The sequence below is a fragment of the Emys orbicularis genome, chromosome 4 (genome assembly GCF_028017835.1).
Source record: "Emys orbicularis isolate rEmyOrb1 chromosome 4, rEmyOrb1.hap1, whole genome shotgun sequence".
Lineage (NCBI taxonomy): Eukaryota > Metazoa > Chordata > Testudines > Emydidae > Emys > Emys orbicularis.
In genome coordinates, this window is record NC_088686.1 from 152,953,831 (window position 1) to 153,024,024 (window position 70,194).

Sequence of the window (70,194 nt, forward strand, 5' to 3'; positions counted from 1 at the left end):
TCCAAACACCTTCCTTAGTCTTACCACAGGACCTTCCTCCTGGTGTCTGATAACGCTTGTGCTCTTCAGTCCTCCAGCAGCACACCCTCTCACTCTCAGCTCCTTGCGCCTCTTGCTCCCAGCTCCTCACACTCGCACCACAAACTGAAGTGAGCTCCTTTTAAAACCCAGGTGCCCTGATTAGCCTGCCTTAATTGATTCTAGAAGCTTCTTCTTAATTGGCTCCAGGTGTCCTAATTAGCCTGCCTGCCTTAACTGGTTCTAGCAGGTTCCTGATTACTCTAGTGCAGCCCCTTCTCTGGTCACTCAGGGAACAGAAAACTACTCATCCAGTGACCAGTATATTTGCCCTCTACCAGACTCCTGTACCCCACTGGTCTGGGTCTGTCACACCAGTTATATCCCACCACCTTAATTGGTTTACACCCAACAAAATTAATTATACAGAAGACAGAAACAATCACAAAACCAAACAGAGATTACACAGACAAATAATAGGGAAGTGATAGAACAACACAGAAATGAGGATTTCACACCCCAGCTATTGATGAGTTCTTGTCAGACAGGATGCTTTCAAACTAAGTGTTTTTTAAATCTTCTAGGCTCTTCCCTTTCTCTGGAGGTGAAAAATTGGATCACCTTTTTAACAGCCCAAAACTGCCTTATTTCAGTGTGACTGGTGAGGACGTGACCGTTTGCTTCCCACCTTATGGCTGCCTTTGCTGTTTAGCCAAAGGCCTTAGCCTAAGAACAGGGCCTCAGACTGTCATGGTGAGAGAAGGCCCAGACACAGGCAGACTGTGATATTGATTCTTGTTTTGTTCCTCTATAACTAGCTAAGTGATAAGAATACACCTACATTCTTAAAGTCTAGGCCTTTGCTTACAGGCCTGAATATCTATATCCTAATACTCCACCCCTTTTTTTTTCTTTTTCTTTTGGGATCCTTCTGCCCAGGTATCCCTGGAAAAGCATAGGACATATGGCAACACATTTTTTGTTAGGGCCAGGCATTAAGGTGGAAGGTGTTGATATTTTATTTGTTTTACTGCCTCTTTGTGTAGTATAGTGCCCTGCACCTTCTCTCCTACGGGCGTACCACATCTGTTTTAATTAGTGTTTCAGACTTCCCATTATAGCGGGCCCGAGAAGGTTGGATTCCGATTGCTTGTCCCGGCCGGGGAGCCTGTCCTAGCAGCGGCCGCAACCCGCGTGGGGACAGTTTGGGTTTCAGGCCCTGGCGGAGCCCAGCGTGCAGACTCGGTGCGGGGAATCGGGGCAGAGGCAGCCCCCTGTGTCTGGGGATGGAGGGGCCGGGCTGTGGCAGGGTGCGGGGTCTCCTTGTTCAATGCGTTTCCCTCCCTCTCTAGGTCTCCACCATGAGCGAGATGAAGAGCTACTCACAGGCTGTCACTGGAGTGCGTGTGTAACCCCTACTCTCCTCTCAGGTCTGGGGGGGGGGGTAGCCCCACAGAACTGCTCTGGGATGGGAGTGGCCAGTTTGAGGGAACCATGGGGTGTGAGGCTGGTGCGCTTACGTGAGTCTAAATCACTAGCTGGTGCTGCATGGTGGGTGAGCTCTCCACCCTCTCGTGCACCTTGGCCTGGCCCCGCCCCGCCCCGCCCCTGGTGCTCTGCCCAGCTGGCCCCCTCCCCTTGGGCATGTTGTGCCCACTGCCCTACCCGTCCAGCCCATATCTGTCCTGAGCCTGGTCTCTCTGGTGACCTGGGAAGGGAAGGACAAAGACCTCCTTGCCCAGGAGAAAGTCAGTGAGTGCCAGTGAGATCCCTCTGTGGGCAGGGCCCCGCTGAGACACCCTCCCTCTCCATTCCTTGTGCTCCTGCGGCTGGGGGGCTCCGTGCGGGGCTGCGGAGCCAGCGCCCCGCCCTGCTAACTGTGGCCCATCTCTCGTGCCTGCAGTTCTTTGCCAGTATGCTGACGTACCCCTTTGTGTTCGTCTCCAACTGTGGGTGAGTGCCCCGCACGCCGTCCCGAGCCAGCTGCAGCCTCCCCCTGCAACGCAAGGGCGTCTGCCCCACCTCTGAGGAGCAGGGGACGGAGCAGCTCCTGTTCAGGAAGCAGGGAGATGCAGCATCTCTCCCCCACATCCTATAGGGTTTGCTCTGGGATGACGATGTTCCGGCCTCTAAGGGGCTAGGTAGAAACCCTTCAGAGGGGGAGCGGAGCTGCTGTCATTGGCTGCTGATGTGGAATGTGAACAGCTGGCACCGGCAGGCGAGAGCGCTCTGCCCTGCCCAGACATGGCACCGGGTGCGCGGCCGGGGACGCTGAAGGCTGGCACATTCAGATAAAAGGAGGTGGCTTTTCCCCCAATGTGTGAGGGGCCTGTGGAACTCACTGCCACAGGAGGGAGCTGAGGGGGGTTCAAAGAGGGACTGGACCGTTTGAGGGAGAGCACGGTTAGCCAGAGTTGAGGGGTGCTGAACCTGCTTTGGGCTAGAGCCCGTCCCCCAGGGCTCGTCTACACAGGGAAGCTAAGCTGGAGCGGTGAGTGAAAGTGGCAAAAGCCCCCATGTGGCCACGGTCAGACTGGGATATCGGCGCATACACGGGTCTGGGAAGGGAAAGGAGCCGAGCCAGGGAGAGGCACCGTCCCCCAGGGTAGCTGCAGCCCTGCTGGGGCTGGCGCTGGGAACAAATCAACCCCCACCCGCAGTCACCCCCGGTGAAACAACTCTGGGGCTAGCGACTGGGCGGCAGGGTGGGATGGGGGGGACAGATCATCCCCTCCCTGCTGCAGCTGGCAGAGCCGCGATCCTGGGCTCCGGCCCCATCTGTCCCCCCTCCCAGCCTGACATGGAGCTAGTCCTGGCTGTGCTCGCAGCTCGCCCCCTGCCCCTCGCGCAGGCTCCTGTGGCTCCCCTCTTCCCCAGACGCTTGGCAGCCTCTTGGGCTCCCTGGCCCTGCAGTGCCTCCCGTCCCATGTCACGCTTGGCAGGAGCAAAATCACAGGTTGCAGCCTCCCAGAATAGACCCGGGCCTGTTCGGGTGAGACAGCCGGTCCCTGCCCGCCCTGCAGTACAGCTGGGACTTAGTGGGGGGAGGGAGGAGTTCTGCCCTCCTGAATCAGCCCTCCCCACCCCCTCGGGAGTATTGCCCTTGGCCATCTCACTAGGGAGCATCAGCTCTGTCCCCAGGAGAAAGGCTGCTCCCCTGGTGCCAGACTGCCCCGCTGTAGTGTTGGGGGCAGGGGCAGGAAGCTCTGGCCATGGGGGAAAGGACAGGGGGCAGCTGGGGATCCTGGGACCTGACTGAGCTGCCTGGCTCAGGCCCCGTTAAAGCGACGTAGCCCAGAAGGGCTCAGACAGGAAGTGGTGCTGGGGAGGCCAGGGAGGTTCTGGGAACAGGCTACGGTGGCCGGCTCACTGCTACTTCCTCCCCCCTCTCCTCTCTTGCAGGCTGGCTGGTGGCCTCCCCCCTACGCACCCAACTACTCCTCTTGGTTAGACTGCTGGAGCCAGCTGCTCAAGGAGGTGGTCAAAAAAGCAAACAGGATGTTAGGAATCATTAAAAAGAGAATAAGACGGAGAATATATTATTGCCCTTATATAAATCGATGGTACGTCCACATCTTGAATACTGCGTACAGATGTGGTCTCCCCATCTCAGAAAAGATATACAGGCACTAGAAAAGGGTTTAAAAGAGAACTGGATAAGTTCATGGAGGTTAAGTCCATTAATGGCTATTGGCCAGGATGGGTAAGGAATGGTGTGCCTAGACTCTGTTCGTCAGAGGATGGAGATGGATGGCAGGAGAGAGATCACTTGATCATTACCTGTTAGGTTCACTCCCTCTGGGGCACCTGGCATTGGCCACTGTCGGTAGACAGGATACTGGGCTAGATGGACCTTTGGTCTGACCCAGTACGGCCATTCTTATGTTCTTATGAGTAACATGCCAGTCTCGCCCCAGCCCCATAGCGCAGCGACGCCGTGTGTGGGGCAGTCGTGCCTGGCACTCATCTCAGGGTGGGGGTTATAAAAGGGCTGGGAAGCGCTGGCCCTGTGTGTGGGTAGGAGGCTGGTGGTGCGGAAGGGCTAGGCAGACTGGGGCCTGGGTGACAGGCAGAGGGAAGCTGCCCAGGGCAGGGTAGGGCAGCGCAGGGCACCCTGAAAGCTGTCTCCTCTCCTCTCCGTGCAGGGGAACATGAGCCGAGGCAAGAGCCTGTTTTTCCGGAAGGTGCCTGCGGGGAAGCTGTACGTGTGGGAGGAGAAGCGGTTCCGCTGAGGCCGGAGCTGGGCCAGAGGCTGGGCCAGATGCACGGAATGATGGGAGAGTGGTGATTTCTATACAGTTTTTAAAATAATGATTCAATCTTGGGAAATGGAGACTGTGTGCAAGTCTGAGAGTCAAAGTTATGGGGCAACGCAGGCCGGCCGGCTGGGGGTGGGGGCACTGCTCTGGGGGGCCAGTTCTCTGGCTGGCAGGGGGGCGCGGTGCCCTGGTGGGACTGTGCCCTGGCTGGGGGCAGGGCTGGCTCTACCCCGGGTCTGCCTGCAGATGTGCCCCCCCTTCTCTGCTGTCGGTTCTGGCTGTGAAGGAGACACCCCACACTGGCCGGGTGCCCCCGGCTGGGACCCACAGCGCTGCTCCCGGTCATGGCTCCCCAGGATCGGTGCTAGGCCCCAGCTTTTAAACCACTCCTTGGAGGAACCCTGTGACGTGCCAGCCCCCCAAGGGGTCTCTCTTCCTCCAGGGCCGAGCACACGGCTCCAGCCCTCCTGCTTCACCACGTCCCACTGAGCCAGACCCCTGGAGAGACCTGGCTGCTCTTTGGGGACCAGTGTCCCCAACCAGTGTTTGCAGTGACATCCCAAAGCCTTTTCCACACAGCACTCGGTTTATTGGTCCCCGGGAACCCGGCCTGGGAGGTCCCTGGGGCAGCAGAGAGAAGTGAAGGTGAAGACTCAGGCCAGGGCCCCACCCAGTCAAGCTGCTGAAGAGCCAACAATGGATCCTGTCTCCATCTCTTTCAGTCCTAGCTGGGAGCTCCTGAGTCCCACCGAACGACAACTCTTCTTCTTTGTGGAGCCTCCGTTGATCTGGGTTGGTTTTGATCCTGAACGCCCAGTTCCTGACCCCCAGCCATGTGACACTCCCCCTCCTGTCCCTGCTCTGCCCCAGGAGAGGCTTTTTAACCTTTTGGCACCCACTGGGCAGACATTCAAAGTACAGAAGGAAACTGAGGCACACAGGCATCAAAACTAATACAGAAAATTCTCTCTTTGTCCCACCCCTGAGAGGAAGGGGATGCGTGTCCCTGGGGCCTGCAAGGAGCCGGAGTGCCCCACCCCCTCTCCACACGGCTACTGACCTACCAGCAAGGGGGAGGAGAACCTTCCATGTCTGCTGTGGGGGGGGGTCCCCTCCCCCCCAACCCCACAGCTCACTGGGGCTGCAGCTGGGCCCAGCTACATGGGGAGGAGCAGCCTGTGCACTGGGGCTGGCAGGGGGCAGGTCAGTCCCAACTCGCCTGCCCAGGGCCGAGGACGTCCATTCTGGGGGGCAGGGAGAAGAGCGGATGCTCCTCCCTGTGTTCGGGCCCAGCAGGGCTCTATGATGGGGTCCTATGGCCGCTCCCCTCCCGCGTGTAGTGCACCATCATCAACACAAGCCCTGGCCTGGCTTTCCAGCTGGCTGCTGGCCCTGGAGCAACCGTGCAAGGCCAGCACCTGCCCCCTGTCACCACAGGGGAGGTAAGGGGTGGGCCACAGCTGGGACCTGTCATCGGAGCCCAAAGGAGCTTGCACCAAAGCTCTGGCAAGACCAGGCGCAGCTCCTGGATACGGGACCCCCTCACCACAGCCCCAGCCGAGCAACAAACTGCCTGGGGAAGGGAGTGGGAGAGCGCCCCCTGCTGAGCCCGCAGCACAGGGCACGGGGGCAGCACTGTGAGTGGGGAGCGCCCCCTGCTGAGCCCTCACCCTGCTCTCTTTGGGGCCAGCACTGTCTGCCGGGGAGAGCGCCCCCACTGAGCCTCTGCCCTGCTCCAGGGGATAATGGAGCATGAGCTAGTCTCCTCTACCAGGCCCTGGCTTCCCAAGGGCTGACAGCTGAGCTCCCTGGTGGCTGGTCAATGTGTCCCCTTCTCGGGGGTGGAAGGTCCCTGGGCATGGCTGGGCTGTGTCCCTGTCTCATCCCCTCCCCGAGGGCTACGTGCTGGCAGACCGTGGCTGTCCCCAAGAGCTGTGCGCAGGGCCCTAGGCCATGTCCCCTTCTCCTCCTCTCCCCTCCCCCCGTGCTATGTGCTATTGGGCGTGTCGCCGTTCCCCAGAGCTGGGCGCAGGATCCTGGGCTGAGGCCAGGGCACTGGCTGGCTGGGACTGGGTGAACCCAGGCCTCACCATCAGCTGGTAGAACACCCCAGGCAGGATGCGGAAGCCGAGGCATTGCAGGGTGTGCAGCGAAGACTCCTTGTGGGGCAGCACCCCGGTGTATACAGGGAAGCCGCGGGCATGCAACTGTGCCGCCAGCGTCCCCACCACGGGCCTCGTGTGGTGCTGGCCGCGATGCTCCGGGAGGGTGTAACCATGCGTCAGGGCAGCCAGCGGGTCGGTGAGGGACCAGGAGATGGGGGTCCCCTCAGGGGCCAGCAGGCAGGCGTTGGGGAAGTGGCGGATCAGGAGGCACAGGTGCCGCAGGCTCCGGCTGTTCCCCCCAAAGTTCCAGGTGTCTCTGAGCAGCATGGCGTGGGCGGGGGACACGGGGGCCAGCCTGAGCCCCTTGTCAGGCCTGCAAGACAGGGCAGGGGGGAGAGAGACACAGGACGGGGTGGGGTGAGCACAGAGGGGGTTGACCTGGCAAGGGGAGGATATCAGCGCATGGGGGGCAGGGGGAATAGAACCAGCAGGAGAAGGGGTAAGTCTAGGGGAGGGGAGCGGGGAGCAACCAAACATGGGAGGTGTGAACATAGGGGGATATTGACCCAGCTTCGGGCTTGGGGTGCAGTGAGCTGGGGGTACAAGGGAATGAGCCCGGGGAGCAGAAATTGAGCTGGTATGACATGGCATAGGAGAGGAGCAGTGTCCGGCGGCGCCATCCTCTTCCCAGTTGTGGGGCTGAGATGGGCTGGACAGAAAAATGGAGGGGATGGGGGGTTGCCGAATCTCAAACTGGGGGGCATGGAATGTATCCTGTGGGGGAGGGGTGTGCCACCCAGCTCGGAAGGCAGCGCCATCACCAGCAGCAGCCGAGACCGACGGGTGGCATGGTATGGCATTGCCATCCTTACTGCTGCGTAACGTTGGGCCTTTGCACTGGGAGGGGAGGCTATGGAAAATTCTGGGGTGCCTATAGCCCCCATATCGCTCCTCCCAGTGTCCCCCATGGAGGGGAGGGAGGCTGGAGGGGGAGTGACCTGGCACAGGGAGAATGGGGGGAGGCTGAGAGAGGATAGACCTGGTGTGGGGGAGAAGGGGGAGCCCTGGGGGAACGGGATCAAGTCAGGCCCCGGCACATGCGGGGAGGGGATCGACACACTCCCGCGGCCTCAGCACAGGGGCTGTCTGACAAGGCCCAGTCCAGCCCCAGCAGAGTCATCGGTGCCAATGGGCCTTGGCTAAGCTCAGCTCCCTGAGATGAAAGCACCAGGGCTCAGTGGGCAGCGAACACCCTTCCCGGAGACCTACCCGCTGACAGGAAAGGAGGGACCAGGGAACTCTGTGCTTGGAGCCCCCTCCCCTCAGAGGGGACGGCTCTGGGGTCAAGGACCCCTGGCTGTCCATCCCAGGATACTGAAGGGTTACAGACTGCCCCTCCCCCTGCTCTCCCCATCCTGGGACCAAAGAGGTTCGTTGGCCAGGCTGCGTTGCCCCTGCCCCCGGCGAAGCTCTAGGGCTGACTCAGCCCTGCCCCGGAGCAGGATGGGAAATCCTTGGCAGCATGTGCCCAAGGCCTGGGGCTGTGTGTGTGGCCGTGGTGATGCCCTCACTCTGCCAGCACCGTTAGCCTGGGGAACTCATTGCCACCAGATCTAGGGTGCAATGGAGGCCTCTGGCCTGGCACCCCGGGGTCCTTCCCTTCCCCCAACCCCGCTCCCCCCTCCAGCTAGCACAGGCTGGTTGTGTACATTGCCCCATTCTCTCACACACACCCCATATCTGGGGGGCACCTACCGGTACTGGGGCATGGCAGGTGGGTCTGGGTGCAGCAGGGGCCGGTACGGATACGTCTCCATCTCAAGCCCTCTGGCCCTGGCGATGTCCCTGATGGTCTCGTATACCCCGTCCTGCAGCCCTGCAGGGACAGCCGTGCGCTGTCAGCAGGGGCCCGTGAAAGGTGCCCATGGACGTGGGGGGCCCAGCCCGGTGCGGGAGAGCAGCAGGGAGGGGCCAAGGGCCACTGTGAGCCAGCATGCCCAACTGGGGGTTCCCAAGCTTGGCTCATTCAGGATCCCGGGTCTGGATGGAGAAGGGGCTCAGGTGAGCTCCTCGGGGCTATTGGCCCGTGGGGGGGAGGGGCCCAGGCAGGCTCCTCAGGGCTATTGGCCAGGGGGGCGGGGAAGGGGCCCAGGCAGGCTCCTCAGGGCTATTGGCCCATGGGAGGGGGGAGCGGTCCTGCCCCCCATGTGGCAGGTGCTGGATGGAGCAGGGCTGGAGGGGCTCACCCTGTATCTGGAAGGCCTGGCCCCAGTCCACAGCTCGGCTGTTCTCCAGCAGGGCCCGGCAGGCGCCCTCGTCCCGGTAGAAGGCCGTGTACAAGTTGGTGAAATAATCGCTTGGGTCCCGCGCCACCTGCAGGGGGGACACTGCCTGGGGGTGAGCTCAGCCTCTGCCCTTCCCCCATGACCCTCAGGGACGGCATCGGAGGAGCGGGGCACAGTGGGCCCCAAGTAAGAGATTGAGGAGGGGGGAAGGGGCCCTGTGAACGGAGCCAGGGGGCTTAGGGGAGAATGGGAAAGGGGCTCTGGGCAGCAGAAAGGGGAAACAGGCTGTGGGGAGGTGGGGCAGACAGAAGGGGGAGGGGTAGAGATGACACCAAGCAGGGAAAGGGGCAAGGAAGTCGGGGAGGGGAAGTGATGGCATGAGGTGGGGGAGGGGAGCAGGGCAGTGATGGCGTCGGGGGGGGAGGGGAGCGGGGCAGAGATGGGGTCAGGCGGGGGAGGGGAACGCGGCGGATGGGAGGGGCCCAGCAAAGGCCGCACTTCTCTGCGTGGCCGGGTGAGGACCGTTTTGAACGCTGGCCATGAATCCACCAGCACCTCCTGGCCAGCCGGGTTCCCGCGGTTCACGTGCATCACAGTGCCGTAGACCTGCCAAGACACAGGGGTCAGAGTCCGGGGATGTCCCGGATCCCCAGGATCGGTGCTGGGCCCCAGCTTTTACTCTCCCCTTGGAGGAGCCCTCAAAGTGCCACCCCCCAGGGAGCCCCACTCTTCCTGCAGGGCAGGCCACCGCCTCTGAGGTTGAGCCTCTGGGCTCCAGCCCTCCTGCTCCACCCCGCGAGCTCTGCCCGGTGCCTCCCACTGAGCCAGACCCCGGGAGAGACCTGGCCGCTCTTGGGGGCTCCCACACCCCAGCCTGTGTTTGCAGTGACACCCGGCAGCATTGTCAAGCCAGGCTGGTTTATGAGTCACGGAGCGGCCTTAGGTCAGCAGAGAGAACTGAGGGTAAAGCAGTGTCCATTGCGGTCAGCCAGGGCCCAGCCAAGCTGGACTGAAAGTCCCTTTCCAGGCTGTCTCTGTCTCCGTCTGACCTCCTTGGCCAGCTCCAGGTGAGAGCCTCCATCTTTGTCCAGTACCCCCCACCTCCCAGTCCTGTGCTCTCGAGCTGGGGTCTCTGCTCAGCCTCCCGGCTGAGAGGCGGGGAAATCCAGGAGTCAGCAGCGCTTGCCTTGTCTCTCTGGGTCACTTAAACTAGTGACTGTCCCAGTGAAGTTCGAACCCCCAAATGCTATCCATAGAAGCCACAGCATCTTCCCCATCCCTGTCCTTCCAGGCACGGTCAGCATGCTCACAGCTGGCTCGACTCAAACTCACCCTTTCCAATACCCAGCTCAGAGCAGGCTCACATCCACCCTTAGGGCAAGTCTGTTCACTGACACTAGCAGGGGGCAGTGGGGAGTTTTCATGCAGCCTCAGCACCTTTTGCCACCCCAAAACCTTTGGGTTTGAAACTGGGATGGGATCCAGCCACTGCACCCCCCCATCTGCCAGGGAGTGAAGAGTGTCATGACCCCCCCTCTTCCTCCATGTGTCGGCCATCTTGGCTGCTCCCTGGGGTGTCCTGACCCCTTGAGCATTTGGGGGATCAGTGTAGGTGTGTCCCCCTGCGAGGCTGGTCTTAGCCCAGCCATGTCTCTGGGGTGCTGGTTTCCCAGGGTCTGGTGATGCAGGGGGCTCCCCTACGCTGGTTGTCCCAACCCCAGGGCTGTGTGTATGCCAGGAATCCATTTCCCCTCCTGGGGTTAACCTGTTGCCCTCACCCCAGGCCAGGACCCCCCTGCTGGCGATTCCGGGTCTTAACCTTGGCCATGCCCTGCCCGTGTCTGCCCATGCTCAGCTGGGGGCTCAGCTCCCACCAGGTTCCGTTCTGACTCTGTTTCCCCAGGGAGAGCAGGCTGTGAGCTGGCTCCCTTGGCCACAGCCTCAGGGAAGTTCTGCCGGAGCCCGTGTGACTCACATGTCCCGTGTGGAGATTGGGGGGGGCGGTTCCCCTGCCCCACTCAAATACAGGGGGTCAACTTCCAGACAGACAGGTGTCCTGAGCTCAACAGCCTTTCCTTAGTGTTACAGGCAAGGGGGGAAAACCCTGCTACATGCCGGCCGAGCTATTCGCCTTTTCACTGATACCTCCAGTCTGAGCCTCTGGCTCCTGGGGTTCAAACCCTTGGCTGGGGCAGGATCAGGGACTGGATTTTGTCTTAAGGTGATACAGAAAGTCTCAGCAGGAGGTCAAAGCCGATGTCCAGGAGAACCATGACTACCAGCCCCCCCCACCCTGAGTCCTCTGTCTGCACTGGGATCCGAGCTGTCGGGAGGGCTTCTCCCAGTCGGCAGGTGGCTTCCATTTAGGTCCCACCCTGGGTCTTTTGCACACCCCAAAACCTTTTCATATAAGCCTCAGGTGTCAGGTCAAACATAAGCAGTGGAGCCTTTTTGAACAGTTCCCAGTCCCCAGTATTAACGCCGTCCATCTGGCTGTACGTCTCTATGGCTTTGGGGGCCCGAGCATGGGGGTGAGACAGCAGAGCCGGTGCGAAGGGTAAACCAGGATCAAATCACAACCCTTCTCAAAGGCATTGAGGTTGGTGTCTACAGCCCCTCCTCCTCCTTAAACGGACAATTTAGTATCCAGCTCCCTGCGGAATTCAGCATCCCTGGGGCCTTTGCCCACTTACCCTTTGCTGCATTTCTTCACATTTTTGCTGCTTCTCACAGCCAGCTGGTTCCCTCTCACGGTTTGCTTCCCGCACTGGGTAGCCAGGGGAAACTGAGGCACACATAGGATTCATACAAATATATAAAAGGCCCATTTTGTCAATGGTTTAGCTGGGTGTGGTCAGAGCCACCCATGGTGAGGACCAGGAGGAAATTCAGAGCCAGGGGGGTGGGGGTGGTCAGAGCCATGCTTGGCTAGCACCCAGCTGTCCCACACTGTGATTGGCTGCCATGGAGCCGCCCACATGTTCATTGGCTTACGCAAACCCTGACCATACTGAGATTGGCTGGCACAGAGCCCGCTTGTGCTCTGATTGGATGGGCAGGTCCTGGCGGTTACGCTGGGTGAGCAGTAGACATTGGTGCTGGATTTGGACTTTGGGAGGCAGGGGGGTGAGTGAGGAGAAGGGCCAGGGGAGGGCTCCTCCACCGCTACCTCTAACCTAGGGGAAGGGCCTGCCACCCCCCTCCCACCACTACCTCTAACCTGGGGAAGGGGCCTGCTCTCCTGCTGCTACCCCTAACCCAGGGCAGGGGGCCTGTGTGATGAAGTAGAAGCTTTCTGTAGTATCTTTCTGATTCAAATGTGTGTCTCAGTTTCCCTCTGCGTCCTGTACTGCTCTGCGCAGCGTGTGAAGGGAAGGGACGGGTTGTGACTCATGTAACAGCCCGGCTGGAGACCAGCCTCATTAACCAAGGGAATAAAGTCTCCACACACGCAAGGAGGATCTGGAGAGACCATGGAAACCCCAATGGCTGGGGTGGATGTTCACACCGAGCGAGTGAGATTCCCCCTCACGGCTCTGCAGCAGAGAGGCCCCCAGCTGAAGAACAGCGGCCGCGAGGGGTCAGGATACGGGGCTAAGAGCCGGCTTTTGGGGGGTCTCAGCATCTTTCACCTTGGCCTAAGAACAAAGGGACAGAGACAGAGCGAGCCATGGGGCCCATGACGTCTTGGCTGGCTCATTGCCCAGGCTTGGCCAGGCTGGGCTGTGGCTTAACCTTTGATTCCCTGTGCTAACCTGAGGAGTCTAGCCAGGTGACTAATGAACCGCTACTGTGTTTTGCAAAGGCTGCCGGGGTCTCTGCCAACACACACCGCAGGGGCCCGGTCCAAGCCTCCCGCAGGCATCTGGTTCGGCTGCATTCGCTGCAGGGAGCCACGGAGAGAGATGGGAGGGCTGGTGTCAAAGGCCCAGTGGTGGAGGTCACGGGCCTGCCCCTGTGGAGCTGTGTGGAGCCTCGGGCCCTGGCTCACTACCGGGGTCGCTCCTAGGGGACTGGTGACAAGCTGGGGTACGGCACATCCCCTGTGGATCTATGAGAGCCTGCCCAGCCCCTGAACTGCTGCCCCCTGACCTGGAGAAAGGGTCTGCCCCCCAAACTGCTACCCCCTGACCAGGTGGAAGGGCCAGCCCTGCATGTACCCCAACCCAGGGGATTGCACCCCAGTCCAATATGTGCCCCATCACCCAGGTGTCTATGAGGGACTTTGCCCTGCTCTCTGCCCAGCCCAAGGGTGGGAGGGTTCGGCCCTGCGGGGGCAGGCGAGTCCTGGTCACCGGCAGCGTGTCAGGCAGGCCCCGCTGTAGCATCCCCTCCAGCAGCCGCAGCTTGGAGGAACAGCTCAGGATCAGCATCGCTGGCCGGGATGGGCCTTCACAGCTTCCAGCGGGACAGTGCGAGGGACACCTGCGGGGACAGGAGACCCATCAGTTCCCTGTGACTGTCTCCCAAGCCCAGAGACAAGCTGCCAGCTCCCAGCCCTGCCAAAATAGCAAACACTATGTGTAGAGCCCACAATAGCTCACCAGTCTGTGCGCAGCCCCCCGTGTGTTCACCAGAGACCCTACAATAACTCACCAGTCTGTGTGTCGCCCCCGCGCTCATCAGAGACCCTACAATAATTCACCAGTCTTCTGTGCATGACCCCTGTGTTCACCCTAGACCCTACAATAACTCACCAGTATGTGCCCAGCCCCTGTGCTCCCCAGAGACCCTACAATAACTCATCAGTCTGTGCATGGCCCCCGTGCTCACCAGAGACCCTACAATAACTCATCAGTCTGTGCATGGCCCCCGTACACACCAGAGACCCTACAATAACTCACCAGTCTGTGTGCAGCCCCTGTGCTCACCAGAGACCCTACAATAACACACCAGTCTGTGCATGGCCCCCGTGCTCACCAGAGACCCTACGATAACTCACCAGTCTGTGTGCAGCCTCTGTGCTCACCAGAGACCCTACAATAACTCACCAGTCTGTGTTCAGCCCCTGTGCGCACCAGAGACCCTACAATAACACCCCAGTCTGTGTGCAGCCCCTGTGCTCACCAGATACCCCAAAAGAAGAAGGCTGCTGTAAGGCCATGTGATGCCAGGGCTGTCCGTACAGGGCTGGGGCTCCCACTCACCTGGGGTGACTCCGTGCCAGGGGAAGGAGCAGTTCCTGGGTGTCTGTGGAGCTGCGAGGTCCCTGTCTGTCTCTCCTTCAGGGGCTGCTCCAGCCTCTTATTCCCCAGCGAATGAACCATTAACAGAGTCTGCCAGTCCTGGAGCCCAGAGGCGGTGACATCCCTGCACCCGCTTGGCACAGTTGATTGGGATTTTGCTCTGGGCAGAGGTCGAGGGGCCTCCGGGGAAATGGAAATGCACCCAGAATGCACCAGGTCCGGGGCAGAGTGAGAGCAGGGGCTGCCTGACCCCCTTCTCCACCGGTGCCCCTCAATCCTGACCTGCAGCCCCCTGCTATGCCGGCCTGGTCTTGGTCACTGTGTGTCCACGCTGCACCCAGCACAATGGGGTGCCAATGACCCTGAGTATGAGCGCTGCACAGCAGGAAATGTATTTCCTATAACATACCAGGATTCAGCTTGGGCCTTCTCATCACATTTGAAAGCCCCAGCGTCCTGGAAGACAGTGCCATGGTGAATAGAGCCACTTTGGGTCAGATCAGCCAGTGGGGGGGAAAAAACCAACAAAACCAGGGGATTGGTCCCTGTGACAAAGTGGGAATTTTTGGTAGTATTTTATGACCCGTGTATGTGCTTCAGTTTCCCCTATGTGTTGCAGTGTTACCCTGTGGGGAGAAAAAATAGGAGCAAGTTTGCTCTCAGGACAGGTTCCGAGCCATAGGTGGGCGTCACCTCCCTGTCTGGGTGGAGGAGGGAGTCATTAAGGAACTAGTTGAAATTGACCCACATCAAGAAAGGGGTCAGAGAGACAATGCAAGCCCCAATGGTTTATGGATTTCCCTGCCTCTCAGCAGGGAAGCTGAGCAAAGACCCCACCTTGAGAACAAAGGACTGAGAGGGGGAAGGTAGGGGAGTGTGACAGAATGTACCCTTGTGCCCACACCGTACCCACTGTTGTAATAATCTTTGTACAATCTTGCAATGTATTATTTGTAAATGTATAATTTGCCGGTCAGTATTGCCCTGATCTAATATGTGTGTGGCAACATTGTACGTGAAGTGATAAGATTCTCCTTTATGGTGTTAACACGAGCTCTAACCTGAGGTTGGCAAACAGGCCTGTCTCAACAAAGGAATGGGTGCTCTGTTTAATTTGCATTTAAGCAACAAACAGAGTCATCAAGCAGGAAGGGAAACAAAAGAAACTCCAACAGGGGAGGAAAAAGCAGCAGGGAGCATCCTTCCCTACAGACTCTCTCTCCTGAATCTCAGCTGCAAATGTTTTCCAAGTGTTTCCAGCCCTCTGTGGAGAAAGAAGTGGTTCAGGACTATTTAGAAAAGATGGACGAGCACAAGTCCATGGGGCTGGATGCATTGCATCCGAGGTTGCTAAAGGAGTTGGGAGATGTGATTGCAGAGCCACTGGCCTTTATCTTTGAAAACTCATGGCAAGTGGGGGAGGTCCCGGATGACTGGAAAAAGGCTAATGTAGTGCCCTGGAAAAATCATGGAGCAGGTCCTCAAGTAATCAGTTTTGAAGCACTTTGAGGAGAAGAAAGTGATAAGGAACAGTCAGCATGGATTCCCCAAGGGCAAGTCATGCCTGACTAACCTAATTGCCTTCTATAATGAGATAACTGGCTCTGCGGATGAGGGGAAAGCAGTGGACGGTCTCCCACAGTATTCTTGCCAGCAAGTTAAAGAAGTATAGGCTGGATGAATGGACAATAAGGTGGATAGAAAGCTGGCTAGATCATCAGGCTCAACGGGGAGTGATCAATGGCTCCATGTCTAGTTGGCAGCCGGTATCAAGCAGAGTGTCCCAGGGGTTGGTCCTGAGGACGGTTTTGTTCAATATCTTCATTAATGATCTGGAGGATGATGTGGACTGCACTCTCAGCAAGTTTGCAGATGACACTAAACTGGGAGGAGTGGTAGATATGCTGGAGGGTAGGGATAGGATACTGAGGGACTTAGACAATTAGAGGAAAGTCATTGAACAAAATGCAGGGGCCAGGAAAAGGAGTGAAACGGTGAAGGTCAGCCAGGAACAAACAGAACTGTCTCATGGCCCTGAATCCGGTGTGTTTTGGGGAAAGTTGAAGAGACCACAGAAAGCCAGTTTGTTAAGTGGGGAACATGGAGACCTGGGAGATGGGTCGGAAATAGGAGGGAGCGTGGGCTATAATGGCAGAGAGAAAGGAGGGTCAGGGCAAAACTGGGAGGCAAAATCAAATCAGTATTTTAGATGCCTATATACAAACGCGAGAAGTATGGGTACTGGTGAGTTGTTGTAGGGTCTAAGCAGGAAGAACTGGAAGTGCTAATAAATAAATACAACTATGACATTGTTGGCATCACCGAAACTTGGTCGGATAATACACATAATTGGAATGTTGGTGTGGATGGGTACAGCTTGCTCAGGAAGGATAGACAGGGGGAAAAGGGAGGAGGTGTTGCCTTATATATTAAAAATGTACACACTTGGACTGAGGTGGAGATGGACATAGGAGACGGAAGTGTTGAGAGTCTCTGGGTTAGGCTAAAAGGGGTAAAAAACAAGGGTATGTCATGCTAGGCGTACACTACAGGCCACCTAACCAGGTGGAAGAGGTGGATGAGGCTTTTTTTAAACAACTAACAAAATCATCCAAAGCCTAAGATTTGGTGGTGATGGGGGACTTCAACTATCCAGATGTAACCCTTCTGCCCATCTAAGTTGGCAGCAACAAGGGCCGGGTTCTGTATCTAGGGGTTCCGTTTCAATAACACAATGCAAAACCGGCTCGAGCCCCCACCCAGTGACCTGGGACAATTACATACCACCCCCCTGGGTACCTCTAAGAGGCAATACTTCCCCTCTCGCAAGCATGGAGTCTGAGTGTAGCAGAAAATGTTTAATAACATGAGGTAAACGACATCAGCATAAAATTGGAAAAACACCACAAACAGGATTCATAACACAAACCATGAGCAAAACCCACCCCAGCAAATTGGGCTGTGTCCTTTCCCTTTGGCTCTTGAATCCAACAACCCAAAAATCACCCAGAGTCCCCAAAGTCCAACACCCCCAAAGTCTCTTGGGTCCAGCAACCACCCAAAGTCCCAAAAGTCCAACAACCCCCAAAGTCTCTGTCCTTGGTCAGTGCAGCCCCAGAGCAAAAAGGGGGGGGCACGCAGGGTGTTAAGGGGCACCTTACGTGATCCGAGGCTGGCCAGCCGTCTGTTTCTCCGTGGGGGTTCCGCCGCAGCCTTCACCACAAGCCAGTCCACTTTCCTGCCATCCCACAAACTGCTCCGCTCTACAAGCTGCTCCGCTCCGCTCACCGACCTGTGAGCCATTCCAGCCGTCCCCGCAAACAGCTCCGCTCGCCGTTCCTTGGGCCACTCCAACCAGCCCCGCAAGGCTCCACGCCGCTCGCTGCTCCTCCAGTCGTCCCCACAAATTGCTCCGCCAGCTGCTGAGCAATATAGCTTCAGGCTCCCCCACTAGTTAACACAGCACTCAGTGATCTCAGCTCTTAATAACTTTAGCTCTTTTGTGATTTCAGCTCATAGTATAGTAGGGGAGCCCCAGTGCTGGTGCACCATTGGCCCAAAGTGAATTCAGCTCAGCAGCCTGTAACTAGACTCCTAATGGAATCAAAGTTAGCTCTGACATTCAACAGTGGAGAGAGGAGATGGTGCAATTGGTGTTTCAAACCCTCAGAGGGAGGCCCATACCATCAAGTACAAATACCTGTCCCCATCCTCTCTCAATTCACTGGGTTTTGTAACCCATGCCCCTTGTCAAGCAAGTGCTACTTAGGTAATGGTGAAGGACTCACTCAGTCCTTCTGTCATACAACAGTTCCACTGGCCTTGATTCACAGAATCAGGATAACAAAACTTTATTCTTCCTGCCCCAATAATAGAGAAACTGGGGATCCCACACCAGCCAAAGTAACCACTTTCAGTTGCTGTTGTTCCATGCCAGGCGAGTGGGTGTGCCTATGCAAACAAGATCAGCCCCTGGAGTTCTTTTCCACACTCGCCATAATTCACCACCAGATGTCAGGGTAGAGCTCATCCTGACTCTGCTTACATCCTCCCCCCAGACGAGAATTTGTCATCCCGACAAATCACACTCCCTATTATACCAACTCACTGGTTCCCTCCAAAGGGCCTCAGATAGCCCACTTTAGCTTCCACAAGCCTGTGTGCTAAACATATTGGTTCCTCACTAGTCACCCCAGGTGCATCATAAGTCAACCGTTTTACTGGTCTTATTACCCTGTCTCGTCTATTGAGACTCTCTGTTACCGTGGTAGAGTGGACAGCGTCTTGAACGACAGATGGGGAGGTTTCCTTTGAGGGCCCCTCGGCTACTGGCATAGGCCCCTGCAGTTCTAGTTCTAACAGTGGAGGGTCCAAGGTGCCCAGGACATCCTCCACCTGTATGTCTCCACTGTCCAATAACCTGTGTGTGTCATCACATGGGGGTCCCACCAGTGGCCCAGTGGTGTCAGGAATGGGCCTAAATACTTCTGCCATGGGGGTTAGGGAGGAAGAGGAGGAGCTCTCTTTTGATGCTGATCGAGACTGAAATCTTGTCTCCATCCCAGGATACACCATGGTTGTGTCTTCCTCCTCAGACTCACTCTCGCATGTGCTGCATAGGAGTAGGTTAGCTGCAGGGGGCTGGCTGTCCACGTTGGAGGGCAGCTTTGGTCCAGCACCTTCGTTCCGCCCGATTGCCCTGTTGTGGCCCATCTCATACGGGGTGTCTACCAATTCCCCCACAGGGAGCAAAAGGTTTCTATGCACTGTCTTTGTCTGCCCTGGACCATCTTCAGGTTTGATCTTGTAGACCGGCAGATCTCCTAGCTTTTCCATCACCAAGTAAGGTATTGCCTTCCATCTGTCAGCTATCTTGTGTTTGCCAGTAATACCCAAATTTCGCAGCAGGACTCTGTCCCCCGGCTGGAGTTCTTGCAGACGTACCCTAGCATCATATCGATGTTTGTTCCGGTCTGCGTTCTTCCGAGCCGCAGATGTAGCTAAGTGATAAGCATCCCGCAGCTTTTCTCTTAGTCGGGATACATATTGCTGATGAGTTTCATAGCTATCTCCATCCTCTGATACACCAAAGCACAGGTCTATGGGTAATCTTGGTTCTCGCCCAAACATTAAGAGATATGGGGTGACTCCTGTAGCATCATTCTTTGTGGCATTGTAGGCGTGCACCAGAAATGCGACATGTTGGCTCCAGGTTGCCTTCTGCTCTGGCCGCAAAGTCCCCAACATATCTAATAGGGTTCGGTTGAACCTCTCTGGCTGTGGATCACCTTGAGGGTGATAAGGCGTTGTCCTAGACTTTTTAATTCCCGCTATCCTCAGCACCTCCTTCAGAAGGTGACTCTCAAAGTCCCGCCCCTGATCCGAGTGTATCCGGGCTGGAAATCCATAAACTGAGAAATATTTCTCCCACAGTACTCGAGCAACAGTGATGGCCCTCTGATCATGTGTGGGATATGCCTGCGCATATTGCGTATAATGGTCAGTCACTACTAGAATGTTCCCAATATTTCTCTTGTCTACTTCTAAAGACAAGAAATCAATGCATACCAGCTCCAGAGGTTTGTTGCTGGTGATGTTCTTCAGATATGCAGCCCTCGTGGGCAGAGTTTTCCTTTGAACACATCGAGCGCAGGTCTCACATTTCCTGTGAACATCTTCAGCCATCCGAGGCCAATAGAACCTACTACGAATAAGTTCCAGGGTCCTCTCCATCCCTAAATGGCCAAAGTCATCATGCAGGGCCCTCATGGCCAGGGCTCTGTACTCTTTTGGCAGCACTAGCTGTGCTCGTTGCTTTTGTAAAGGGTCTGTGGTCACTCGGTGTAGCACTCCCTGAATCAGTTTTAGTTTGGTCCATTCTCTCAATAGTAGTTTACCCTCCGGGTTAGGTGGGACAACCACAGCTGGGCTTCGCCCCTCCCTTTTGGCAAGTAGTGTATCACGAATGTCAATATCTTGCAGCTGGGCTTCCTGCCAGTCAGCCGCATTGAGCATGGGCAAAGGAGATTGGTCCAACGCAATATAGTTCACTGAAGCAGAAGGCACGCATTCAGGGGGCAGGCCCAAAGCTTCTGCAGCACATCCATGAAGACTTTCATGGGACTCTGGCTCCCGGCGACTCACACTGCAAATAGCCCTCACTCCATCTGTGGGTATCACAGCAACTCCTGGTGCCTGTGGACGCCTGGACAATGCATCTGCATCTACATTGCTTCTCCCTGATCGGTATTGAATGCTGAAGTCATAGCTAGCCAAAGCGGCCACCCATCTTTGCCCTGTAGCATCCAGCTTAGCACTTGTTAACACATAGGTCAGTGGGTTGTTGTCTGTCCACACCTGGAACTGAGCACCATATAAGTAGTCTCGAAATTTCTCAGTGATGGCCCATTTCAAGGCCAAGAACTCCAGCTTGTGGGTGGGATAGCGAGTTTTACTATCAGACAGTCCTCGGCTGGCAAAGGCTACAGGTTTACGTTTTCCTTCCAGTTCCTGGTACAGTACTGCTCCCAGACCCTCCAAACTGGCATCAGTATGCAGGATAAATGGTTTGCTTGGGTCAGCAAAGACTAGGACTGGAGCATGAGTTAGGCAAGTAATGATTTCTCGAAAAGCCCTTTCACATCTCTCATCCCACCGTGGCCCAAATGGTTCAAAGGGGCCATAGTGTCTCTGCACAGGAGGCTTTGGGGACCTCCCCTTATTCTTGGTCTTAGATTTGTTCCTGCTGGACTGGTATCCCCTGGTAAGATCATTCAGAGGTTTTACAATCGTAGCATAGTTTTTCACAAATCTGCGGTAGTAGCCACTAAACCCAAGAAAAGTCTTGAGTTCTCTGTAGTTACTTGGACATGGCCATGTAGTGAGTGCTTCTATTTTATCGGGACCAGTACTCACACCCTCTTGGGACACGATGTGACCCACATACTTCACTGAGGTCCTGCAGAACTGGCATTTGTCAATTGAAAGCTTCAAACCATAATCCTCTAACCTATCAAGCACTTTAAGAAGTCTTTCTTCATGCTCCTCCAAGGTTCTTCCAAACACAATCAGGTCATCCAAATAAACTAACACTTGCAGTAAATTCATGTCTCCCACAACTTTCTCCATAAGACGTTGAAATGTGGCAGGTGCTCCAGAAATCCCTTGGGGCATGCGTTTGTCGTGGAAAGAATCACCCACACAGTGATTTTAGTTCACGGACTCAGAGCCTGAGGCCTTTATTGCAATACATACCAACGCGTTGGGGTGCAGTTTTTCAAACTGGCACCCCTAGCAACAGCTCACAGGCTGCTTTTATTCCATTAAACCACAAGCAGGGTACAAACAATACGTCATGAATTAAATCATTGGGGGCAAATCACAAGCTGAGCAAGGGTTGAGCACGAGCTTTGGGGACAAATCACAAGCTGGGCAAGGGTTGAGCATGAGCTGATCACGAGCTAGGAAGCAGGGGTTGGGGTCAATCTTCTCACCCCCCCTCCCTACCCTCTGACTTAATTTCCGAGGAGTGGATGTTTGTTTGGGTAGAAGGGTGCTTGGTGGTTTCCGCAGGGGTGGTGCTCGGCCCTAGCTTGGGTACATTTCTCAAGACTTGGACTATGTCATTTTCCGGGGGATTTCAGCAAAGCCTTAAGGGGGCGGGGGGTTTCCAGGGGAGCTTAAAGGAGAGCTATCATTGGTTAAATTGCAGATAGCTGGACTTGGAAAATATTGCAAATAGTTATAGCAGCAAGGATGATTAACTCTCTGCAAAACAATTTACAAATCACAAGCATCTTACGTTATTTCCGTAGCTTCTTACGTTATTTCCGTAGCTTGCGGTTATCATATTTCATCAGTTATGAACATATTTCATTAGTACTGCTGCGGGGGGGGGGGTGTTATTCTCCCATTCCCTCCTCTGGACATGACCCTTGACCGAGTTTGGCAGAAAACTGTGCAGTTTAGTCTTGTTTAAGCTTTAGGCCTGCCCTACTCTGTGCAAAGGCCATCAGCATAACAGATCTCTGTTGGAGGGTTTATTTTGGGGCCTTCAGATTCAAAGCTCTGGCTATCAAAAAGAAAGCCCCCCCCCCTCTATTTCCCCACAATTTCCCTCCTCTGATGTGAAGAGTAGAATAGGTTAGCCAACTGGGTGTAACTTGGGCGATTTCCTTAGAGGCAAAGCATGCAATGTCATAGGAGGAGCATAAGGTATGTACTCGATAAGCAGTTTGGAAGGCTTTGGCCTTTTTGTTGTATTCTATTTCTATTACATGCATTTGGGTTTTGCAGGTGAGATAAGTTGGAGAGCAGAGGGAGTAGAGAAGTGAGGTTTAGGAAGCGGTTAGGGATAGGGGAAGTCCAATTAAATATAAAAGGAACACTTGGATGGAGGGTTACATAAACCTGAGGATTAGCAGGCCATACAATAAAGCGGCTTCCTTGTGCAGCGGTTAAGTTAAGGTGAAAGGGGATAGGGATGTGGGGATCCGATGGCAGGGCACATCCCTGGCTTTTACTAAATAGTAATTTTTCCTTTGGATTTTTACCTATCGCTTCCCCTTCCCAACATGCCAAATTAAAACGTTAACTACTTCTTCAGGATGCAATTTGCAGAGGCAAAATAGCTGTGGGGGTTCCAAGGGCCATAATGACCACAAGGTTCCGATACCCACCCAGATATGTTGAGCAGCGAAATCAGAGGGAGTGGTGATGAAATGGCTAGGTTCATGGGGTGGTTTAACTTCCCATACCTGCCGGTGGATAACCCAGTCCCATAGACAATTCGCCCAGGGTTTTGGCACAAGTAAGTGCACTGGAGCCCAGGTGCCATTTACCGGTTCCGAAGCTTGGAAGGTACATGCAACAGAGTCACAGCTTTATTTTGACAATGTTCACGTATTTCTCCACTTCCACAGCTTGGGTGGCACTCCCACAGTAGTGGTAAGGGTTTTAGGCCACCGCTGATTTAAAACATTGGTTTGCATTTTTTTTCTAAGGGACCGTTAAAGAAATCCTGCATTTGACTACAAGCTGAATCCCAGACAGTGTTCTTTCCTGCTAAGGCAAGGGTGTTTAGTTAACCCTGCCTCAGTAAGGAGGCCTGATGCTTTTTCCAAATTTTCCAGGTGTTTTTTATGGTTTTGGGCTTTGTCTATTGTTCAAATAGCGGCTACTCTAGTTAGGTCATGTAAGATTCCTTCTACTACGCCTCCCTTTCCCCAATAAAAACTTTCCCACTGCACAAGCTGGGCCAGTTGAATGGCCGCTTTCTGAAAACAATTAGGGTACTAGGTAGTTATTTGGAAAGCAGAGAGGGAAATGAGAAAGTGGTGGTTCTTATAGTAGCATTTAGCACAATTCACCACTGTAAACAACAATTCCATCGGTAGGATGTGCTATACCACATTTGTTGTTCCGAGACTTGAATTTCCCTGAGGCTACGGCCAGACAGATTTGTATGGGAATTGGAGAAGATACGAGGGGGAGTAGCTGGGGAGCGGGGACTACAACAATGGGCAACCATATAGAGCCGGAATACACTGCAATACGACACAGGCCAAACCGGAGGCTACTGATTGGCCAAGATTACTTTTTCCCTCCCCACCCCAAGTTCGTTAAGGAGGAGAGGCTGAGAAATATTAAAAGTTTCATCTTCAGGTAGTTTTGGCTAGCTTCTGCAAGCTATTCTTCAAGATTTCATAGTCTTAGTTCACTTAGCTGTCCGGCAATGAGGCTGCAAGGGAGGGGTTACCAGCACAATCACCTTGCTTGGTTGGAGGCTTTATTGTGGCCTCAGGTGGAGAAGTTGTTTTCTTAGAGTAGTATAAGGGCCCTACCATCAATCAAACCCTAACCCCGCCCCTTGACCCCTTAAACCCCGCCCCTTGACCCCTTGGTCCCTCCCACCTGTCACCGGAAGTCCCACCCCATGGGGTATTACTTCCGGGGTCACGGTGCCACCTGACCGGAAGCAAGGTGTGTCATGTGACCCCTCTAAGAACTCCCCCCACCACCCTCTACCAATCAGGAGGGGTTTTGTGCCGAAAGGACCGCCCCGAGAGGAGATTTTGACCCATCAGGGGGACTTCCGGGGCGGGGGTGACCTGTCCGGAAGTGGGTCGTGTGACCCCTCTAAGTACTCCCCCCACCACCCTCTACCAATCAGGAGGGGTTTCGTCCCGACAGGACCTCCCCGAGAGGAGATTTTGACCAACCAGGGTGACTTCTGGGTTGGGGTGACCCCTCCGGAAGGGAGTCGTGTGACCCCACTAAGAACGCCTCCCAAGGCCCTCCGCCTATCAGAGTGCAGCACCATTACCCCATAAATTCCAGCGCCAGACAGAGGAGGCGGCCATCTCTTACCAAGGACACGTGTTTTCGAAAGCGCGGAAAGGCTGCTGAGAGGAAACATGGACTCCTTCACCACCCCCGTGAGAACTTCGGACTTTGTTTTAGCCCCGAGGGTCTTTGACCGTCCGCGGAGAAAGCGCTACATCAGCGACAGTTCCGAGGGGAGCCCTTTGGCCCAGCCGTTGCTGGATACGCCGGAACCCGACCCCGAAACCCTCATGAGACACCCCGATGAGCATGGCGGTCTCTCTTTGTCCACCCCCTCAGAGGTGGAAGGCGATTGCAGCTCGGGGGAGTCACCGGCGGACAAGGCGAACGGAAAAGACGGCGCTCAGGTAAATGAATGCTTAAGAAGCGGTGGTCGAGGAGGGGTGGGTAATGGGTTAGGAACCGGGGGTTGCGTAAATTAAAAAACAAGCAGTGAGGGGTGCTTACACGTTTTCTTTTCTGAAAATTTCTCAACAGCTCGACGATGCCTTTCTAGAGGACCCGGACAGCGATGCATCAAGCAGCGAAGATGAACTGGGCCCACCATGTTTTTGCTCAACGCCAATACGAGTTGTTGAAGAGGACTCTGAGGATGATGGTTATGAGGAGTTTAGGAGGCAGCTTGGCATAGAACTAACTGAGCCAGTGCCACATCGTGAGCGTAAAAAAGTCATGCGGACTATTGTACGCGTTGCTGTTTATGCTATCCTTAAACACTGCCTTCGGGAAAAGCTTTTTGAAGATTGTGAGGGCTGTGTCATAGATGCGCCAGGCCAAAGGCACCATGATTGTGTGACTTGGACTTCAGTGGATATAAACTGCAAGCTCCGGGGCCTGTGTGCTGAGCTGTGTTTGGAAAGCTTATTAAACACTGTTGTTGCCATAGGCCATGGTATGCAATGTCTGTGCCTAACCCAAGAACATTTAGCCCAAGGGGTGACCTTGATAAATGCTGTGCAATTCAGTGCAGACCCTGACCGTGTTCTAAGGAAAATGACCAAACCGGAAGATGCCTGCTTAGAGCATTATATTGACCGTCTAGTCCGCACAAAGAGTTACAGAACCCTGCTTAAGAAAAAAAACTATTTGTAAGAAATCTAAAAGGATTAAGTTAGAGAATGGTGAGGGGACAAACATGCGATATAAAACTTGGTAGCTGTAAAATTGTTTAAAAGGGGGGGAGGGGGTTTGTGACTATTGTGTTTTGTTAGAAGGCCTTTGGCCTTTAAGTGAGCTAAAAAGTTTTAATGAAGCATCTTGGTTTTGTTCTCAAGAAGCTGTATGTTTTTTAAATAAAAAAAAATAAATTGTTTGACAGAATTAGCTCTTGTGTTTTGTGTGTGTGGTGTGTGGTGTGTGGTGTGTGGTGTGTAGCAAAAAGCTGAAATGTATGTTGTGGTGGGGAAGGGGAAAAAATCCTAAAAATGTGCTTACAATAAAAGAACCAAGGCTAGTTCAGACATGTGTCTGAGTACAATAGAGTTAATATGGAGATAAGTATAGAACTGCCTTTACTAGCAGGGCCAAATATTGATTTTGCCCCAGAGCCCTAAGTGGCCCTCTCAAGGCTTGAACTCATCACCCTGGGCTTAAGAAGCCAATGGTTAAACCACTGAGCTAGCCTTAGTCTGTTGATCTGAATGGGGTTTTAACCACACACACCCAGACAAAATGGTTTCACTATCCCAGATCACAAAAGGGAATGCTATGGGAGGGGTGATTAAATTAACCTGTTAGCAACTATGTTGAAGTTTTGTTTGAAACAATGGGCTAAGAGGGTATAAAAACCTCAGGTATGCAGCAGTTTGTCCTTTTTCAACAGAAAACTTTCTTGGATAGCTGCTGGACTGCAAAAAGAGGTAAGACTTGCTGTCTTTAACTCTGAAACTATATATTATATAAGGCCACTCTTTGACCATGCTGTCTTAGTAAATAATGGTGCCTATGTTTATTGCAGTGTGATCTGTTAGCATGGAACCAGTAACTTTAAACTGCATTTCACCACCAGGCCAAGGTAAAAAAAAAAAAAAAAAACATTTTAACTATAGTTGTGCTTAATACTGTTGAATTAAAAAAAAAAAGTATTACACAGGCTGCATAGGGATTTGGTGGTAATACTAACTAACATTTTTGCTTGTTCTTGAACCTGAAGGCTCAAGCACACATGAGGGGGAACAGAACCCCCAGGGTCTGAATCACTTGTCCCAAAGCTGCAAGTTTACCTGAAAACAGCTCACAGTAGTGTGCTTGTCTCTAGCACTCAGATGCCCAAATCCCAATGGGGCCTAAACCCAAATAAATCCGTTTTACCCTGCACAAGCCCATGCAGGGCAAACTCATAAATTGTCTGCCCTCTATAACACTGATAGAGAGAGACATTTTATATTTCTAGTTTTAGATACAAGAGTGGTACAAATCAGATGACTATACTCAGTAGATTATAAGCTCTGTAATGATACCTTACAAGAGACCTTTTGCATAAAGCATATCCCAGTCACATTATATTCACTTATTACCATATTTTTCCCCTAAAACTATTCCAGTTACATTATATTGACTTATTATTAAGTTTTTATAAAATCATATAGACTGCACAACGTCACATCATTATTTAAGCAATTACTATTATGAAAGGAAAAAAGCAAGAAGCCAACCCTGCAATTACTTAATTTCCACCAGCAACTACAGAGTTAACCCCTCAACCCCCCCGGCTCTTAACTTCCTCAAACTGCGGTTGCCTGCCGGTTTGGGCCCAATCCTTTTTTCTTATGGGCACAGGCATTGTTTTACTATCAATTCAGCAGGGAGGGTGGGCTGTTTTTACCAACCCTCCTTGTAGAAGAGGATTAATTATTTAACAAAGCAATTACTATTATACTTAAAGAGTGGTTAAACAACACAACAACACTAAAACACTTGCTATCATGCTGGAAGAATAGTTAAACAACACTAAAATCTATATTACACAAATTAGAACACTGCAATAAGCTCTACTCTCTCTTCCGGGGGAGAGCAATCCTTCCCTCTTGCTCCTTTTTAAACCTGGGTGTAGCCTCACCCCTTTCAACATTCACACCACTGGGGAGGATTTATAAGGAAGGTCCTCGCATGCACCCTGTCCGGCAATGAGTTACCAATTCGCCCTTTAGGGGAACGGGGTAGGATGCCCGATTGCCCCAGGTTTTGGCAAACGATTTCCAGGGGCTCCCCTTCAAACACAGCAAGGGGAGGGAGCTCACTCCATACGCGAGTCCTTGCTCCAGAGGAAGATTTGGGGAAGGGTTTTGGTCGTAGGCCAATCACACAAAAGTTTAGGAAAACTTTGGTCACCGTACACCTCTCCCCCAGTAGAGAGCACCGGCCCGCCTTCAAGAGAACGGGATGGGATACTCTGCTACCTAGGAGTACGCGGACGGATTCCTTGGGGCCTCCCCGCTCTCCGAGCAAGGAGGTGGTCCCCGTACACCCCTCCCCCAGCAGAGAGCACCGGCCCGCCTTCAAGAGAACGGGATGGGTTGCTTCACTGCCTAGGAGTACGTGGACGGTTTCCCGGGGCCTTCTCTCTCTCCGAGTGAGAAGGGACACAATTGTCACTTAACGGGTAAGAAAAGGGTGGGGACCTACTAGAGCGGGGGTCTCCGATTCACGGTCCCTTACCCCGCCCGCAGCTGGTCCCGGAGTCACCTTGCGACCTACAATCACACCACACCTAAACCGGGATCTTTGCTATAACAGTCCTTTCCAGCCCACAGCCTATTGCTAGTGGGAGTCCTGTCAATCCCCGGGCCGCAGGTCTCATCAGTTCACACAGCCTATTGCTAGTGTGGTCCACCAGCCTATTGCTAGTGGGAGCTACTCCGGCCCCTTCGGCTGCACCGGGACTTCCTGGATTACGCCCTAACTCCTGTTAGAGTCCAGGCAGTGGATTCCGCCCCCCTTCTACTCCACTCAGGGGATTATACCCCACCTCGCTTAAGGGGTCCACCCGCGTCCTACAGGTTCGGTGGATTACGCCCCTACTCACTATGGGGTCCACTTTCCCAGGGTGCTCCTGCAGCCGGTCCCTCACCTCCCTCTGAGATCACCACTGCCCAGAGGGATATGGCCACAAAGCTAAGCAAGCAACAATATAGAAAGCTTAAAAAGGCAAAGCATAGGAGTTTGGCGTACTTCTTGTTCTTATTAAGATTAGAAACCCTCTCAGTTGTTTACCTCTAGTCCTCGGGCCACTCAGTTCTTGAGTCAGTGGTGGTTTCCTTTATATCCCAGAGAGATCACCTAGCCTATTCAGCCTCTGTTCCTGCCTGAAGAATCTCCTGTCATCCGAAACTTGTTTTTATTCTGGGCTGGCACTCTAAAAGTGTTTAACTGCCAGACGGATGTCCCAGTAATTTCACCGAGGCTGTTCCAAGGAAACCCTTGGGTCTAAGACCTCGTGTACACACCACAAAACAGACAGTCCCCTACGCCCCACCCCCCCTAGCTTATAGCCTAAGGAAACAATGATAGAGAGAGCGCAGCATGATGCAAGAATTTAAACAAACAAGTTACAGAACGGACACACACAAAACAAACAGGCGTCAGGGAAATGAGTCTAACCTTAAAAGGTTCGGATCACAGCGCGTTCTCACCTGAACCTAGAGCCTATGGGCAGCTCCTTACCGAATCCCAAATAGAGACAAGGGTCTCTTACTTGGCGCCTGGGATCAGTGTGGGAGCGGTCCACGGTCCTCCGGTCCGGTGGGACGTCGAGTGATCCCGGACGAGCCCCCAAATTGTCGTGGAAAGAATCACCCACGCAGTGATTTTAGTTCACAGACTCAGAGCCTGAGGCCTTTATTGCAATACATACCAACGCGTTGGGGTGCAGTTTTTCAAACTGGCACCCCTAGCAACAGCTCACAGGCTACTTTTATTCCATTAAACCACAAGCAGGGTACAAACAATACGTCATGAATTAAATCATTGGGGGCAAATCACAAGCTGAGCAAGGGTTGAGCACGAGCTTTGGGGACAAATCACAAGCTGGGCAAGGGTTGAGCATGAGCTGATCACGAGCTAGGAAGCAGGGGTTGGGGTCAATCTTCTCACCCCCCTCCCTACCCTCTGACTTAATTTCCGAGGAATGGGTGTTTGTTTGGGTAGAAGGGCGCTTGGTGGTTTCCGCAGGGGTGGTGCTCGGCCCTAGCTTGGGTACATTTCTCAAGACTTGGACTATGTCATTTTCTGGGGGATTTCAGCAAAGGCTTAAGGGGGGGGGGTTTCCAGGGGAGCTTAAAGGAGAGCTATCATTGGTTAAATTGCAGATAGCTGGACTTGGAAAATATTGCAAATAGTTATAGCAGCAAGGATGATTAACTCTCTGCAAAACTATTTACAAATCACAAGCATCTTACGTTATTTCCGTAGCTTCTTACGTTATTTCCGTAGCTTGCGGTTATCATATTTCATCAGTTATGAACATATTTCATTAGTACTGCTGCGGGGGGGGGGGGTTATTCTCCCATTCCCTCCTCTGGACATGACCCTTGACCGAGTTTGGCAGAAAACTGTGCAGTTTAGTCTAGTTTAAGCTTTAGGCCTGCCCTACTCTGTGCAAAGGCCATCAGCATAACAGATCTCTGTTGGAGGGTTTATTTTGGGGCCTTCAGATTCAAAGCTCTGGCTATCAAAAAGAAAGCCCCCCCCCCTCTATTTCCCCACACGTTCAAACTGATAAAACCCTAATGGGCAGATGAAGGCTGTCTTCTCCTTATCTTCTTCACCCAGAGGGATCTGGTAGTATCCACTCCGAAGATCCAACACAGAGAACCACTGGCTTCCTAGCAAACAGTCTAAGGCATCTTGGACTCGGGGCATTGTGTACTGGTCAACCACAGTACGGCGGTTTAGGGTGCGGTAGTCAATACACATCCGGATTTTCCCATTCTTTTTACGGACCACCACAATGGGTGAGGCGTATGGGCTGCGGGACTCTGTAATGATGCCATTCGCAGCCAGCTCCTGAAGATGTTGTCGCACATCTTCCATCTCGGAGAGGGCAATCCTCCTAGATCTCTCCCTGAAAGGTCGAGAGTCATGTAGTCTGATGTTGTGCTCTACTCCTTTTGCACATCCCACATCCCACTCATGCAATGAGAACACCTTGGATCTTTCACAAAGTTTCCTCCTCAGGCGATCTTTCCACTCCTCGGACAACGGTGAATCTCCAAAGTCAAACTTTGCCGGGTCTATTGTCGGAACTGGAGTCTCACACTGGGGTTTTACAATTGATTCAGGCTCGAAGAGGTCTGCTATCTTTTGTCCTTGCTTCACAACAACATCTCGACTTGTTTCATTAGCAATCAGTATAGTCACCTTTTCCTGGGCTTCAGCAGGTAGGGTTATGACTCCACTGGGGACCAGCACTCCTTCCGGGAGCTCTCCTTCAACTGGCTGCTCTACCATTGCTAATGCCCCTTTACTGCCTTTCAGCCGGGTACTCATGACAAGCACTTCCTGCTCTGTCCTTGCAGGCACTACTAAGGGGGTTGTGCCCATGTACTTCAGCGCCCCAATCGGTAGCTCAGATGTCTCCTTTTTAGCACCCTCAATCTTCCTATAGGCTTCAGCACAAAGTGTATGGATCATCAGGGTATTCAGGTACTGGTCCCCAGCCCGTCGTCTGCAATAATCCGCGAGCACCTTGAAGAGACTGGAGTTGGTCCCTATCAGCACAGACACATCAGAGGTCCCTTTAGGGTCAGGGCATATTAATGCAGCTGTGTCCACCTCTTCTCTTACCCCAGCAACCTCCTCTGGGAATTCCAGGTGCACTATGACATACCCTTGGTAGGGGTATTCATCCATGCTGAGGCCACACAGACCAACGCCAGTCAGTGGCTGTATAGGCAGGTGCCTAAGCATCTGTTGGTAGAATGACTGAAATATAATAGTCACTTGAGATCCAGTGTCAAGCACGGCTTTACACTCCGCCCCTTCAATCTTCACCATGACCTCTGCTCGAGGCCCTATCAGTCCTGCGGGGATCCCAGCTGGACGGTCGCTTCTGGGGGAATCTTCAAATCCTGCAGGCCTGGGTGGTCCCCGTCCCCGGACTCTCTGGCAGCTACCGGATCTCTCCCAACTGATCCTCAGCTTTCCATACACTAAGGAGGGGTTTTCTTCATTATGGCACTTGCCAGCACTGTGTCCATCCTGACCACATCGGTAGCAGAAGAATTGTCCTTTCCCCCTTCGCCCAGGTGGGATGGTGGCTCTAAATGCTGACTTCTCCATCGCCACAGTCAGAGGCGCCTTATTCCTGGAAGTCTTAGCTCGGTCAATGGTGCTTTGCAGTTCAGCTATCCGTTCTCTCAGGGCCTGCATTTGTTGGGCAAGTTCCTCTGTGGTGCTCACCATCAGTACACTGGCCGTTTGCAGTGGTGTTGTGCCGGCTGGCTCCAATGTTTGGGCTTCCCAAAACTCGCTGGCAGCCTGCCTTTCTTCCTCTTCTCTGACCTCCTTTATCAGCTGGGAATAACTTGGGGGATGTTCCCGTCGTTCTCTTAGCCGGAGATGGAGTAGAATTGGGTTCTGATACTGAGCTCCTCTTACAATTTGAGCCAGTCTGGTCTGATCCATCTGTTCAGCAGTCACTGCTCCCCTCATGACAGCTCTCTGAAGCAGTCTCTCCAGCCTCTGTATATAGGCTGAAATCTTCTCGCCAATTTGCTGTCGGGAATTAAGGAACTTACAGTAACTGTCTTCAGGGCCCTCTACGCTCCCAAAGGTATGATCAAGGGCCTCTAGGCAGTCCTTCACACTGACCCCAGGGTCAATGAGCTGCAGGGTGTGAATCACATCTAATGCTGGGCCACTAAGGCTCTCTATTAGACATCTTCGCTTTTCTGCATCGGGTACTGCCCACTCCCGCAGCATTTCAGTGGTATGCTCCAACCAGGGTTCAAACTCCTCTGCCCCAGCAAATAATCTTAACTCACGACAAGAGTTTAACATAGCCTGGGACAGCACAACCTTTTCCAATATTTGCCCCAGTGCTTTTGCCCAATCATTGGCTGAGGCTGCGGCCCCTGAGCTAGAGGCTGCAGGGCCGGGGCCCAACAAACCTGACATATTAGCCATTATACAAACAGTCATTTCCTCAAAATATAACCACAATTGTTTCCCAATGCAGTGGAACACTCAACAGGTGCTTGCGAGGGGTACTGACCCAGGGAATCCCGGACGAGCCCCCAAAAGTAACCACACCAGCCAAAGTAACCACTTTCAGTTGCTGTTGTTCCATGCCAGGCGAGTGGGTGTGCCTATGCAAACAAGATCAGCCCCTGGAGTTCTTTTCCACACTCGCCATAATTCACCACCAGATGTCAGGGTAGAGCTCATCCTGACTCTGCTTACACAGATATATGTTGTGGAAATAATACAGCGGGGCACAGACTATCCAATAAGTTCTTAGACTGCATTGCAGACAACTTTTTATTTCAGAAGGTTGAAAAAGTTACTAGGGGGGAAGCTGTTCTAGACTTGATTTTAACAATAGGGAGGAACTCGTTGAGAATTTGAAAGTAGAAGGTAGCTTGGGTGAAAGTGATCATGAAATCATAGAGTTTGCAATTCTAAGGAAGGGTAGAAGGGAGTACAGCAAAATAGAGACAATGGATTTCAGGAAGGTGGATTTTGGTCAGCTCAGAGAGCTGATAGGTAAGGTCCCATGGGAATCAAGACTGAGGGGAAAAACAACTGAGGAGAGTTGGCAGTTTTTCAAAGGGACACTATTAAGGACCCAAAAGCAAGCTATTCCGCTTGGTAGGAAAGATAGAAAATGTGGCAAAAGACCACCTTGGCTTAACCACGAGATTTTGCATGATCTAAAAAATAAAAAGGAGTCATATAAAAAATGGAAACTAGGACAGATTACAAAGGATGAATATAGACAAACAACACAGGAATGCAGGGGCAAGATTAGAAAGGCAAAGGCGCAAAATGAGCTCAAACTAGCTACAGGAATAAAGGGGAACAAGAAGACTTTTTATCAATACATTAGAAGCAAGAGGAAGACCAAGGACAGGGTAGGCCCACTGCTCAGTGAGGAGGGAGAAACAGTAACAGGAAACTTGGAAATGGCAGAGATGTTTAATGACTTCTTTGTTTCGGTCTTCATGGAGAAGTCTGAAGGAATGCCTAACATAGTGAATGCTAATGGGAAGGGGGTAGGTTTAGAAGATAAAATAAAAAAAGAACAAGTTAAAAATCACTTAGAAAAGTTAGATGCCTGCAAGTCAGCAGGGCCTGATGAAATGCATCCTAGAATACTCAAGGAGCTAATAGAAGAGGTATCTGAGCTTCTAGCTATTATCTTTGGAAAATCATGGGAGACAGGAGAGATTCCAGAAGACTGGAAAAGGGCAAATATAGTGCCCATCTATAAAAAGGGAAATAAAAACAACCCAGGAAACTACAGACCAGTTAGTTTAACTTCTGTGCCAGGGAAGATAATGGAGCAAGTAATTAAGGAAATCATCTGCAAACACTTGGAAGGTGGTCAGGTGATAGGGAATAACCAGCATGGATTTGTAAAGAACAAATCATGTCAAACCAATCTGATCGCTTTCTTTGATAGGATAACGAGTCTTGTGGATAAGGGAGAAGCGGTGGATGTGGTATACCTAGACTTTAGTAAGGCATTTGATATGGTCTCGCATGATATTCTTATCAATAAACTAGGCAAATACAACTTAGATGGGGCTACTATGAGGTGGGTGCATAAGTGGTTGGAAAACTGTTCCCAGAGAGTAATTATCAGTGGTTCACAGTCATGCTGGAAGGGCATAACAAGTGGGGTGCCGCAGGGATCTGTTCTGGGTCCGGTTCTGTTCAGTATCGTCAATGATTTAGATAATGGTATAGAGTGCAAATATTTAGATAAGAATGTGCGAGTTTCTAGTCCAAGTTTAATGTTAAATGCTTGTTTCAGTGTTGTTTGCGCTCCCAATCTCCATTTTGAATTTCACGTGGTGCCAGCAACCTGCCATTACTGGCTACATGCGGCTGCCTGCAGCTTGCAATACATTTTGTTTTGGGTAATAAATTGGAAATCCCTCCCATTCCTAGATTAATAACAGATGTGCCGCCAGAAACTGACCAGGCTCAGGGGCGACCTCTGCCTCTTGTGTTTCTGATGCTGGTTCCGCGGTGGGCAGCCCCTCTGGGGGGGGGCATCAGAAAGCCCCTCCGAGTAGGGAACCAGGATGTGCCACCTCATCCAGCGCTTGAGGGGCACATTATAGGTAACGTTATAAGATTCTGCTGTATGATGTTTGTGATGTTATCTGATTAAAATATAACCATATAGATCATTGTTGCAACCACTGTTATATATTTGCAAAAAATCTTGTACAAAATGTGGCATGTAAGATGTCTATGAAAAGGTTATGATTTGCTGAATATGATTATGCTATCTGTATGCACGTATCATTTTTGTATTTGAAGTTATGAGTATTGGCTCTATACCTGGATTTCAACTGTTTGCTCCTGGGGTAACACCCACAAGGTATTTAGTCTGCACATCTTGGAGGGACTATTCAAATTAAGGTTTCAGAGTAGCAGCCCTGTTAGTCTGTATCCACAAAAAGAACAGGAGTCCTTGTGGCATCTTAGAACCTAACAAATTTATTTGAGCATAAGCTTTCGTGGGCTACAGCCCGCTTCATCAGATGCATAGAATGGAACATATAGTAAGAAGATATATATACATACAGAGAACATGAAAAAGTGGAAGTAGCCATACCAACTGTAAGAGGCTAATTAATTAAGATGAGCTATTATCAGCAGGAGAAAAAAAACCTTTTGTAGTGATAAACAAGACGGTCCTTTTTAGACAGTTGACAAGACGGTGTGAGGATACTTAGCATGGGGAAATAGATTCAATATGTGTAATGACCCATATTAAGTGGCTCATCAAGAAACACTTAACCGACAGTTGACCATGGGAGACCATGTACACTGAATGGACTGTCCTGCAGATGTGCTGTCTGGGGTATAGGTAATGATTTCCTGCGGTGCCTAATCAACATTCTGCCTGGACATGTGACTTGCCCATATCATTCCATACCCCATCTTTTACCTGTAATTTTCTACTAGCTGTGCTGAGGGCTTTGTTTGAAACAATGTTCCACATGGCAGAAGCTATAAAAGGCCCTGGAAACACCTCCATTTTGCCTCTTTCCAGCTCAAACCTCTGGACTAAGGACTTGTACTAATGGAACATTCTAACCAAGGGACTGAGGTCCTTCCAATGATTTGGAAGTAACCACAGACTTATCAAGCCAGCAGTTTATTCCATCACTGCTACAAGCCTGAACCAAGAACTTTGCAGTTATTGTACTTATTTGATTCCTTGAACCAATTTTAACTCTCACCTTTTTCTTTCTTTCTTTCTTTCTTTCTTTCTTTCTTTCTTTCTTTCTTTCTTTCTTTCTTTCTTTGAATATACCTTTAGATTTCAGATACTAAAGGACTGGCAACACTGTGATTTTTGAGTAAGATCTGAGTTGTATATTGACCTGGGCATGGTCCTTTGGATCAGAAGAACCTGTTATTAGATTAAATTGGCTTTAAAGAACCACTCATCTATAAGTCTAGTGTTTTTGGTGGCGATACAAGGACTGGAATGCTTAAGGAAACTGCTGTTCTGACTGCTTGTTAGCCAGTGTGGTGAAATAGCAATTTACTTTTGTTGCTGGTTTGGTATATCTCATGAGAGAATAGCCACCAGCTTTGGGGTATATCAGCTCTATTTTTCAGCAGTTGGTCCTGAATTTGGTATTCTCAGTTGTGACCCACGACGGCTCAGTTACCATGTTGCTAAGGCATATTTCAAATCTGGGGAAGCAGCCCAAATCAGTTCCTCAGAGCAAACAGGGAAATTGACATGTCAGTCAGGTGTCAACAAAATCAACTGGACTATATCACTTAGTTAAGCGGCCATTCTTTGACAGGAAGAAGGATGTGAGCGAGAAATTTACATCTTGGCAAACAGACTCGCTGTTGCCTGAACCCCAGCTAGAGGTGATTCTCAAAGAGGAGCTAAAGGTGTAAAAATGAGGAACAGATGCCCCAAATCACCTCTCTCTCTCTCCTCATCTCTACTCACGGCATCAATAACGTTTGAAAGACAAAGGAAGCATCACTGAACTGGGGGAGTCGTCCTGGCTGAAAGAATCCAGCCAGACAGTCGTGAATACACGGCGAGAGAAATCCATTTGCTTTAAGTTCACTTAGCTTGTAAAGTTAGGTATTAGTTTGCATTTTATCTTTTATTTCTTTGTAACCGATTCTGACTTTTATGCCTCATTACTTGTAATCACTTAAAATCTCTCTCTCTCTCTCTGTAGTTAATAAACTTGTTTTGTTGTTTTATCTAAGCCAGTGTGTTTGGATTGAAGTGTTTGGGACCCTCCACTTGAGATAACAAGATTTGTGCATGTCATTTTCTAGTAATGAAATGATGGACTTTCTATGAGCTTGTATTGTCCAGAAGGAGAGAGCTGGGCAATACAAAACGCATATTTCTGGAGACAAGTCTAGGACTGGGAATTTGCTAGTGTCACTCTGCAATATAATTCAGGAGTGGCTGGCTAGAAGCACTCATATATTCAGCTGGGAGTGATTTTGCATGCGAGAAGCCGTGTGTGAACAGGCCAGGAGTGGCTGCTCTCACAATGAAGCAATGTAAAAGGCTCCCCAAATTGGAGAGCTGAGGGGACACAGCTGTCCATCGGTCCAGATTGTACCCTGAGGAATGTACCAATCACACACGACCCCATCAGTGTAATAGTGAGAAAATGGTTGTTGGACATGTAACGTACCTGCCTGGGCGTGTTTGGGCACATCTGTGTCCTGTCGCCTCCTGACATTGACGCCCTAGGCCTAGCCACTGGCTATTCCGAATGCATCTGCTCTGGGCCCTTTTGCCTGGATAGCGCGTCTGCCCCCGTGACATGTTGAGTCTCCATCTCATGCCTTTGGAGGGCTGTACTCCAGCGTACCAACCAAGAGTTGGTGCCTTTGGTTCTGTGTAGCCACGCTAAAGGGGGGCAGTCAGTCAGTACCCAGCGCCTCTGGTTGAACAGGTAGGATCTTAGCTGTCGGACAACCCACAGTTGCCGAGCATTCATGTTCTATAACGACGTCATTCCATTCACTTGGAGTCCATTTTCTGCTCAGAAAGGGATGGGATGCTGCTCGGTGCCCTCCCCTGCTGGCATCATCAGCGCTCCCAAGCCTGTGTTGGATGTGTCAGTGCACAATTCACTGGCCAGAGTCCGGCTTCGCCTTTCCTGACAGAATTTGTTTTACATCTTCAATGCCCCATCCTGCACTTTGACACCTTTACACTTAGACCTGCACCTTTGAGTCTCTTCAGCACCATTCCCAGGTGAATCTTATGCTCTGGCAAGGAATTGCTGAAGACTGCAATATCCTCAATGTAGACACGAGCAAAGTCCTGTCACCCAGCCACTTGATTCGCAAGCCTTTGAAAGGTGGATCCTGCACTCATTAACCCAAATGGTAACACTTTAAGCTCAGAAAGTCCCAAATTGGTTAGGAAGGCAGATTTTTTTCTGTTTATCACTATCCTAAGGCGATGTGCCCGTATCTCTTTGCTAAATCCAGGCTGTTCGGGTCTCTGTCAGAGCCCCACCTCCTCCTGCACTGTGATTCAAGGTCTCTTGATTGAGATAACCCACCATATCTGTAGCCACCCTCTGGCAAGGGTATTCTTTGTTACGTACCTACAGGGTCTGGTCTATGCTCCAGCCTGTAACCAGCCCCTGGGAGCAACCCCTTTGGCATATGTGCTGAGCCACAGGGACCCACACAGTTCCACAGGGGCAGGCCTGTGGCTTCCGCAACTCTGAAAGTGGGCCTTCAGCACCAGCGACCCCGTCTCCCTGCAGCAAATCCAGCCAAAGCCAGACTCCTGCAGGAGACTTGTACTGGGCCCCTTCAGTACATGATGCTCCCAGTGAGGTTCTGCAGCGACAGCGGGCAGCCTGTGCAAAACAAGGATGAGTCACCTGGCTGCAGGAGGTGAGCATCCTTACGTCAGTGCAGAGAGACAGGGGCTCGGCCAGCATTCAGTCCCCCCCGGTGTGAGGGGTCCACCCAGCCAAGCTGCTGTGTCCATCTGTCAGTCCCAGAGCAGAGCTGCTGTGTCTCTGTGAGCCACGGTCTTATCACCCCTCTTGTCTCCTCTCGGTCCGTTGTCCTCCCCCAGCAAATACATGCTGGGTTCACACGGTCAGCCTGCTGGTGCTTCCGCTTCGTCTTGATTGGTCAGTCCTTGGGGTTCCCATTGTCCTCTCGGCTCCTCCATTTATGTGGGTCAGTTTCCGCCAGTCTGGTAACGCCCATGCGCACCTCCCCAGACCGGTCCGTGACACACACAGCTCATGTCTCCTGCTCTGCCCCAGGAGCAGCATTTGAACCCTTCTGCAGCCACTGGGGAGCGGCACCAAAGTGGTAAGTACCGAGTCATGCACACAGTTCATTAAACTATTACAGTTTCCACTTGTCAGCCCCCGATACATGACCAAGGAGTGGGGGACCCGGGGCCATGGGTGCTGCAGCATTTGGCTGCTCAGGGAACTAGGATGTGGCTTTGCTTATTAGGGGCTGGGCTTGTACCACCCCTCCCAACCTTGGGCCATAGAGGAGCTGTCACCAGGCAGGGACCGGCACCATGCAGGAGCTGTCACCAGGCAGGGAAGGGCACCATGCAGGATTCTGCTGCCTCTCTGAACTGTACAAACAAGGTTGTTAGAGGGCTTCTTTTTTTACTCACTTACTTCCCTGGTTCTTCTCGCATGAACAGAGAGCAATAATACCCGAAGTCTGAAGGTGCAAACAATTCAATGTTTATTGGGGTGAACTTTTAGCTAGAAATGATTTTAATTTTTTTCTCAGTGTCCCCCTTCCCAGCTCTGACGCCACAGAGCCTTGCCTGTGGCCCTGTTCCCATTCCCTATTCCCATTCCCTCCCTTAGCAAAACATTATTCCAATTCCCCCCCATTCTCTGTTTCTATCCCCCCCTTACTTCCTGATTGACTGCAGAATATAAAAACTTGAGTTCTGCTTAGCCATACCGTAACCAATTATTTTAATGAAATTTAACTGACCAATTTTAACATATTGTAACATGATTATTTAACCAATGTGACAAAGTTCCTCCTCTATCTTGGTGGGTCCTGCGCTTATTGGCAGATTTTCTTGCCTCAGAGATTCACCATGTGGGTTGGGGAACAGCCCAGAGACCTTCCCCTCTGGAAGAACCCACAGTCCAGGTCAATTGGGAGGTTTCGGGGGGAACCTGGGCCCACCCTCTACTCCGGGTTCCAGCCCAGGGCCCTGTGGACAGCAGCTGTCTAAAGTGCCTCCTGTAACAGCTGCATGACAGCTACAACTCCCTGGGCTACTTCCCCATGGCCTCCTCCAAACACCTTCCTTATTCTCACCACAGGACCTTCCTCCTGGTGTCTGATAACGCTTGTGCTCCTCAGTCCTCCAGCAGCACACCCTCTCACTCTCAGCTCCTTGCGCCTCTTGCTCCCAGCTCCTCACACTCGCACCACAAACTGAAGTGAGCTCCTTTTAAAACCCAGGTGCCCTGATTAGCCTGCCTTAATTGATTCTAGAAGCTTCTTCTTAATTGGCTCCAGGTGTCCTAATTAGCCTGCCTGCCTTAACTGGTTCTAGCAGGTTCCTGATTACTCTAGTGCAGCCCCTTCTCTGGTCACTCAGGGAACAGAAAACTACTCATCCAGTGACCAGTATATTTGCCCTCTACCAGACTCCTGTACCCCACTGGTCTGGGTCTGTCACACCAGTTATATCCCACCACCTTAATTGGTTTACACCCAACAAAATTAATTATACAGAAGACAGAAACAATCACAAAACCAAACAGAGATTACACAGACAAATAATAGGGAAGTGATAGAACAACACAGAAATGAGGATTTCACACCCCAGCTATTGATGAGTTCTTGTCAGACAGGATGCTTTCAAACTAAGTGTTTTTTAAATCTTCTGGGCTCTTCCCTTTCTCTGGAGGTGAAAAATTGGATCACCTTTTTAACAGCCCAAAACTGCCTTATTTCAGTGTGACTGGTGAGGACGTGACCGTTTGCTTCCCACCTTATGGCTGCCTTTGCTGTTTAGCCAAAGGCCTTAGCCTAAGAACAGGGCCTCAGACTGTCATGGTGAGAGAAGGCCCAGACACAGGCAGACTGTGATATTGATTCTTGTTTTGTTCCTCTATAACTAGCTAAGTGATAAGAATACACCTACATTCTTAAAGTCTAGGCCTTTGCTTACAGGCCTGAATATCTATATCCTAATACTCCACCCCTTTTTTTTTTCTTTTTCTTTTGGGATCCTTCTGCCCAGGTATCCCTGGAAAAGCATAGGACATATGGCAACACATTTTTTGTTAGGGCCAGGCATTAAGGTGGAAGGTGTTGATATTTTATTTGTTTTACTGCCTCTTTGTGTAGTATAGTGCCCTGCACCTTCTCTCCTACGGGCGTACCACATCTGTTTTAATTAGTGTTTCAGACTTCCCATTATAGCGGGCCCGAGAAGGTTGGATTCCGATTGCTTGTCCCGGCCGGGGAGCCTGTCCTAGCAGCGGCCGCAACCCGCGTGGGGACAGTTTGGGTTTCAGGCCCTGGCGGAGCCCAGCGTGCAGACTCGGTGCGGGGAATCGGGGCAGAGGCAGCCCCCTGTGTCTGGGGATGGAGGGGCTGGGCTGTGGCAGGGTGCGGGGTCTCCTTGTTCAATGCGTTTCCCTCCCTCTCTAGGTCTCCACCATGAGCGAGATGAAGAGCTACTCACAGGCTGTCACTGGAGTGCGTGTGTAACCCCTACTCTCCTCTCAGGTCTGGGGGGGGGGTAGCCCCACAGAACTGCTCTGGGATGGGAGTGGCCAGTTTGAGGGAACCATGGGGTGTGAGGCTGGTGCGCTTACGTGAGTCTAAATCACTAGCTGGTGCTGCATGGTGGGTGAGCTCTCCACCCTCTCGTGCACCTTGGCCTGGCCCCGCCCCGCCCTGCCCCTGGTGCTCTGCCCAGCTGGCCCCCTCCCCTTGGGCATGTTGTGCCCACTGCCCTACCCGTCCAGCCCATATCTGTCCTGAGCCTGGTCTCTCTGGTGACCTGGGAAGGGAAGGACAAAGACCTCCTTGCCCAGGAGAAAGTCAGTGAGTGCCAGTGAGATCCCTCTGTGGGCAGGGCCCCGCTGAGACACCCTCCCTCTCCATTCCTTGTGCTCCTGCGGCTGGGGGGCTCCGTGCGGGGCTGCGGAGCCAGCGCCCCGCCCTGCTAACTGTGGCCCATCTCTCGTGCCTGCAGTTCTTTGCCAGTATGCTGACGTACCCCTTTGTGTTCGTCTCCAACTGTGGGTGAGTGCCCCGCACGCCGTCCCGAGCCAGCTGCAGCCTCCCCCTGCAACGCAAGGGCGTCTGCCCCACCTCTGAGGAGCAGGGGACGCAGTGGCTCCTGTTCAGGAAGCAGGGAGATGCAGCATCTCCCCCACACATCCTATAGGGTTTGCTCTGGGATGACGATGTTCCGGCCTCTAAGGGGCTAGGTAGAAACCCTTCAGAGGGGGAGCGGAGCTGCTGTCATTGGCTGCTGATGTGGAATGTGAACAGCTGGCACAGGCAGGCGAGAGCGCTCTGCCCTGCCCAGACATGGCATCGGGTGGGCGGCCGGGGACGCTGGAGGCTGGCACATTCAGATAAAAGGAGGTGGCTTTTCCCCCAATGTGTGAGGGGCCTGTGGAACTCACTGCCACAGGAGGGAGCTGAGGGGGGTTCAAAGAGGGACTGGACCGTTTGAGGGAGAGCACGGTTAGCCAGAGTTGAGGGGTGCTGAACCTGCTTTGGGCTAGAGCCCGTCCCCCAGGGCTCGTCTACACAGGGAAGCTAAGCTGGAGCGGTGAGTGAAAGTGGCAAAAGCCCCCATGTGGCCACGGTCAGACTGGGATATCGGCGCATACACGGGTCTGGGAAGGGAAAGGAGCCGAGCCAGGGAGAGGCACCGTCCCCCAGGGTAGCTGCAGCCCTGCTGGGGCTGGCGCTGGGAACAAATCACCCCCCACCCGCAGTCACCCCCGGTGAAACACCTCTGGGGCTAGCGACTGGGCGGCAGGGTGGGATGGGGGGGACAGATCATCCCCTCCCTGCTGCAGCTGGCAGAGCCGCGATCCTGGGCTCCGGCCCCATCTGTCCCCCCTCCCAGCCTGACATGGAGCTAGTCCTGGCTGTGCTCACAGCTCGCCCCCTGCCCCTCGCGCAGGCTCCTGTGGCTCCCCTCTTCCCCAGACGCTTGGCAGCCTCTTGGGCTCCCTGGCCCTGCAGTGCCTCCCGTCCCATGGCACGCTTGGCAGGAGCAAAATCACAGGTTGCAGCCTCCCAGAATAGACCCGGGCCTGTTCGGGTGTGAGAGCCGGTCCCTGCCCGCCCTGCAGTACAGCTGGGACTTGGTGGGGTGGGGGGGGAGTTCTGCCCTCCTGAATCAGCCCTCCCCACCCCCTCGGGAGTATTGCCCTTGGCCATCTCACTAGGGAGCATCAGCTCTGTCCCCAGGAGAAAGGCTGCTCCCCTGGTGCCCGACTGCCCCGCTGTAGTGTTGGGGGCAGGGGCAGGAAGCTCTGGCCATGGGGGAAAGGACAGGGGGCAGCTGGGGATCCTGGGACCTGACTGAGCTGCCTGGCTCAGGCCCCGTTAAAGCGACGTAGCCCAGAAGGGCTCAGACAGGAAGTGGTGCTGGGGAGGCCAGGGAGGTTCTGGGAACAGGCTACGGTGGCCGGCTCACTGCTACTTCCTCCCCCCTCTCCTCTCTTGCAGGCTGGCTGGTGGCCTCCCCCCCTACGCACCCAACTATTCCTCTTGGTTAGACTGCTGGAGCCAGCTGCTCAAGGAGGTGGTCAAAAAAGCAAACAGGATGTTAGGAATCATTAAAAAGAGAATAAGACGGAGAATATATTGCCCTTATATAAATCGATGGTACGTCCACATCTTGAATACTGTGTACAGATGTGGTCTCCCCATCTCAAAAAAGATATACAGGCACTAGAAAAGGGTTTAAAAGAGAACTGGATAAGTTCATGGAGGTTAAGTCCATTAATGGCTATTGGCCAGGATGGGTAAGGAATGGTGTGCCTAGACTCTGTTTGTCAGAGGGTGGAGATGGATGGCAGGAGAGAGATCACTTGATCATTACCTGTTAGGTTCACTCCCTCTGGGGCACCTGGCATTGGCCACTGTCAGTAGACAGGATACTGGGCTAGATGGACCTTTGGTCTGACCCAGTACGGCCATTCTTATGTTCTTATGAGTAACATGCCAGCCTCGCCCCAGCCACATAGCGCAGCGACACCGTGTGTGGGGCAGTCGTGCCTGGCACTCATCTCAGGGTGGGGGTTATAAAAGGGCTGGGAAGCGCTGGCCCTGTGTGTGGGTAGGAGGCTGGTGGTGCGGAAGGGCTAGGCAGACTGGGGCCTGGGTGACAGGCAGAGGGAAGCTGCGCAGGGCAGGGTAGGGCAGGGCAGGGCACCCTGTAAGCCATCTCCTCTCCTCTCCGTGCAGGGGAACATGAGCCGAGGCAAAAGCCTGTTTTTCCGGAAGGTGCCTGAAGGGAAGCTGTATGTGTGGGAGGAGAAGCGGTTCCGCTGAGGCCGGAGCTGGGCCAGAGGCTGGGCCAGATGCACTGAATGATGGGAGAGTGGTGATTTCTATACAGTTTTTAAAATAATGATTCAATCTTGGGAAACGGAGACTGTGTGCAAGTCTGAGAGTCAAAGTTATGGGGAAACGCAGGCCGGCTGGCTGGGGGTGGGGGCACTGCTCTGGGGGGCCAGTTCTCTGGCCGGCGGGGAGGGTGCTGTGCCCTGGTGGGACTGTGCCCTGGCTGGGGGCAGGGCTGGCTCTACCCCGGGTCTGCCTGCAGATGTGCCCCCCCTTCTCTGCTGTCGGTTCTGGCTGTGAAGGAGACACCGCACACTGGCCGGGTGCCCCCGGCTGGGACCCACAGCGCTGCTCCCGGTCGTGGCTCCCCAGGATCAGTGCTAAGCCCCAGCTTTTAAACCACTCCTTGGAGGAACCCTGTGACGTGCCAGCCCCCCAAGGGGTCTCTCTTCCTCCAGGGCCGAGCACACGGCTCCAGCCCCCCTGCTTCACCACGTCCCACTGAGCCAGACCCCTGGAGAGACCTGGCTGTTCTTTGGGGACCAGTGTCCCCAGCCAGTGTTTGCAGTGACATCCCAAAGCCTTTTCCACACAGCACACGGTTTATTGGTCCCCGGGAACCCGGCCTGGGAGGTCCCTGGGGCAGCAGAGAGAAGTGAAGGTGAAGACACAGGCCAGGGCCCCACCCAGTCAAGCTGCTGAAGAGCCAAACATGGATCCTGTCTCCATCTCTTTCAGTCCTAGCTGGGAGCTCCTGAGTCCCACCGAATGCCAGCTCCTCTTCTTTGTGGAGCCTCCGTTGATCTGGGTTGGTTTTGATCCTGAACGCCCAGTTCCTGACCCGCAGCCATGTGACACTCCCCCTCCTGTCCCTGCTCTGCCCCAGGAGAGGCTTTTTAACTCTTTGGCACCCACTGGGCAGACATGAATAGTACAGTGGGAAACTGAGGCACACAGGCATCAAAACTATTACAGAAAATTCACTCTTTGTCCCACCCCCTGATGCATGTCCCTGGGGCCTGCAAGGAGCCAGAGTGCCCCACCCCCTCTCCACACTGCTACTGACCTACCAGCAAGGGGGAGGAGAACCTGCCATGTCTGCTGCGTGTGGGGGGTCCTCTCCCCCAACCCCACAGCTCACTGGCTCTGCACCTGGGCCCAGCTACACGGGGAGGAGCAGCCTGTGCACTGAGCCTGGCAGGGGGCAAGTCAGTCCCAAGTCACCTGCCCAGGGCCGAGGACGTCCATTCTGGGGGGAAGGGAGAAGAGCGCATGCTCCTTTCTGTGTTCCGGCCCAGCAGGGCTCTACGATGGGGTCCTATGGCCACTCCCCTCCCACGTGTAGTGCACCATCATCAACACAAGCCCTGGACTGGCTTTCCAGCTGCCTGCTGACCCTGGAGCAGCCGTGCAAGGCCAGCACCTGTCCCCTATCACCACAGGGGAGGTAAGGGGTGGGCCACAGCTGGGACATGTGGTTGGAGCCCAAGGGAGCTTGCACCAAAGCTCTGGCAAGACCAGGCGCAGCTCCTGGAAAGCGGACCCCCCACCACCACAGCCCCAGCCGAGCAACAAACTGCCTGGGGAAGGGAGCGGGAGAGCGCCCCCTGCTGAGCCCACAGCACAGGGCACGGGGGCAGGACTGTGAGCGGAGAGCGCCCCCTGCTGAGCCCTCACCCTGCTCTCTTTGGGGCCAGCACTGACTGCCGGGGAGAGCATCCCCTACTGAGCCTCTGCCCTGCTCCAGGGGATAATGGAGCATGAGATAGTCTCCTCTACTAGGCCCCGGCTTCCCAAGGGCTGACAGCTGAGCTCCCTTGGTGGCTGGTCAATGTGTATCCTTTTCGGGGGTGGCAGGTCCCTGGTCATGGCTGGGCTGTGTCCCCATCTCCTCCCCTCCCCCAGGGCTATGTACTGCTGGAGCGTGGCTGTCCCCCAGAGCTGGGTGCAGGGCCCTAGGCCGTGTCCCCTTCTCCTCCTCTCCTCTCCCCCCATGCTATGTGCTATTGGGCGTGTCGCCGTTCCCCAGAGCTTGGCGCAGGGTCCTGGGCCGAGTCCCGGGCACTGGCTGGCTGGGACTGGGTGAACCCAGGCCTCACCACCAGCCGGGAGAACACCCCAGGCAGGATGTGGAAGCCGAGGCGTTGCAGGGTGTGCAGTGAAGGCTCGTTGTGGGGCAGCACTCGGGTGTATACAGGGAAGCCGCGGGCATGCAACTGTGCCGCCAGCATCCCTACCACGAGCTTCATGTGGTGCTGGCCGCGATGCTCCGGGAGGGTGTAACCGTGCGTCAGGGCAACCAGCTGGTCGGTGAGGGACCAGGAGATGGGGGTCCCCTCAGGGGCCAGCAGGCAGGCATTGGGGAAGTGGCGGATCAGGAGGCACAGGTAGCGCAGGCTCCGGCTGTTCCCCCCAAAGTTCCAGGTGTCTCTGAGCAGCATGGCGTGGGCGGGGGACATGGGGGCCAGCCTGAGCCCCTTGTCAGGCCTGCAAGACAGGGCAGGGGGGAGAGAGACACAGGACGGGGTGGGGTGAGCACAGAGGGGGTTGACCTGGCAAGGGGAGGATGTCAGCATGTGGGGGGCAGGGGGACTAGAACCAGCAGGAGAAGGGGTAAGTCTAGGGAAGCGGGGAGCAACCAAACATGGGAGGTGTGAACATAGGGGGATATTGACCCAGCTTCAGGCTTGGGGTGCAGTGAGCCCGGGGCTGGGAGGGTGGAACTGGTATAAGGGAATGAGCCCGGGGAGCAGAAATTGAGCTGGTATGACATGGCATAGGAGAGGAGCAGTCTCCGGCAGCGCCATCCTCTTCCCAGTTGTGGGGCTGAAATGGGCTGGACAGAAAAATGGAGGGGATGGGGGGTTGCCGAATCTCAAACTGGGGGGCATGGAATGTATCCTGTGGGGGAGGGGTGTGCCACCCAGCTCGGAAGGCAGCGCCATCGCCAGCAGCAGCCGAGACCGACGGGTGGCATGGTATGGCATTGCCATCCTTACTGCTGCGTAACGTTGGGCCTTTGCACTGGGAGGGGAGGCTATGGAAAATTCTGGGGTGCCTATAGCCCCCATATCGCTCCTCCCAGTGTCCCCCATGGAGGGGAGGGAGGCTGGAGGGGGAGTGACCTGGCACAGGGAGAATGGGGGGAGGCTGAGAGAGGATAGACCTGGTGTGGGGGAGAAGGGGGAGCCCTGGGGGGACGGGATCAAGTCAGGCCCTGGCACATGCGGGGAGGGGATCGACACACTCCCGCGGCCTCAGCACAGGGGCTGTCTGACAAGGCCCAGTCCAGCCCCAGCAGAGTCATCGGTGCCAATGGGCCTTGGCTAAGCTCAGCTCCCTGAGATGAAAGCACCAGGGCTCAGTGGGCAGTGAACACCCTTCCCGGAGACCTACCCGCTGACAGGAAAGGAGGGACCAGGGGACTCTGTGCTTGGAGCCCCCTCCCCTCAGAGGGGACGGCTCTGGGGTCAAGGACCCCTGGCTGTCCATCCCAGGATACTGAAGGGTTACAGACTGCCCCTCCCCCTGCTCTCCCCATCCTGGGACCAAAGAGGTTCCTTGGCCAGGCTGCGTTGCCCCTGCCCCCTGGCGAAGCTCTAGGGCTGATTCAGCCCTGCCCCGGAGCAGGATGGGAAATCCTTGGCAGCATGTGCCCAAGGCCTGGGGCTGTGTGTGTGGCCGTGGTGATGCCCTCACTCTGCCAGCACCGTTAGCCTGGGGAACTCATTGCCACCAGATCTAGGGCACAATGGAGGCCTCTGGCCTGGCACCCCGGGGTCCTTCCCTTCCCCCAACCCCGCTCCCCCCTCCAGCTAGCACAGGCTGGTTGTGTACATTGCCCCATTCTCTCACACACACCCCATATCTGGGGGGCACCTACCGGTACTGGGGCATGGCAGGTGGGTCTGGGTGCAGCAGCAGCCGGTACGGATACGTCTCCATCTCAAGCCCTCTGGCCCTGGCGATGTCCCTGATGGTCTCGTATACCCCGTCCTGCAGCCCTGCAGGGACAGCCGTGCGCTGTCAGCAGGGGCCCCTGAAAGGTGCCCATGGACGTGGGGGGCCCAGCCCGGTGCGGGAGAGCAGCAGGGAGGGGCCAAGGGCCACTGTGAGCCAGCATGCCCAACTGGGGGTTCCCAAGCTTGGCTCATTCAGGATCCCTGGTCTGGATGGAGAAGGGGCTCAGGTGAGCTCCTCGGGGCTATTGGCCCGTGGGGGGGAGGGGCCCAGGCAGGCTCCTCAGGGCTATTGGCCTGGGGGGCGGGGAAGGGGCCCAGGCAGGCTCCTCAGGGCTATTGGCCCATGGGAGGGGGGAGCGGTCCTGCCCCCCATGTGGCAGGTGCTGGATGGAGCAGGGCTGGAGGGGCTCACCCTGTATCTGGAAGGCCTGGCCCCAGTCCACAGCGCGGCTGTTCTCCAGCAGGGCCCGGCAGGCGCCCTCGTCCCGGTAGAAGGCCGTGTACAAGTTGGTGAAATAATCGCTTGGGTCCCGCGCCACCTGCAGGGGGGACACTGCCTGGGGGTGAGCGCAGCCTCTGCCCTCCTCCCATGACCCTCAGGGACGGCATCGGAGGAGCGGGGCACAGTGGGCCCCAAGTAAGAGATTGAGGAGGGGGGAAGGGGCCCTGTGAACGGAGCCAGGGGGCTTAGGGGAGAATGGGAAAGGGGCTCTGGGCAGCAGAAAGGGGAAACAGGCTGTGGGGAGGTGGGGCAGACAGAAGGGGGAGGGGTAGAGATGACACCAAGCAGGGAAAGGGGCAAGGAAGTCGGGGAGGGGCAGTGATGGCATGAGGTGGGGGAGGGGAGCAGGGCAGTGATGGCGTCGGGGGGGGGAGGGGAGCGGGGCAGAGATGGGGTCAGGTGGGGAAGGGGAACGCGGCGGATGGGAGGGGCCCAGCAAAGGCCGCACTTCTCTGCATGGCCGGGTGAGGACCGTTTTGAACGCTGGCCATGAATCCACCAGCACCTCCTGGCCAGCCGGGTTCCCGCGGTTCACATGCATCACAGTGCCGTAGACCTGCCAAGACACAGGGGTCAGAGTCCGGGGATGTCCCGGATCCCCAGGATCGGTGCTGGGCCCCAGCTTTTACTCTGCCCCTTGGAGGAGCCCTCAAAGTGCCACCCCCCAGGGAGACCCACTCTTCCTGCAGGGCAGGCCACCGCCTCTGAGGTTGAGCCTCTGGGCTCCAGCCCTCCTGCTCCACCCCGCGAGCTCTGCCCGGTGCCTCCCACTGAGCCAGACCCCGGGAGAGACCTAGCCGCTCTTGGGGGCTCCCACACCCCAGCCTGTGTTTGCAGTGACACCCGGCAGCATTGTCAAGCCAGGCCAGTTTATGAGTCACGGAGCGGCCTTAGGTCAGCAGAGAGAACTGGGGGTAAAGCAGTGTCCATTGCGGTCAGCCAGGGCCCAGCCAAGCTGGACTGAAAGTCCCTTTCCAGGCTGTCTCTGTCTCCGTCTGACCTCCTTGGCCAGCTCCAGGTGAGAGCCTCCATCTTTGTCCAGTACCCCCCACCTCCCAGTCCTGTGCTCTCGAGCTGGGGTCTCTGCTCAGCCTCCCGGGTGAGAGGCGGGGAAATCCAGGAGTCAGCAGCGCTTGCCTTGTCTCTCTGGGTCACTTAAACTAGTGACTGTCCCAGTGAAGTTCGAACCCCCAAATGCTATCCATAGAAGCCACAGCATCTTCCCCATCCCTGTCGTTCCAGGCCCTGTCAGCATGCTCACAGCTGGCTCGAATCAGACTCACCCTTTCCAATACCCAGCTCAGAGCAGGCTCACATCCACCGTTAGGGCAGGTCTGTTCACTGACACTAGCAGGGGGCAGTGGGGAGTTTTCATGCAGCCTCAGCACATTTTGCCACCCCAAAACCTTTGGGTTTGAAACTGGGATGGGATCCAGCCACTGCACCCCCCCATCTGCCAGGGAGTGAAGAGTGTCATGACCCCCCCCCTTCCTCCATGTGTCGGCCATCTTGGCTGCTCCCTGTGGTGTCCTGACCCCTTGAGCATTTCGGGGATCGGTGTAGGTGTGTCCCCCTGCGAGGCTGGTCTTAGCCCAGCCATGTCTCTGGGGTTCTGGTGTCCCAGGGTCTGGTGATGCAGGGGGCTCCCCTACACTGGTTGTGTCCCAACCCCAGGGCTGTGTGTATGCCAGGAATCCATTTCCCCTCCTGGGGTTAACCTGTTGCCCTCACCCCAGGCCAGGACCCCCCTGCTGGCGATTCCGGGTCTTAACCTTGGCCATGCCCTGCCCATGTCTGCCCATACTCAGCTGGGGGCTCAGCTCCCTCCAGGTTCCGTTCTGACTCTGTTTCCCCAGGGAGAGCAGGCTGTGAGCTGGCTCCCTTGGCCACAGCCTCAGGGAAGTTCTGCCGGAGCCCGTGTGACTCACATGTCCCGTGTGGAGATTGTGGGGAGGGCGGTTCCCCTGCCCCACTCAAATACAGGGGGTCAACTTCCAGACAGACAGGTGTCCTGAGCTCAACAGCCTTTCCTTAGTGTTACAGGCAAGGGGGGAAAACCCTGCTACCTGCCGGCCGAGCTATTCGCCTTTTCACTGATACCTCCAGTCTGAGCCTCTGGCTCCTGGGGTTCAAACCCTTGGCTGGGGCAGGATCAGGGACTGGATTTTGTCTTAAGGTTGTAAGCAGTGTCAGGATGAGCTCTACCCTGACATCTGGTGGTGAATTATGGCGAGTGTGGAAAAGAACTCCAGGGGCTGATCTTGTTTGCATAGGCACACCCACTCGCCTGGCATGGAACAACAGCAACTGAAAGTGGTTACTTTGGCTGGTGTGGGATCCCCAGTTTCTCTATTATTGGGGCAGGAAGAATAAAGTTTTGTTACCCTGATTCTGTGAATCAAGGCCAGTGGAACTGTTGTATGACAGAAGGACTGAGTGAGTCCTTCACCATTACCTAAGTAGCACTTGCTTGACAAGGGGCATGGGTTACAAAACCCAGTGAATTGAGAGAGGGTGGGGACAGGTATTTATACCTGATGGTATGGGCCCACTCTGAGGGTTTGAAACAGCAATTGCACCACCTCCTCTCTCCACTGTTGAATGTCAGAGCTAACTTTGATTCCATTAAGAATCTAGTTACAGGCTGCTGAGCTGAATTCACTTTGGGCCAATGGTGCACCAGCACTAGGGCTCCCCTACTATTGAGCTGAAATCACTAAGAGCTGAAATCACAAAAGAGCTAAAGTTATTAAGAGCTGAGATCACTGAGTGAAGTGTTAACAAGTGGGGGAGCCTGAAGCTATATTGCTCAGCAGCTGGCGGAGCAATTTGTGGGGACAACTGGAGGAGCAGCGAGCGGCGTGGAGCCTTGTGGGGCCGGTTGGAGTGGCCCAAGGAACGGTGAGCGGAGCTGTTTGCGAGGACGGCTGGAACGGCTCACAGGTCGGTGAGCGGAGTGGAGCGGAGCAGCTTGTAGAGCGGAGCAGTTCGTGGGATGGCAGGAAAGTGGACTGGCTCGTGGTGAAGGCTGCGGCGGAACCCCCACGGAGAAACAGACGGCTGGCCAGCCTCGGATCACGTAAGGTGCCCCTTAACACCCTGCATGCCCCCCCTTTTTGCTCTGGGGCTGCACTGACCAGGGACAGAGACTTTGGGGGTTGTTGGACTTTTGGGACTTTGGGTGGTTGCTGGACCCAAGAGACTTTGGGGGTGTTGGACTTTGGGGACTCTGGGTGATTTTTGGGTTGTTGGATTCAAGAGACAAAGGGAAAGGACACAGCCCAATTTGCTGGGGTGCGTTTTGCTCATGGTTTGTGTTATGAATCCTGTTTGTGGTGTTTTTTCCAATCTTATGCTGATGTCGTTTATCTCATGTTATTAAACATTTTCTGCTACACTCAGACTCCGTGCTTGCGAGAGGGGAAGTATTGCCTCTTAGAGGTACCCAGGGGGGTGGTATGTAATTGTCCCAGGTCACTGGGTGGGGGCTCGAGCCGGTTTTGCATTGTGTTATTGAAACCGAACCCCTAGATACAGAACCCGGCCCTTGTTGCTGCCAACTTAGATGGGCAGAAGGGTTACAAGGTGATACAGAAAATCTCAGCAGGAGGTCAAAGCCGATGTCCAGGAGAACCATGACTACCAGCCCCCCCGACCCTGAGTCCTGTGTCTGCACTGGGATCCGAGCTGCCACCCCCCTCCCACCACTACCTCTAACCTGGGGAAGGGGCCTGCTCTCCTGCTGCTACCCCTAACCCAGGGCAGGGGGCCTGTGTGATGAAGTAGAAGCTTTCTGTAGTATCTTTCTGATTCAAATGTGTGTCTCAGTTTCCCTCTGCGTCCTGTACTGCTCTGCGCAGCGTGTGAAGGGAAGGGACGGGTTGTGACTCATGTGACAGCCCGGCTGGAGACCAGCCTCATTAACCAAGGGAATAAAGTCTCCACACACGCAAGGAGGATCTGGAGAGACCATGGAAACCCCAATGGCTGGGGTGGATGTTCACACCGAGCGAGTGAGATTCCCCCTCACGGCTCTGCAGCAGAGAGGCCCCCAGCTGAAGAACAGCGGCCGCGAGGGGTCAGGATACGGGGCTAAGAGCTGGCTTTTGGGGGGTCTCAGCATCTTTCACCTTGGCCTAAGAACAAAGGGACAGAGACAGAGCGAGCCATGGGGCCCATGACGTCTTGGCTGGCTCATTGCCCAGGCTTGGCCAGGCTGGGCTGTGGCTTAACCTTTGATTCCCTGTGCTAACCTGAGGAGTCTAGCCAGGTGACTAATGAACCGCTACTGTGTTTTGCAAAGGCTGCCGGGGTCTCTGCCAACACACACCGCAGGGGCCCGGTCCAAGCCTCCCGCAGGCATCTGGTTCGGCTGCATTCGCTGCAGGGAGCCACGGAGAGAGATGGGAGGGCTGGTGTCAAAGGCCCAGTGGTGGAGGTCACGGGCCTGCCCCTGTGGAGCTGTGTGGAGCCTCGGGCCCTGGCTCACTACCGGGGTCGCTCCTAGGGGACTGGTGACAAGCTGGGGTACGGCACATCCCCTGTGGATCTATGAGAGCCTGCCCGGCCCCTGAACTGCTGCCCCCTGACCTGGAAAAAGGGTCTGCCCCCCAAACTGCTACCCCCTGACCAGGTGGAAGGGCCAGCCCTGCATGTACCCCAACCCAGGGGATTGCACCCCAGTCCAATATGTGCCCCATCACCCAGGTGTCTATGAGGGACTTTGCCCTGCTCTCTGCCCAGCCCAAGGGTGGGAGGGTTCGGCAGTGCGGGGGCAGGCAAGTCCTGGTCACCGGCAGCGTGTCAGGCAGGCCCCGCTGTAGCATCCCCTCCAGCAGCCGCAGCTTGGAGGAACAGCTCAGGATCAGCATCGCTGGCCGGGATGGGCCTTCACAGCTTCCAGCGGGACAGTGCGAGGGACACCTGCGGGGACAGGAGACCCATCAGTTCCCTGTGACTGTCTCCCAAGCCCAGAGACAAGCTGCCAGCTCCCAGCCCTGCCAAAATAGCAAACACTATGTGTAGAGCCCACAATAGCTCACCAGTCTGTGCCCAGCCCCCAGTGTGTTCACCAGAGACCCTACAATAACTCACCAGTCTGTGTGCCGCCCCCGCGCTCATCAGAGACCCTACAATAATTCACCAGTCTTCTGTGCATGACCCCTGTGTTCACCCTAGACCCTACAATAACTCACCAGTCTGTGCCCAGCCCCTGTGCTCCCCAGAGACCCTAAAATAACTCACCAGTCTGTGCATGGCCCCCGTGCTCACCAGAGACCCTACAATAACTCATCAGTCTGTGCATGGCCCCCGTGCTCACCAGAGACCCTACAATAACTCATCAGTCTGTGCATGGCCCCCGTACACACCAGAAACCCTATAATAACTCACCAGTCTGTGTGCCGCCCCCGCGCTCATCAGAGACCCTACAATAACACACCAGTCTGTGCATGGCCCCCGTGCTCACCAGAGACCCTACGATAACTCACCAGTCTGTGTGCAGCCTCTGTGCTCACCAGAGACCCTACAATAACTCACCAGTCTGTGTTCAGCCCCTGTGCGCACCAGAGACCCTACAATAACACCCCAGTCTGTGTGCAGCCCCTGTGCTCACCAGATACCCCAAAAGAAGAAGGCTGCTGTAAGGCCATGTGATGCCAGGGCTGTCCGTACAGGGCTGGGGCTCCCACTCACCTGGGGTCACTCTATGCCAGGGGAAGGAGCAGTTCCTGGGTGTCTGTGGAGCTGCGAGGTCCCTGTCTGTCTCTCCTTCAGGGGCTGCTCCAGCCTCTTATTCCCCAGCGAATGAACCATTAACAGAGTCTGCCAGTCCTGGAGCCCAGAGGCGGTGACATCCCTGCACCCGCTTGGCACAGTTGATTGGGATTTTGCTCTGGGCAGAGGTGGAGGGGCGTCCGGGGAAATGCAAATGCACCCAGAATGCACCAGGTCCAGGGGCAGAGTGAGAGCAGGGGCTGCCTGACCCCCTTCTCCACCGGTGCCCCTCAATCCCGACCTGCAGCCCCCTGCTATGCCGGCCTGGTCTTGGTCACTGTGTGTCCACACTGCACCCAGCACAATGGGGTGCCAATGACCCTGAGTATGAGCGCCGCACAGCAGGAAATGTATTTCCTATAACATACCCGGATTCAGCTTGGGCCTTCTCATCACATTTGAAAGCCCCAGCGTCCTGGAAGACAGTGCCATGGTGAATAGAGCCACTTTGGGTCAGATCAGCCAGTGGGGGGGAAAAAACCAACAAAACCAGGGGATTGGTCCCTGTGACAAAGTGGGAATTTTTTGTAGTATTTTATGACCCGTGTATGTGCTTCAGTTTCCCCTATGTGTTGCAGTGTTACCCTGTGGGGAGAAAAAATAGGAGCAAGTTTGCTCTCAGGACAGGTTCCGAGCCATAGGTGGGCGTCACCTCCCTGTCTGGGTGGAGGAGGGAGTCATTAAGGAACTAGTTGAAATTGACCCACATCAAGAAAGGGGTCAGAGAGACAATGCAAGCCCCAATGGTTTATGGATTTCCCTGCCTCTCAGCAGGGAAGCTGAGCAAAGACCCCACCTTGAGAACAAAGGACTGAGAGGGGGAAGGTAGGGGAGTGTGACAGAATGTACCCTTGTGCCCACACCGTACCCACTGTTGTAATAATCTTTGTACAATCTTGCAATGTATTATTTGTAAATGTATAATTTGCCGGTCAGTATTGCCCTGATCTAATATGTGTGTGGCAACATTGTACGTGAAGTGATAAGATTCTCCTTTATGGTGTTAACACGTGCTCTAACCTGAGGTTGGCAAACAGGCCTGTCTCAACAAAGGAATGGGTGCTCTGTTTAATTTGCATTTAAGCAACAAACAGAGTCATCAAGCAGGAAGGGAAACAAAAGAAACTCCAACAGGGGAGGAAAAAGCAGCAGGGAGCATCCTTCCCTACAGACTCTCTCTCCTGAATCTCAGCTGCAAATGTTTTCCAAGTGTTTCCAGCCCTCTGTGGAGAAAGAAGTGGTTCAGGACTATTTAGAAAAGATGGACGAGCACAAGTCCATGGGGCTGGATGCATTGCATCCGAGGTTGCTAAAGGAGTTGGGAGATGTGATTGCAGAGCCACTGGCCTTTATCTTTGAAAACTCATGGCAAGTGGGGGAGGTCCCGGATGACTGGAAAGGCTAATGTAGTGCCCTGGAAAAATCATGGAGCAGGTCCTCAAGTAATCAGTTTTGAAGCACTTTGAGGAGAAGAAAGTGATAAGGAACAGTCAGCATGGATTCCCCAAGGGCAAGTCATGCCTGACTAACCTAATTGCCTTCTATAATGAGATAACTGGCTCTGCGGATGAGGGGAAAGCAGTGGACGTTCTCCCACAGTATTCTTGCCAGCAAGTTAAAGAAGTATAGGCTGGATGAATGGACAATAAGGTGGATAGAAAGCTGGCTAGATCATCAGGCTCAACGGGGAGTGATCAATGGCTCCATGTCTAGTTGGCAGCCGGTATCAAGCAGAGTGTCCCAGGGGTTGGTCCTGAGGACGGTTTTGTTCAATATCTTCATTAATGATCTGGAGGATGATGTGGACTGCACTCTCAGCAAGTTTGCAGATGACACTAAACTGGGAGGAGTGGTAGATATGCTGGAGGGTAGGGATAGGATACTGAGGGACTTAGACAATTAGAGGAAAGTCATTGAACAAAATGCAGGGGCCAGGAAAAGGAGTGAAACGGTGAAGGTCAGCCAGGAACAAACAGAACTGTCTCATGGCCCTGAATCCGGTGTGTTTTGGGGAAAGTTGAAGAGACCACAGAAAGCCAGTTTGTTAAGTGGGGAACATGGAGACCTGGGAGATGGGTCGGAAATAGGAGGGAGCGTGGGCTATAATGGCAGAGAGAAAGGAGGGTCAGGGCAAAACTGGGAGGCAAAATCAAATCAGTATTTTAGATGCCTATATACAAACGCGAGAAGTATGGGTACTGGTGAGTTGTTGTAGGGTCTAAGCAGGAAGAACTGGAAGTGCTAATAAATAAATACAACTATGACATTGTTGGCATCATCGAAACTTGGTCGGATAATACACATAATTGGAATGTTGGTGTGGATGGGTACAGCTTGCTCAGGAAGGATAGACAGGGGGAAAAGGGAGGAGGTGTTGCCTTATATATTAAAAATGTACACACTTGGACTGAGGTGGAGATGGACATAGGAGACGGAAGTGTTGAGAGTCTCTGGGTTAGGCTAAAAGGGGTAAAAAACAAGGGTATGTCATGCTAGGAGTACACTACAGGCCACCTAACCAGGTGGAAGAGGTGGATGAGGCTTTTTTTAAACAACTAACAAAATCATCCAAAGCCTAAGATTTGGTGGTGATGGGGGACTTCAACTATCCAGATGTAACCCTTCTGCACATCTAAGTTGGCAGCAACAAGGGCCGGGTTCTGTATCTAGGGGTTCCGTTTCAATAACACAATGCAAAACCGGCTCGAGCCCCCACCCAGTGACCTGGGACAATTACATACCACCCCCCTGGGTACCTCTAAGAGGCAATACTTCCCCTCTCGCAAGCACGGAGTCTGAGTGTAGCAGAAAATGTTTAATAACATGAGGTAAACGACATCAGCATAAAATTGGAAAAACACCACAAACAGGATTCATAACACAAACCATGAGCAAAACCCACCCCAGCAAATTGGGCTGTGTCCTTTCCCTTTGGCTCTTGAATCCAACAACCCAAAAATCACCCAGAGTCCCCAAAGTCCAACACCCCCAAAGTCTCTTGGGTCCAGCAACCACCCAAAGTCCCAAAAGTCCAACAACCCCCAAAGTCTCTGTCCCTGGTCAGTGCAGCCCCAGAGCAAAAAGGGGGGGGCACGCAGGGTGTTAAGGGGCACCTTATGTGATCCAAGGCTGGCCAGTCGTCTGTTTCTCCGTGGGGGTTCCGCCGCAGCCTTCACCACGAGCCAGTCCACTTTCCTGCCATCCCACAAACTGCTCTGCTCTACAAGCTGCTCCGCTCACCGACCTGTGAGCCGTTCCAGCCCTCCCCGCAAACAGCTCCACTTGCCATTCCTTGGGCCACTCCAACCGGCCCCACAAGGCTCCGCGCCGCTCGCTGCTCCTCCAGTCGTCCCCACAAACTGCTCCGCCAGCTGCTGAGCAATATAGCTTCAGGCTCCCCCACTAGTTAACACAGCACTCAGTGATCTCAGCTCTTAATAACTTTAGCTCTTTTGTGATTTCAGCTCATAGTATAGTAGGGGAGCCCCAGTGCTGGTGCACCATTGGCCCAAAGTGAATTCAGCTCAGCAGCCTGTAACTAGACTCCTAATGGAATCAAAGTTAGCTCTGACAGTCAACAGTGGAGAGAGGAGATGGTGCAATTGGTGTTTCAAACCCTCAGAGGGAGGCCCATACCATCAAGTACAAATACCTGTCCCCATCCTCTCTCAATTCACTGGGTTTTGTAACCCATGCCCCTTGTCAAGCAAGTGCTACTTAGGTAATGGTGAAGGACTCACTCAGTCCTTCTGTCATACAACAGTTCCACTGGCCTTGATTCACAGAATCAGGGTAACAAAACTTTATTCTTCCTGCCCCAATAATAGAGAAACTGGGGATCCCACACCAGCCAAAGTAACCACTTTCAGTTGCTGTTGTTCCATGCCAGGCGAGTGGGTGTGCCTATGCAAACAAGATCAGCCCCTGGAGTTCTTTTCCACACTCGCCATAATTCACCACCAGATGTCAGGGTAGAGCTCATCCTGACTCTGCTTACATCCTCCCCCCAGACGAGAATTTGTCATCCCGACAAATCACACTCCCTATTATACCAACTCACTGGTTCCCTCCAAAGGGCCTCAGATAGCCCACTTTAGCTTCCACAAGCCTGTGTGCTAAACATATTGGTTCCTCACTAGTCACCCCAGGTGCATCATAAGTCAACCGTTTTACTGGTCTTATTACCCTGTCTCATCTATTGAGACTCTCTGTTACCGTGGTAGAGTGGACAGCGTCTTGAACGACAGATGGGGAGGTTTCCTTTGAGGGCCCCTCGGCTACTGGCATAGGCCCCTGCAGTTCTAGTTCTAACAGTGGAGGGTCCAAGGTGCCCAGGACATCCTCCACCTGTATGTCTCCACTGTCCAATAACCTGTGTGTGTCATCACATGGGGGTCCCACCAGTGGCCCAGTGGTGTCAGGAATGGGCCTAAATACTTCTGCCATGGGGTTTAGGGAGGAAGAGGAGGAGCTCTCTTTTGATGCTGATCGAGACTGAAATCTTGTCTCCATCCCAGGATACACCATGGTTGTGTCTTCCTCCTCAGACTCACTCTCGCATGTGCTGCATAGGGGTAGGTTAGCTGCAGGGGGCTGGCTGTCCACGTTGGAGGGCAGCTTTGGTCCAGCACCTTCGTTCCGCCCGATTGCCCTGTTGTGGCCCATCTCATACGGGGTGTCTACCAATTCCCCCACAGGGAGCAAAAGGTTTCTATGCACTGTCTTTGTCTGCCCTGGACCATCTTCAGGTTTGATCTTGTAGACCGGCAGATCTCCTAGCTTTTCCATCACCAAGTAAGGTATTGCCTTCCATCTGTCAGCTATCTTGTGTTTGCCAGTAATACCCAAATTTCGCAGCAGGACTCTGTCCCCCGGCTGGAGTTCTTGCAGACGTACCCTAGCATCATATCGATGTTTGTTCCAGTCTGCGTTCTTCCGAGCCGCAGATGTAGCTAAGTCATAAGCATCCCGCAGCTTTTCTCTTAGTCGGGATACATATTGTGATGAGTTTCATAGCTATCTCCATCCTCTGATACACCAAAGCACAGGTCTATGGGTAATCTTGGTTCTCGCCCAAACATTAAGAGATATGGGGTGACTCCTGTAGCATCATTCTTTGTGGCATTGTAGGCGTGCACCAGAAATGCGACATGTTGGCTCCAGGTTGCCTTCTGCTCTGGCCGCAAAGTCCCCAACATATCTAATAGGGTTCGGTTGAACCTCTCTGGCTGTGGATCACCTTGAGGGTGATAAGGCGTTGTCCTAGACTTTTTAATTCCCGCTATCCTCAGCACCTCCTTCAGAAGGTGACACTCAAAGTCCCGCCCCTGATCCGAGTGTATCCGGGCTGGAAATCCATAAACTGAGAAATATTTCTCCCACAGTACTCGAGCAACAGTGATGGCCCTCTGATCACGTGTGGGATATGCCTGCGCATATTGCGTATAATGGTCAGTCACTACTAGAATGTTCCCAATATTTCTCTTGTCTACTTCTAAAGACAAGAAATCAATGCATACCAGCTCCAGAGGTTTGTTGCTGGTGATGTTCTTCAGATATGCAGCCCTCGTGGGCAGAGTTTTCCTTTGAACACATCGAGCGCAGGTCTCACATTTCCTGTGAACATCTTCAGCCATCCGAGGCCAATAGAACCTACTATGAATAAGTTCCAGGGTCCTCTCCATCCCTAAATGGCCAAAGTCATCATGCAGGGCCCTCATGGCCAGGGCTCTGTACTCTTTTGGCAGCACTAGCTGTGCTCGTTGCTTTTGTAAAGGGTCTGTGGTCACTCGGTGTAGCACTCCCTGAATCAGTTTTAGTTTGGTCCATTCTCTCAATAGTAGTTTACCCTCCGGGTTAGGTGGGACAACCACAGCTGGGCTTCGCCCCTCCCTTTTGGCAAGTAGTGTATCACGAATGTCAATATCTTGCAGCTGGGCTTCCTGCCAGTCAGCCGCATTGAGCATGGGCAAAGGAGATTGGTCCAACGCAATATAGTTCACTGAAGCAGAAGGCACGCATTCAGGGGGCAGGCCCAAAGCTTCTGCAGCACATCCATGAAGACTTTCATGGGACTCTGGCTCCCGGCGACTCACACTGCAAATAGCCCTCACTCCATCTGTGGGTATCACAGCAACTCCTGGTGCCTGTGGACGCCTGGACAATGCATCTGCATCTACATTGCTTCTCCCTGATCGGTATTGAATGCTGAAGTCATAGCTAGCCAAAGCGGCCACCCATCTTTGCCCTGTAGCATCCAGCTTAGCACTTGTTAACACATAGGTCAGTGGGTTGTTGTCTGTCCACACCTGGAACTGAGCACCATACAAGTAGTCTCGAAATTTCTCAGTGATGGCCCATTTCAAGGCCAAGAACTCCAGCTTGTGGGTGGGATAGCGAGTTTCACTATCAGACAGTCCTCGGCTGGCAAAGGCTACAGGTTTACGTTTTCCTTCCAGTTCCTGGTACAGTACTGCTCCCAGACCCTCCAAACTGGCATCAGTATGCAGGATAAATGGTTTGCTTGGGTCAGCAAAGACTAGGACTGGAGCATGAGTTAGGCAAGTAATGATTTCTCGAAAAGCCCTTTCACATCTCTCATCCCACCGTGGCCCAAATGGTTCAAAGGGGCCATAGTGTCTCTGCACAGGAGGCTTTGGGGACCTCCCCTTATTCTTGGTCTTAGATTTGTTCCTGCTGGACTGGTATCCCCTGGTAAGATCATTCAGAGGTTTTACAATCGTAGCATAGTTTTTCACAAATCTGCGGTAGTAGCCACTAAACCCAAGAAAAGTCTTGAGTTCTCTGTAGTTACTTGGACATGGCCATGTAGTGAGTGCTTCTATTTTATCGGGACCAGTACTCACACCCTCTTGGGACACGATGTGACCCACATACTTCACTGAGGTCCTGCAGAACTGGCATTTGTCAATTGAAAGCTTCAAACCATAATCCTCTAACCTATCAAGCACTTTAAGAAGTCTTTCTTCATGCTCCTCCAAGGTTCTTCCAAACACAATCAGGTCATCCAAATAAACTAACACTTGCAGTAAATTCATGTCTCCCACAACTTTCTCCATAAGACGTTGAAATGTGGCAGGTGCTCCAGAAATCCCTTGGGGCATGCGTTTGTCGTGGAAAGAATCACCCACGCAGTGATTTTAGTTCACGGACTCAGAGCCTGAGGCCTTTATTGCAATACATACCAACGCGTTGGGGTGCAGTTTTTCAAACTGGCACCCCTAGCAACAGCTCACAGGCTGCTTTTATTCCATTAAACCACAAGCAGGGTACAAACAATACGTCATGAATTAAATCATTGGGGGCAAATCACAAGCTGAGCAAGGGTTGAGCACGAGCTTTGGGGACAAATCACAAGCTGGGCAAGGGTTGAGCATGAGCTGATCACGAGCTAGGAAGCAGGGGTTGGGGTCAATCTTCTCACCCCCCTCCCTACCCTCTGACTTAATTTCCGAGGAGTGGATGTTTGTTTGGGTAGAAGGGTGCTTGGTGGTTTCCGCAGGGGTGGTGCTCGGCCCTAGCTTGGGTACATTTCTCAAGACTTGGACTATGTCATTTTCCGGGGGATTTCAGCAAAGCCTTAAGGGGGCGGGGGGTTTCCAGGGGAGCTTAAAGGAGAGCTATCATTGGTTAAATTGCAGATAGCTGGACTTGGAAAATATTGCAAATAGTTATAGCAGCAAGGATGATTAACTCTCTGCAAAACAATTTACAAATCACAAGCATCTTACGTTATTTCCGTAGCTTCTTACGTTATTTCCGTAGCTTGCGGTTATCATATTTCATCAGTTATGAACATATTTCATTAGTACTGCTGCGGGGGGGGGGGGGGGTTATTCTCCCATTCCCTCCTCTGGACATGACCCTTGACCGAGTTTGGCAGAAAACTGTGCAGTTTAGTCTTGTTTAAGCTTTAGGCCTGCCCTACTCTGTGCAAAGGCCATCAGCATAACAGATCTCTGTTGGAGGGTTTATTTTGGGGCCTTCAGATTCAAAGCTCTGGCTATCAAAAAGAAAGCCCCCCCCCCCTCTATTTCCCCACAATTTCCCTCCTCTGATGTGAAGAGTAGAAGAGGTTAGCCAACTGGGTGTAACTTGGGCGATTTCCTTAGAGGCAAAGCATGCAATGTCATAGGAGGAGCATAAGGTATGTACTCGATAAGCAGTTTGGAAGGCTTTGGCCTTTTTGTTGTATTCTATTTCTATTACATGCATTTGGGTTTTGCAGGTGAGATAAGTTGGAGAGCAGAGGGAGTAGAGAAGTGAGGTTTAGGAAGCGGTTAGGGATAGGGGAAGTCCAATTAAATATAAAAGGAACACTTGGATGGAGGGTTACATAAACCTGAGGATTAGCAGGCCATACAATAAAGCGGCTTCCTTGTGCAGCGGTTAAGTTAAGGTGAAAGGGGATAGGGATGTGGGGATCCGATGGCAGGGCACATCCCTGGCTTTTACTAAATAGTAATTTTTCCTTTGGATTTTTACCTATCGCTTCCCCTTCCCAACATGCCAAATTAAAACGTTAACTACTTCTTCAGGATGCAATTTGCGGAGGCAAAATAGCTGTGGGGGTTCCAAGGGCCATAATGACCACAAGGTTCCGATACCCACCCAGATATGTTGAGCAGCGAAATCAGAGGGAGTGGTGATGAAATGGCTAGGTTCATGGGGTGGTTTAACTTCCCATACCTGCCGGTGGATAACCCAGTCCCATAGACAATTCGCCCAGGGTTTTGGCACAAGTAAGTGCACTGGAGCCCAGGTGCCATTTACCGGTTCCGAAGCTTGGAAGGTACATGCAACAGAGTCACAGCTTTATTTTGACAATGTTCACGTATTTCTCCACTTCCACAGCTTGGGTGGCACTCCCACAGTAGTGGTAAGGGTTTTAGGCCACCGCTGATTTAAAACATTGGTTTGCATTTTTTTTCTAAGGGACCGTTAAAGAAATCCTGCATTTGACTACAAGCTGAATCCCAGACAGTGTTCTTTCCTGCTAAGGCAAGGGTGTTTAGTTAACCCTGCCTCAGTAAGGAGGCCTGATGCTTTTTCCAAATTTTCCAGGTGTTTTTTATGGTTTTGGGCTTTGTCTATTGTTCAAATAGCGGCTACTCTAGTTAGGTCATGTAAGATTCCTTCTACTACGCCTCCCTTTCCCCAATAAAAACTTTCCCACTGCACAAGCTGGGCCAGTTGAATGGCCGCTTTCTGAAAACAATTAGGGTACTAGGTAGTTATTTGGAAAGCAGAGAGGGAAATGAGAAAGTGGTGGTTCTTATAGTAGCATTTAGCACAATTCACCACTGTAAACAACAATTCCATCGGTAGGATGTGCTATACCACATTTGTTGTTCCGAGACTTGAATTTCCCTGAGGCTACGGCCAGACAGATTTGTATGGGAATTGGAGAAGATACGAGGGGGAGTAGCTGGGGAGCGGGGACTACAACAATGGGCAACCATATAGAGCCGGAATACACTGCAATACGACACAGGCCAAACCAGAGGCTACTGATTGGCCAAGATTACTTTTTCCCTCCCCACCCCAAGTTCGTTAAGGAGGAGAGGCTGAGAAATATTAAAAGTTTCATCTTCAGGTAGTTTTGGCTAGCTTCTGCAAGCTATTCTTCAAGATTTCATAGTCTTAGTTCACTTAGCTGTCCGGCAATGAGGCTGCAAGGGAGGGGTTACCAGCACAATCACCTTGCTTGGTTGGAGGCTTTATTGTGGCCTCAGGTGGAGAAGTTGTTCTCTTAGAGTAGTATAAGGGCCCTACCATCAATCAAACCCTAACCCCGCCCCTTGACCCCTTAAACCCCGCCCCTTGACCCATTGGTCCCTCCCACCTGTCACCGGAAGTCCCACCCCATGGGGGTATTACTTCCGGGGTCACGGTGCCACCTGACTGGAAGCAAGGTGTGTCATGTGACCCCTCTAAGAACTCCCCCCACCACCCTCTACCAATCAGGAGGGGTTTTGTGCCGAAAGGACCGCCCCGAGAGGAGATTTTGACCCATCAGGGGGACTTCCGGGGCGGGGGTGACCCGTCCGGAAGTGGGTCGTGTGACCCCTCTAAGTACTCCCCCCCACCACCCTCTACCAATCAGGAGGGGTTTCGTCCCGACAGGACCTCCCCGAGAGGAGATTTTGACCAACCAGGGTGACTTCTGGGTTGGGGTGACCCCTCCGGAAGGGAGTCGTGTGACCCCACTAAGAACGCCTCCCAAGGCCCTCCGCCTATCAGAGTGCAGCACCATTACCCCATAAATCCCAGCGCCAGACAGAGGAGGCGGCCATCTCTTACCAAGGACACGTGTTTTCGAAAGCGCGGAAAGGCTGCTGAGAGGAAACATGGACTCCTTCACCACCCCCGTGAGAAGTTCGGACTTTGTTTTAGCCCCGAGGGTCTTTGACCGTCCGCGGAGAAAGCGCTACATCAGCGACAGTTCCGAGGGGAGCCCTTTGGCCCAGCCGTTGCTGGATACGCCGGAACCCGACCCCGAAACCCTCGTGAGACACCCCGATGAGCATGGCGGTCTCTCTTTGTCCACCCCCTCAGAGGTGGAAGGCGATTGCGGCTCGGGGGAGTCACCGACGGACAAGGCGAACGGAAAAGACGGCGCTCAGGTAAATGATTGCTTAAGAAGCGATGGTCGAGGAGGGGTTGGTAACTCTGAGGATGATGGCTATGAGGAGTTTAAGAGGCTTTGCATAGAAAGCGTGGAAAGGCTGCTGAGAGGAAACAGGACAAGGCGAATGGAAAAGACGGCGCTCAGGTAAATGAATGCTTAAGAAGCGGCGGTCGAGGAGGGGTGGGTAATGGGTTAGGAACCGGGGGTTGCGTAAATTAAAAAACAAGCAGTGAGGGGTGCTTACACGTTTTCTTTTCTGAAAATTTCTCAACAGCTCGACGATGCCTTTCTAGAGGACCCGGACAGCGATGCATCAAGCAGCGAAGATGAACTGGGCCCACCATGTTTTTGCTCAACGCCACTACGAGTTGTTGAAGAGGACTCTGAGGATGATGGCTATGAGGAGTTTAGGAGGCGGCTTGGCATAGAACTAACTGAGCCAGTGCCACATCGTGAGCGTAAAAAAGTCATGCGGACTATTGTACGCGTTGCTGTTTATGCTATCCTTAAACACTGCCTTAGGGAAAAGATTTTTGAAGATTGTGAGGGCTGTGTCATAGATGCGCCAGGCCAAAGGCACCATGATTGTGTGACTTGGACTTCAGTGGATATAAACTGCAAGCTCCGGGGCCTGTGTGCTGAGCTGTGTTTGGAAAGCTTATTAAACACTGTTGTTGCCATAGGCCATGGTATGCAATGTCTGTGCCTAACCCAAGAACATTTAGCGCAAGGGGTGACCTTGATAAATGCTGTGCAATTCAGTGCAGACCCTGACCGTGTTCTAAGGAAAATGACCAAACCGGAAGATGCCTGCTTAGAGCATTATATTGACCATCTAGTCCGCACAAAGAGTTACAGAACCCTGCTTAAGAAAAAAACTATTTGTAAGAAATCTAAAAGGATTAAGTTAGAGAATGGTGAGGGGACAAACATGCTATATAAAACGTGGTAGCTGTAAATTTTTTTAAAAGGGGGGGAGGGGGGTTGTGACTATTGTGTTTTGTTAGAAGGCCTTTGGCCTTTAAGTGAGCTAAAAAGTTTTAATGAAGCATCTTGGTTTTGTTTTCAAGAAGCTGTATGTTTTTTAAATAAAAAAAAAAATAAATTGTTTGTGAGAATTAGCTCTTGTGTTTTGTGTGTGTGTGTGTGTGTGTGTGTGTATAGCAAAAAGCTGAAATGTATGTTGTGGTGGGGAAGGGGAAAAAATCCTAAAAATGTGCTTACAATAAAAGAACCAAGGCTAGTTCAGACATGTGTCTGAGTACAATAGAGTTAATATGGAGATATACTTATCTCATAGAACTGCCTTTACTAGCAGGGCCAAATATTGATTTTGCCCCAGAGCCCTAAGTGGCCCTCTCAAGGTTTGAACTCACAACCCTGGGTTTAGCAAGCCAATGCTTAAACCACTGAGCTAGCCTTAGTCTGTTGAACTGAATAGGGTTTTAACCACACACACCCAGACAAAATGGTTTCACTATCCCAGATCACAAAAGGGAATGCTATGGGAGGGGTGATTAAATTAACCTGTTAGCAACTATGTTGAAGTTTTGTTTGAAACAATGGGCTAAGAGGGTATAAAAACCTCAGGTATGCAGCAGTTTGTCCTTTTTCAACAGAAAACTTTCTTGGATAGCTGCTGGACTGCAAAAAGAGGTAAGACTTGCTGTCTTTAACTCTGAAACTATATATTATATAAGGCCACTCTTTGACCATGCTGTCTTAGTAAATAATGGTGCCTATGTTTATTGCAGTGTGATCTGTTAGCATGGAACCAGTAACTTTAAACTGCATTTCACCACCAGGCCAAGGTAAAAAAAAAAAAAAAAAAAAAAACCATTTTAACTATAGTTGTGCTTAATACTGTTGAATTAAAAAAAACCAACCATGCCACCACAACTCCAGTTCCTCAGTGGCCACCACCACACCAAGCCCTGAGGAACTGGAGTTGTGGTGGCATGGTTGTTTTTTACCAGAGTCTTTTGTTTTGTCCTTGGGTTTGACGTATATGAGGTTTGGACCGCCCGGATGTTTCAGCTGCACTCTTGCGCTGTTTTGCGTTGTTAAAGGTCTCAAAGCAGATTCCTGGTTCGTTGGCAGTTCTGGAGGAGATGTCCTTGTATCTCTGACTACAGCATTGTCAGAAAAGTTGCCCAGGCCTATGACGGGGGAAAAACAACATTTTACAAAAACTGAACTTTACCACCTCTCTCACCCACACCTATGTATTTACTTAAAATACAAAACCTCATAGAACAGCCAAGCCAATAAGCAAAATATATTTACAGGGCTTCATCCATCCATCAGTCACTGATGCTGGTGAATTTTCCTTTTCAGCTGTCTCTTTCCTTTTTCTTTTCAGCTTGTTTTCCCTCTGGTCTAAGGATCTCTCATGTTTTGACTGTACTGTGGAGCAAACAACAACATTATAATAAAACTCATGAAACCGTCTTGTAAACATACATCACACTTACTTCATTAGGGTGTTTTTCTATTTAAAAAAGTCATAGCTTTACAACAAAATAATCCATTTCAGGCTGTACAACAAACAAGTTTTTTAAATACATCTCATTTTGCAGAATAAAAACCAAAACTGCTTTTAAAATCCATTTTGCAGAACATAAGAACATAACATAAGAACATAAGAAAGGCCGTACTGGGTCAGACCAAAGGTCCATCTAGCCCAGTATCTGTCTACCGACAGTGGCCAATGCCAGGTGCCCCAGAGGGAGTGAACCTAACAGGCAATGATCAAGTGATCTCTCTCCTGCCATCCATCTCCATCCTCTGACGAACAGAGGCTAGGGACACCATTCTTACCCATCCTGGCTAATAGCCATTTATGGACTTAGCCACCATGAATTTATCCAGTCCCCTTTTAAACATTGTTATAGTCCTAGCCTTCACAACCTCCTCAGGTAAGGAGTTCCACAAGTTGACTGTGCGCTGCGTGAAGAAGAACTTCCTTTTATTTGTTTTAAACCTGCTGCCTATTAATTTCATTTGATGACCCCTAGTTCTTGTATTATGGGAATAAGTAAATAACTTTTCCTTATCCACTTTCTCAACATCACTCATGATTTTATATACCTCTATCATGTCCCCCCTTAGTCTTCTCTTTTCCAAACTGAAGAGTCCTAGCCTCTTTAATCTTTCCTCATATGGGACCCTCTCTAAACCCTTAATCATTTTAGTTGCTCTTTTCTGAACCTTTTCTAGTGCTAAAATATCTTTTTTGAGGTGAGGAGACCACATCTGTACACAGTATTCGAGATGTGGGCGAACCATGGATTTATATAAGGGCAATAATATATTCTCAGTCTTATTCTCTATCCCCTTTTTAATGATTCCTAACATCCTGTTTGCTTTTTTGACCGCCTCTGCACACTGCGTGGACATCTTTAGAGAACTATCCACGATGACGCCAAGATCTTTTTCCTGACTCGTTGTAGCTAAATTAGCCCCCATCATGTTGTATGTATAGTTGGGGTTATTTTTTCCAATGTGCATTACTTTACATTTATCCACATTAAATTTCATTTGCCATTTTGTTGCCCAATCACTTAGTTTTGTGAGATCTTTTTGAAGTTCTTCACAATCTGCTTTGGTCTTAACTATCTTGAGTAGTTTAGTATCATCTGCAAACTTTGCCACCTCACTGTTTACCCCTTTCTCCAGATCATTTATGAATAAATTGAATAGGATAGGTCCTAGGACTGACCCTTGGGGAACACCACTAGTTACCCCTCTCCATTCTGAGAATGTTCTTAAATACATCTCATTTTGCAGAATAAAAACCAAAACTGCTTTTAAAATCCATTTTGCAGAGAAACCCTTGTTAGTTTAAAACCCACATGCATGTTCTGACCCCAGCCATGTGCCTTTGGTTTTGGTTTAGTTAGTAGCATCCACCCCCACCAGTGCCTCAAACCCATCACATTATACACAGTAAAAAAAAAAAAACACAACCCTGTGCCAAGTACTTTTTAAAAAAAAAAAAACCTATGCCTTGCACAGGCCCCCCCCCCCCACACACACACACACACCAGCAGCTTTATAAAACACACCAAACCAAGTTTGCAGCCATACACTTTTCAAAACCCCCACATGCATTTAAAAGCCACATGGTTTGTTCTGACTCCAGCCATGTGCCTTTGGTTTTGGTTTAGTTAGTAGCATCCACCCCCACCAGTGCCTCAAACCCATCACATTATACACAGTAAAAAAAAAAAAAAACCCTGTGCCAAGTACTTTTAAAAAAAACCCTATGCCTTGCAAAGGCCCCCCACACACACACACACACCAGCAGCTTTATAAAACACACCAAACCAAGTTTGCAGCCATACACTTTTCAAAAACCCCACATGCATTTAAAAGCCTGTTGCAAAAAAAAAAAAAAAAAGTTACCTTTCACTATGGGATAAAGTGTTGCAGGCACATGGTTGTTCTGTTCCCCCTCATGTGTGCTTGAGCCTTCAGGTTCAAGAACAAGCAAAAATGTTAGTTAGTATTACCACCAAATCCCTATGCAGCCTGTGTAATACTTTTTTAAAAAAATTCAACAGTATTAAGCACAACTATAGTTAAAATGTTTTTTTTTTTTTTTTTTTTTTTTACCTTGGCCTGGTGGTGAAATGCAGTTTAAAGTTACTGGTTCCATGCTAACAGATCACACTGCAATAAACATAGGCACCAGTATTTACTAAGACAGCATGGGCAAAGAGTGGCCTAATATAATATATAGTTTCAGAGTTAAAGACAGCAAGTCTTACCTCTTTTTGCAGTCCAGCAGCTATCCAAGCTACCCAGGGTTGTGAGTTCAAGCCTTGAGAAGGCCACTTAGGGCTCTGGGGCAAAATCAATATTTGGCCCTGCTAGTAAAGGCAGTTCTATGAGATAAGTATATCTCCATATTAACTCTATTGTACTCAGACACATGTCTGAACTAGCCTTGGTTCTTTTATTGTAAGCACATTTTTAGGATTTTTTCCCCTTCCCCACCACAACATACATTTCAGCTTTTTGCTATACACACACACACACACATACAAACACACACACACACACAAAACACAAGAGCTAATTCTCACAAACAATTTATTTTTTTGTTATTTAAAAAACATACAGCTTCTTGAAAACAAAACCAAGATGCGTCATTAAAACTTTTTAGCTCACTTAAAGGCCAAAGGCCTTCTAACAAAACACAATAGTCACAAACCCCCTCCCCACCTTTTAAAAAAATTTACAGCTACCACGTTTTATATCGCATGTTTGTCCCCTCACCATTCTCTAACTTAATCCTTTTAGATTTCTTACAAATAGTTTTTTTTTCTTAAGCAGGGTTCTGTAACT

The 70,194-nt window shown here is 52.5% G+C and overlaps 2 protein-coding genes across 2 annotated transcripts; both read right to left on the reverse strand.

Annotated features, from left to right (window-relative positions):
• Positions 1-6,271: 6,271 nt before the first annotated feature.
• On the reverse strand, positions 6,272-37,218 carry LOC135877931 (glycine N-acyltransferase-like protein 3). The gene is made up of 6 exons (XM_065403453.1): positions 37,067-37,218; positions 12,963-13,092; positions 9,166-9,273; positions 8,629-8,755; positions 8,138-8,258; positions 6,272-6,755 (listed from the first exon to the last, which is right to left on the reverse strand). Exons 1-6 carry the CDS (start codon positions 37,216-37,218, stop codon positions 6,272-6,274), a joined length of 1,122 nt encoding a protein of 373 aa, XP_065259525.1.
• An 8,737-nt stretch (positions 37,219-45,955) lies between these two features.
• On the reverse strand, positions 45,956-53,344 carry LOC135877932 (glycine N-acyltransferase-like protein 3). The gene is made up of 5 exons (XM_065403454.1): positions 53,210-53,344; positions 48,865-48,972; positions 48,327-48,453; positions 47,836-47,956; positions 45,956-46,439 (listed from the first exon to the last, which is right to left on the reverse strand). The coding sequence occupies exons 1-5, from the start codon at positions 53,285-53,287 to the stop codon at positions 45,956-45,958; spliced, it is 918 nt and encodes a 305-aa protein (XP_065259526.1). The 5' UTR covers positions 53,288-53,344.
• Between the last annotated feature and the right edge of the window lie 16,850 nt (positions 53,345-70,194).

Excerpts from the sequence above, each read along its gene's own strand:
- LOC135877931 (XM_065403453.1), bottom strand. The coding sequence starts at position 37,218 with ATGAGATGGAGACTCAACATGTCACGGGGGCAGACGCGCTATCCAGGC. Across the intron at positions 9,274-12,962 it reads GCCTGCCTGACACGCTGCCG|GTCTACGGCACTGTGATGCA; the intron begins GTGACCAGGACT and ends GTGTCTTGGCAG. Across the intron at positions 8,259-8,628 it reads CCAGGCCTTCCAGATACAGG|GGCTGCAGGACGGGGTATAC; the intron begins GTGAGCCCCTCC and ends CTGTCCCTGCAG.
- LOC135877932 (XM_065403454.1), bottom strand. The coding sequence starts at position 53,287 with ATGCTGATCCTGAGCTGTTCCTCCAAGCTGCGGCTGCTGGAGGGGATG. Across the intron at positions 48,973-53,209 it reads GCCTGCCTGACACGCTGCCG|GTCTACGGCACTGTGATGCA; the intron begins GTGACCAGGACT and ends GTGTCTTGGCAG. Across the intron at positions 47,957-48,326 it reads CCAGGCCTTCCAGATACAGG|GGCTGCAGGACGGGGTATAC; the intron begins GTGAGCCCCTCC and ends CTGTCCCTGCAG.